The sequence below is a fragment of the Amblyraja radiata genome, unplaced genomic scaffold (assembly GCF_010909765.2).
Source record: "Amblyraja radiata isolate CabotCenter1 unplaced genomic scaffold, sAmbRad1.1.pri scaffold_663_ctg1, whole genome shotgun sequence".
In the NCBI taxonomy this organism is placed as follows: Eukaryota; Metazoa; Chordata; class Chondrichthyes; order Rajiformes; family Rajidae; genus Amblyraja; species Amblyraja radiata.
In genome coordinates this window covers 1-71,991 of record NW_022630689.1, presented here as the reverse complement: position 1 = coordinate 71,991, position 71,991 = coordinate 1, and the positions used below count along the sequence as shown (strand labels likewise).

The following is a 71,991-nucleotide window of genomic DNA, read 5'->3' as shown; positions in this document are numbered from 1 at the left end:
AAAGAAGGATCAGGAGGGAGCAAGATATGGGCATAATGGAAACAATAAAAGAAAAGAAAAGAGTATATGGAAAGAAAAGAAAAACCTGGTTATATTTATAGCAGGAGTAATAAATGCGACAGCAGAAGTAAAATCCAAAACAGAAAGGATCCAAATCATTGTAAAGGCTGCAGTCCACCACTTGGGCATGGCAGGATTGAAGTGGGAGGAAATACATGATGGTCTCAGTATCCAGGCGAGCTAAGAGTCAACATGTGTGGGTTAATAATATTAATGTTAATCCTACAATGGAATGCAAGAAGCTTGTTAGCCAATGGGCAAGACTTTAAGCAATTCATAGACAGTAGGAAGGAAAAACCAGATGTCGTATGTATCCAGGAAACCTGGTTGAAACCAAGTTTAGATTTTGTTCTATATGATTATGTTGCAGTGAGATGTGACAGGGGAAATGGGGGAGGAGGGGGGTTGTGCCACTTTCATTAAAAAAGGGATACCATACAAGGTATTAGGAATTGGGCAAGACAGGAATATGTGGTAATAGAAGTGTGGTCTGAGAGGAGGAAAATAGTGGTAATAAATTACTATAATCCATGTAAGCGATTAGAGGTCAATAAGTTACAGGAAGTAGAAGGCCAGAGCAAATCTAATGTTATTTGGTGTGGGGACTTTAACGCACATAATACATTATGGGGCAGTGGAAAGTCAGATAATAATGGACAGGTAATTGAGGAATTATTAAATGATGGTAATCTAGTATGTCTAAATGATGGAAAGAAGACCAGGGTAGATGTTAGGACAGGGAAGGAGTCTGTGTTGGACCTTACACTTGTTTCTAATAGGATTGCTGCTAAATGTAACTGGGAAGTATATGAAAAGGGTACCATAGGAAGTGATCATCATCCTGTGCTATGCAAAATAAATATTACTTTAACTATGAGTAAAGAAAACAGAAGTGGACGATGGGTGTTTGGAAAGGCTAATTGGGAGAAATTTAAGGAGGAAAGTGATAGATATGTAAAACCGATACAAGAAGAGACAGATATAGAAAACTTTGAGAATAAATTGTCAGAAGGTATCAAAAGAGCAGCATTAGTTTCCATACCTAAAAGTAAAGGAAGATCAAAAAGGAAAGCTGTGCCATGGTGGGACAATAAATGTAAAGAGGCAGTGGTGAATAGAAACAGAGCATTCAGATTATTAAAAAGAACTCATAACTACCAAAACATGATTAATTACAAACAGGCTCAGGCAATTGTAAGGAGGACTATAAGACAAACAAAAAGAGCATATTGGAGGAAGTATTGTGATTCAATTGGAAACACAACACAGGTAGGGGAGATATGGGGGATGATTAAAAAAATGGAAGGTGATAAAAGGGAGTGGAGTTATCCTATCCTAACAAATGGAGATCAACTGTAGTCTCAAATAAAGACAAAGCAGAACTAATGGTTAACACTTTTAGTAGGGTTCACAGCTCCCACAACTTATCAGATGAAGGAAGAAGAGGTAGGGAAAGAACAAGAGAGGAAAATGTTGAGGCCTTACAAAGGAAAGGTATCACAGAGGACAAGTACAATATTCCATTTAATTTGGGGGAGCTAAAGAGAGCTCTGGCCAAGTGTAAGAACTCAGCCCCAGGGAAGGATGATATTTGCTACATAATGATAAAACATCTAAGTGAGGAGGGACTCCAAAAGATACTTGAACTATATAACAAGGTGTGGGAAGAAGGGCGAATACCGGAGAGGTGGAAGGAAGCAATCATTGTGCCTATTAGGAAACCAGGGAAAGATGCAAGTAATCCAGTAAATTATAGACCTATAGCTTTAACAGCACACATGTGTAAACTGATGGAAAGAATGGTAAATGAAAGATTAATGCATCTAATGTAAAAAAACGGTATAGTGGCTAATTATCAGAGTGGCTTTAGAAAAGGGAGAGGTACTAATGATCCAGTTCTGTGCTTGGAAGATGATATAAGGAAAGCACAAGTTAAAAAAGAATCTGTAGTTACCGTATTTTTGATGTAGAGAAGGCTTATGATATGTTGTGGAGAGAAGGTCTTCTAATAAAGCTGCATTTAATGGGAGTAGGAGGAAATATTTTTAACTGGATAATGGATTTTCTTAACGGTAGAAGTATCCAAGTTAAAATAGGGTCAGACATCTCTAGTAAATGTGTAGTCGAGAATGGAACTCCCCAAGGAAGTGCGATAAGCCCGATCCTATTCTCAATCATGATTAATGATATATTTGCAAACATTCAACCAGAGATGGGGCGATCGCTCTTTGCAGATGATGGCAGCCTATGGAGAAAGGGGAAAAATATAGATTTTATCGTGGGTAAAATGCAGCAAGGGATAGCCCAGGTGGAAGAGTGGGGAGTGAAATGGGGTTTTAAATTCTCTATAGAGAAGACAAAGACAATGGTTTTCACAAGGAAGAAAATTAAAGAGGATGTCCAGTTAAAACTATACGGCAACAATTTGGAAAGAGTAAAAGGTTTCCGTTTCCTGGGAGTCCATTTTGACTCCAGATTAACATGGAGGGTCCACATTACAAAAATAATTGGAAAATGCAAAAAAGCCATCAATGTAATGAGATGCTTAGTAGGTTTAGAGTGGTGAGCAGATATATTATCTCTTAAACATATCTATGTATCACTGATCAGATCCAGACTAGAGTATGGCAGTATAGCTTATGGATCAGCATCTAAGTCAGTGTTGTCCGAGTTGGACAAAGTCCAAGCGGAAGCTCTAAGAATCTGTATAGGAGGTGTGCGGACGTCACCTGTATGTGCACTACAGGTGGAAACTGGGGAGATGCCGTTGAGACTGCGCCGCAGACAACTAATGGCTAATTACTGGCTAAGCCTTAAGGGTCATGGAGAGAACCACCCAACAAAACAGGTAGTACAGGAGTGCTGGGAGAGAGGGGTGGCTCAGTCTGGAAGCTTCGGCTGGGTTGGAGGAGGTGTGGCAAGGGACATGGAAGTAGAGGACAAAGAGTTCTGCCCTGCAGTATTGTGGCCATCTGTCCCAATATGGTTACTGAACATCCCAAAAGTTGATCTGGAGATATGGGAGGCAAAAAGGAACAAAAAAAAATTCGGACCTAAAAACAATACCATAACCATATATATAATAGATACAGGGAACACCTCTTAATTTCCATAGATGGATCAAAGGACCCAGTAGCTGAAACAACAGGGGCAGCTGTGGTAGTGCAAGGGATGAATGTTGAGATTTGCAAAAGAACAAATAACTATTTGGCAGTGTATACAGTGGAACTGTACGCTATTTTGATGGCAGTTCGGTGGATAGAACAGGTGCAACCATGCAAAGTATTAATATGTAGCGACTCATTGTCTGCAATCCAGAGTATTGGGTCTGGTGCATCCCATAGGCGGCCTGACCTAGTGTATGAAATTCTACTACTATTAAGCCAAGTAACAAGGAAGGGCAGTGACGTGACTTTGTTGTGGGTCCCAGCACACATTGGTGTGCTACGAAATGAAAAAGTGGATAAATTAGCAAAAGAGGCCGTTAAAAAAGAGAACATAGAGGTAAACCTACAATTATCCAAATCTGAAGGAAAACACATTGTGTGGAAGAAAATAAATCAGGAATGGCAACAATACTGGGAACAGGACACAAAGGGGAGACACCTCTATTCGCTACAAAATAGAGTGGGCATTACAGCAAGAAGAGGGGGGAACAGGAGAGAACAGGTAGTATTAGCAAGATTGAGGATAGGACACACTCACCTGAACAGCACATTAAAAATGTTGGGAAAACACCCTACTGGGCTGTGTGAGGAATGCCATCAACCAGAAACAGTTCAGCATGCTCTAGTTGCATGTAGAAGATATGAAACAGAAAGAAGAGTTTTGATCAGTGAAATGAAGAAAATTGGAATGACAGATATATCAGAAAAGAACATTCTAGAGTATGGAGGGGAAGGAAAAGGAGTAAAGGTGTTTAATTTCTTGAGGGCCTCTGGCCTTATAAAAAGGATATAATGTAAAGACATGAGGACTGTGGAGTGAAGCCAGAAGGTGGCAGCAATGCAACATTGTGGATGCCGGCTGCCGTAAAACTCCAAAGAAGAAGAAGAAGAATCTTTGGGTAAGGGTGACAGCGCTGCCATGCAGCGGGGGAGGCAGCAATGCAGCCAGTGATGCATGCATTCCCTTGAATGCAGCAGGGGGAGCATGCACAGGCGCTGGCAGGCGGTTCCCCACACTTTATAACTAACCATGAATTCACACTTAATGTGGCCCTGCAGGCCGGTTTCTGTCTCATTTACAAACCATTTGCCCCAATAACTCCCCCAAAGTCACCAAGCCGACCTTGCGGGGCAACGGCGTGGATGTGGGGAGCCCAGAGCGTCTGGAAAACGCCCTTTGGCCCATTTCACTCCTGCTAGCCCACACTTGGCATTGTCTGAATTGGACCTTTCTGAATTTGTAGTCAGCAGGGCAGTACTCTGCATATCGCCAACTTACCGATCCCACTCCGCCTTGCAACCATGGCTGACCTATTTCCCCCCTCTCTCCACCTCTCTCTGTGCCTCTCTCTCCCCCTCTCTCTCCCCTTCTCTCTCCCCCTCTCCTCCTCTCTGCCCCTCTCTCTTTCCCCCACTTCTCTCCCTCCCTCTCTCACTCTCTCTCTCCCTCTGCCTCTCTCTCTCCCTTTCGCTCCCTTTCTCTCCCTCTCTCTCCCCCTCTCTGCCTCTCTCTTTCTCCCTCTCTCTGCCTCTCTCTCTCCCTGCCTTCCTCTCTACCTCTCCATCTCGTCCTCTCTGCCTCTCTCTACCTCTCTCTCTCTCCCTCCCTCTTTGCCTCTCTCCCTCTCTCTCCCCTTCTCTCTCTCCCCTTCTCTCTCTCCCCCTCTCTCTCTCCCCCTCTCTCTCTCCCCCTCTCACTCCCCCCCACTTTGTCCCCCTCTATCTCCCCCCCTCTCTCACACCCCCTCTCTCTCACCCCCTCTCTCTCTCCATCCCTCTCTCTCTCCCCCCATCTCTCTCTCCCATCTCTCTCCCACCCCTCTCTCTCTCCCTCTCTCTCTCGTTCTCCCTCTCTCTCTTTCCCCCTCTCTCTCTCTTTCCCCCCTCTCTCTCCCCCTCTCTTTCTCCCTCTCTCTCTCCCTCTCCCTCCATCCCTAGTGAGATCACACTTGGAGTATTGTGTGCAGTTTTTGCCTGTTGGCCTTCATAACAAGAGGAGTTGAGTAGTCAAGAGGTCCTTCTGCAGTTGTACAGGGCCCTGGTGAGACCACACCTGGAGTATTGTGTGCAGTTTTGGTCTCCTAATTTGAGGAAGGACATTCTTGCTATTGAGGGAGCCCAGCGTAGGTTCACCAGGTTAATTCCCGGGATGGCTGGACTGTCATATGCTGAGAGAATGGAGCAGCTGGGCTTGTGCACTCTGGAATTTAGGATGAGAGGGTACCTTATTGAAACATATAAGATTATTAAGGGTTTGGACATGCTAGAGGCAGGAATCATGTTCCCGATGTTGGGTGGAATCCAGAACCAGGGGCCACAGTTTAAGAATAAGTGGTCGGCCATTTAGGACTGATATGAGGAGAACCTTTTCCACCCAGAGAGTTATGAATTTGCGGCCATTTGGGACTGAGATGAGGAGAAACTTTTCCACCCAGAGAGTTGTGAATCTGTTGGATTTTCAGCCTCTGAGGGTGGTGGAGGCCGGTTCTCTGCATGCTTTCAAGAGAACCGGTTCTCTGGATGCTTTCAAGAGGACTCTTAAAGATAGCGGTCAGGGGATATGGGGAAAAGGCAGGAACGGGGTACTGATTGGGGAAGATCAGCCAAGATCACATTGAATGGCGGTACTGACTCGAAGGGCCGAATGGCCTCCTCCTGCACATGTTGTCTATTATCCAGTGAAGGTGATTTCACTTGTTGTTAGACAAAAATGCTGGAGAAATTCAGCGTGTGAGGCAGCATCTATGGAACGAAGGAAATGGTTCTTGAGTCTGAAGAAGGGACTCGACCCGAATCGTCACCTATTCCTTCGCTCCGTAGATACTGCCTCACCTGCTGAGTTACTCCAGCATTTTGAGTCTACCTTCGATTTTCGAGAGAGAGGAGAGGGCGAGAGAAAGATAGGGGAGAGAGAGGGATGAATTTTAATGGAATTGCAGTTTTCACTTTCGAAGCAGATTTGCAAGTTTGACCCCAGCATCTGAAGATGGGGCTCGACCCGAAACGTTGCCTATTTCCTTCGCTCCATAGATGCTGCCTCACCCGCTGAGTTTCTCCAGCATTTGTGTCTACCACCTATTAAATTCAATCGTTAGTTAACTCCAGTGGTGGCATTCTTGCGTGCGCGCGTGGAGGGCGTTCGTATGTGTGGGCACACAATACTCCAGGTGTGGTCTCACCAGGGCCCTGTACAACTGCAGAAGGACCCGTTTGCTCCTAGACTCAACTCCTCTTGTTATGAAGGCCAACATGCCCAAACTGCACACAATACTCCAGGTGTGGTCTCACCAGGGCCCTGTACAACTGCAGAAGGACCTCTTTGCTCCTATACTCAACTCTTTCTCTGTTTTCTTTAGTGTCCTTTCCAAATAAAATGAAAACATCTTTTACACTTTGTGGACAACTTGATGTTTGAATTATGTTCTTCAATCAGTTTAGTCCAGTTAGTCTAGAGATACAGCGCAGAAACAGGCCCTTCGGCCCACTGAGTCTGTGCCGGCCAGCAATCGCCCGTTCACACACTAGTTTAGTTTAGAGATACAGCGCAGAAACAGGCCCTTCGGCCCACTGAGTCCGTGCCGGCCAGCAATCGCCCGTTCACACACTAGTTTAGTTTGGAGATACAGCGCAGAAACAGGCCCTTCGGCCCACCGAGTCCGTGCCGGCCAGCAATCGGCCGTTTACACACTAATTTAATTTAGAGAGACAACACAAAATCAGGCCCTTTGGCCCAACGGGTCCTTGTCGACCAGCGATCCACGGACACTAACACTCACACTCACACTAACACTAACACTAACACACACACACACGTCAATTAACCTACAAACCCGCACGTCTTTGAATTCTGGGAGGAAAACGGAGTGCCCGGAGAAAACCCACGCAGGTCACGGGGAGAGAACGTGCAAACTCCGCACAGACAGCGCCCGTGGTCAGGATCGAACCAGGGTCTTTGGCGCCGTGAGGCAGCAACTCTACCGCTGGGCCACCGTGACGACCAGAGAGGGAGGGAGAAGTGAATACTTCTCTCTCCCTCGTCCCTCATCCCTCTCTCCCTCCCTTGCTCTCTCCCTCTCTCCCTCTATCTCTCCAAATCTTCCTCAAAACGTTCTCAAAAGTTTCTCAAAATTTTTTCCCCGTTGTCGGGGTCTGAAAACGACCGCTATAGACGGCACTATGTACAGCCTCCCCCCCACCCCGCCCGCGGAGATGATCTTCGGCTCCGCATTTGCGAATCGGCCGCTTATTAGTTGAGCCCGCGGCTTCACTTTACCGCGAGTACCTATGTCCGGTCGGAGCACTTTTTCCCGTTAAGTTTTCGCAGGCAGCTCCGAGATTAGCTGTTAAAGACTTATTACTCTACAACAAGCTGGCATTAGTGACAATGTTTAATTTACTGTGTTTTGGATACATATAGTTTAGGCCCTCAATTTCATGAATGAATAAAGTAAGTGAATAAATGAAGTAAGTGAATGAATGAATGAATTTATTCACATTATAAAAGGGTGCAATTAAATTAATTAAACTCCATACAGATATAGTTTCATAAATTCAGACGTTAGATCTTACCTTTTAGTTAGAGTTGGTCCCTGGCTGTCTAAATCTTTGTGTTCCAGGATCTCAGCAGGGACTTTGCTTTCAAGGCTTTCTTGCACTTTAATACACTTAGCAGCACTTTCTTCAGCCTTTTTAATGCTTTTCCCACTAAATACAATTACCTGCTGCAAGTTTCCACGACATTTATTCCACAGAACAACAAATCGGAATCTCCAGTAAAACAGGCATCTGTGAAGCCCCCTTAGCCATGTTGTGTGCTAGCCTGAAACAACTTGGTTTACTTTAGTTTGATTTAAATCTAATATTTTCTTATGTTGAGTAAGTACCTAATTAATAAATAATTTTTATAGTGTTATCAACTTAAATCACTATGAGTGATAATTAGACAAATAAAGGTATCAACTCTTCCACAGGTAAGTTACATATGCATTAAACACTTGTTAACTAACAGAAATGCACCTTTAAATTACAATGAGTACTGCTTGTTTTAACAGGATTTTTACAGTGTAACCATCAATAAACAAATTCTCAATATCAACACAGTGTGAGTATCAATGGTCTTCAATAAGGAAAAGTAAACAACATAAATGAAATGCACATTATATCTCAGTCTTGTGCAAAACACTTAAAGTCCTTTAGTTGTAGAAAATAACAACATCAACTTATTAAATGAAAATGTAGATAATAAATCAGTCTCTTGTGCAAAACACGACTTTTTTCTTAGCAGCAATATTCACACTAGGGGCACCTGGGCCTTCCTGTGGGCTTGCTCTTCTTGTGTTTCGGCGTAGGTGGTGGTAGAAGATACACACGCAGCATGGATATGGTTCGTCTCTTCTCGGCTGCTGCCGTCTGGTGACGTCCTCCTCGGCTAATCATGCAGAGCAGTCGAGTTCTCACTGTAGCTCCCAAGTAGTACACGAGGCCCGAGGTCGTGGTTAAATACGGGGTTTATTTTCGGCTCCAACCAACCCGTGAGAACTGAGCCAAAAACGAGGAAACAAACAAAAAATAAAAATGCAGTTTACAAAATACATGCATGTACGTCCATACAGCAACACAACACCACACTAACCAAGCTAATAAACAACATACCTCGTCCACTGCTTACTACTTAAGAGGTATTTCTTGGTTTCTACTTAGTCATGGCTTCTGTCTTTCTTTATGATCTTGCTTATTTAACATTTAACTTATTTTTGTGGTGTATCCCCTTTGTGTTGCTTCCTTTTTCTTTGCTGCCCTGCCAGGTGCGCCAACAACCGTGCCCCCCGGAAACTAAGTCGGCAATTAGTTCCCCCCTTAGGAACGCTATTATTACAGGTAGGAACCAAAAATCGTGAGGTTTAGAATTTAACTAACTGCCGATGTGGGGCAGTAACACTCCCACCAAATCACATGTGATTTCTTAGAACAACTTAAAGAGACATACATACTGCATATAAAACATTATTTCAAAATATTATCTAACTATGGGCCACTAATAGACTTAAGGTGAGCGTAAGATACTGGAGTCTTCAGTCTGCTTCCACCAGTGTTACTATCTTCTGAATGGGTCTCTCCAGGTGAACCGGTTTGGAGGTGCGCTTTCCATTTTCATCGAGAGTTCAGTCACCTATCAGCAACTGGAGTCTTCTCACTCTTCCGTCCTTCCCGGGATGAACTTCACTGATCCTTGCCAACTTCCACTGATTCCGTGGTGTCGCATCATCCTTTAACAGAACAATGTCATTGACCTTTGCGTTTCTGCGGTCTTTGGTCCACTTCTGTCTGTGCTGAAGATTTAACAGATACTCTTCTTTCCATCGTGACCAGAAGTTGTTGGCTAGGAGTTGAACTCGACGCCATCTCTTGCGGAGGTAAAGATCTTCCTTGACAAACTTCCCAGGAGGAGGGGATATGATCGTAGACTTCATGGTCAGTATGTGGTTTGGTGTCAAGGGCTCTGGACTGGATGTATCATTTAGGTTATCAGTAGTTAGAGGTCTGCTATTCACAACCGCAATGACTTCGTATAGGAACGTTCGTAGAGAGGAACAGTCAAGTTGTTGGGCTGACTGGTCTAGAATAGCCATCAAGACACTTCTGATGGTGCGGATTTGTCTTTCCCAAACGCCACCCATGTGACTTGAAGCTGGGGTGTTCATGATGAACTCACATCCCAGCTCCTTGAGTTCCTCTTGATCCATCTCTCTCAGTGCTTCAACAAACTCACGCCTTGCACCAACGAAGTTCGTCCCTTGATCACATTTTATTTGCCGAACCATTCCACGAATGGCGATGAATGAACGCAGGGCGTTAATGAAGGCGTCTGTGGTCAAGCTATCGAGCATTTCGATGTGTACTGCTCTGGAACACATGCAGGTAAGTAATAGTCCATAACGCTTTAGCTCTTTCCTTCCTTCTTTGATGTGGAATGGTCCAAAACAATCCATCCCGCAGTAAGTGAACGGAGAAGTTGCTTCCATTCGATCTTCCGGGAGGTCTGCCATCCTTTGTTGTTCCATGCCTCTTTAGAACTTCCTGCACTTAATGCACTTGAAAATATGGGATGCTACTACTTTGCTGCATCCAAGAATCCATATACCATTAGAGCGGAGCTCATTTATGGTCATCCCTCGGCCCTGATGGTGCACCCTCTCATGATAATGCTTGACCAGTAATGTTGACACGTGACTGTCTCTTGGAGGACCGCTGGATGCTTCACATGTGGATGTAGGGCAGCATGAGTTAAGCGGCCTCCCACCCTGATGATTCCTTGGTCATCCAGGAATGGATGTAACTTGTGCAACTTGGACTTGAGTCGCGTCTCCTTGTGACGCTGAAGGTAATGAACATCTTGGGAGAGGGTTGCATTTTGAACCATCTTGATTATGGTCACCTCTGCCTCTCTCCTTTCCTCTAAACTGGTGGCTTCACAGGACTTTGGCTTGCTGCCCTTGAATTCCCTTGCATGGCGCTTGAGTCTGGCAATAGCTTTCACCACTCTTGACCAGTCGGAGAACCTTTGTAGGCGATCTCAGAGCGACCTCACCTCCTTTGCCTGAGTGTCATGAACCTGGGCCTTCTTGAGCTCTGGGTCACTACTTGAGACATCTCCCACCTTGACATCTCCACTTGGTATCTCTGCCAAAGAAGGTCTGGGCCTGTGAACCAGTTAGAGGCTATAAGTTGTCCTGAGACCTCTTGAGGCGTGATCTGCTGGGTTCTCCTCTGAAGTTACATACCTCCATTGCGCAGACTCTTTGCTTCACTTGATGCATTCCACGCGGTTTGCTACGAACACGTGGAATCTTCTGGCTTCATTACTGATGTATCCAAGTTCAACCTTTGAATCAGTCCAGAAGATTTCTTGACGGCATTCTACTTCGAGCTCTTTCTTGAGCATGTCACTGATGCGGACAGCTACCACTGCTGCTGACAGCTCTAGTCTTGGTATGGTCGTCACCTTAGTAGGGGCGACTCTTGACTTTCCCATTACTAAGGTACAGTGGACTTCACCTGATGTACTGACCGCTCTGAGATATGAGCACACTCCACACTCACACTGGCATCGGAGAAATGGTGGAGCTCATAGTGCTGGACATTGAAACTTGGTGGAGCGTAGCATCTCCGGATCTTCACACCAGCCAGGTTTTTCAGGTCTTGGAGCCAAGATTCCCACAGGGGTAGAAGGTCATCTGGTAAGGTGTCATCCCAACTGAGCTTGTCACGACACATCTGCTGCAAGATCTGCTTTCCCACCAAGATGAAGGGTGCCACAAATCCGAGCGGGTCATACACTGAGGCAACCGTGGACAAGACTCCTCTTCGGGTGAATGGATTTTCTTTGACAATTACCCTGAACTGGAATTCGTCAGAAGCCACACACCACTGGACACCGAGTGCTCTATCCATGTGTTGTTCTCCCAGTGCCATGTCCAGGTCCTTGGCAGCTTCAGCACATTCCTCTTTAGGGATTGTGGCTAGGACTTCCTTGCTGTTAGAGATGAACTTATGTAGCCGAAGTTTGCCTGTGCTACATAGCTCTCTCGCTTCTTTCACTAGTTTGATTGCTTACATTTCAGATGCTACACTTGCCAAGCCATCATCCACATAGAAATTCTTCTGGATGAATTGGATGGTGTCTTCACTGAAGCGTCCTCGTCCTTCAGCAGCCAGGTGTTTGAGTCCAAAGTTGGCACAGCCAGGAGAGGAAACTGCACCAAACAAGTGGACTTTCATCCGATAGATGGAGGGTTGTGCTTCAAGATTTCCATTCTCCCACCATAGGAAACGTAGGTAATCCTGATCTGCCTTTACATGGAACCGATGAAACATGCGTTCTATGTCACACATGATCGCCACTGGACCTCTACGAAAACGACAAAGGACTCCCAACAAGGTGTTCGTCAACTCTGGACCTGTCAGGAGATGATCATTCAAGGCTGTCTCTTGATACCTCGCGGAACAGTCAAAAACGACACACATTTTCCCAGGCTTTTGCGGATGATACACCCCATGGTGGGGAATGTACCATGCTGGAGCTTTACTGACGTCTTCTTGTGAGACCTTTTCTGCATCTCCACGGGTTATGGTCTCGTCCATGAAGGTCTTGTAGTCTTTGTAATACTGTTCATTTCTTTTCAGCTTCCTTTCTAGGCACCTGAGACGATGGATGGCACATATCTTGTTGTCTGGTAAGTTGGGTCTTTCTTTCTTAAACGGCAGTGGCATCTCATAGTGACCATCCTCCTTGAGCCTGATGCCTTTTTCCATCCTTGACAGGAATCGGAGGTCTTCTTGAGAGATGTTGCCTTCCTCTGAAATTCTTTCCACAAAGTCAGCTTCCAGCACCTTGATGACAGCTGCAGGTGAGTACTTCCTTGATCTGTGTTCTACAGACATAATGCACTTTGCTTGTGAGGTTTGAACAGGACTGAATACCTGATATCACTTGCTTCACGATAACTTGGTGACTCACTCCAATAGCATCTCCATAATCGAGACATAGGTTGCCATAGCCAACTACACTCCAGCCCAAGTCGGTTCTCAGTGCAAAGGGCTGATTTTCTTCACCAGGTAGCACTTGTCTTGGGACGAGAGCTTGAGGACAGTTGTAGCCAATTAGTAAGCCGACGTCGCAGCTTTGATGTGGAGCTATGTCATCTGTGATGTGTTCGAGATGAGGCCATGTCTTTGCAGTCTCTGGTGAGGGAATATGATCTCTGTTTGCAGGTATGAATTCTCTTGTGTAGGTCACTGGCAGCTGGATTATCTTGTCTGAGTAAAATCCTTTTACTTGTAGACCAGTCAGTTTCCTACAGGACACAACTGTGTTTCTTGAAGCCATTGTGGAGAGCTTTAGCTGAACTGGTTCGTTCTTCACGTGTAGAGCTTTTGCAGTGTCTTCTAGGAGAAAGGTTGTGTCACTCTGTGTATCCAGAAGTGCATATACAAGAACTTCACGATTAGGCTCCCTTGTGGCTGACACCCACACTGGGATGATGGTGGACATATGGGTGTCTTTGACATGCTGGATGAATCTATTGGATGTTGCCTCAGGTGAGGTTCTTGTTGTTTTATTTTGTGATCGGTTCATCTTGCCTTCCGTTGACTGCTCACGGTCTCTTGCTTCATCAGGCCTTGTTAACATCCTTCCTTCCTTGGTGCGATTGTCGTGGAGGCCAGTTGGATGTCTCCTTTCATATGTATTGCAGATCATTCTGTTTTCACATTCCTTTGAACGATGGCCAGACTTCAGACAGCCAAAGCACAACTTCCTTTCTTGAACAAACTTGACTCGCTCAGAGACCGTCTCATCCATGATTTTATAACACTTGTGTAGACTGTGACCTTCCCTCTCACAGAACACACAGCTTGTGGCGACAGCCTTCTCATCAGAGTTTGTTACCAATACCTTTGCTCCAGGACCTCTGTTCATTGAAGCCTTGCTCTTCTCAACTTCACTTGATTTTAGAGCGTAGAGGGACGTTATCGGGTTGCAAGAAATTTTTGCTTCACGTGTGAGGAACTTGACGAATTGGCTGAAGCTTGGGAACTTGTGACTTTGTTCTTCCACTTCTATGACTTTCCTGTTCCATCTTGAGGTCAGCCAGTCTGGAAGTTTAGCACACATTTTCTGATTCTCGTTGCAGTCATTGAGTACCTCAAGACCTCTAATCTGAGACATGGCGGCCTCACAGCTGCGAAGGAAGTCAGTGAGTTCTTGAAGTTCTAAACTGCCTTTGGAGCTTATCTTGGGCCATGAATCAAGCTTGTCTCTGAAGGCTTTGGCGATGAGGAATAGATTGCCATATCTCTCTTCTAGGATGGTCCACGCTGCATGATAGGCTGATTCTGTGCCTAGCAGAAAGTAACTCTCTATGGCCTTCTTGGCAGCTCCACCCACATACCTTCGCAGATAATATATCCTTTCTTCACCTGGTAGGTTTTTCTTGTCAATTAATGTCTGAAAGGAAACTTTCCAGTCATTGAATCTGAGTGGGTCGCCGTTGAACGTTGACGGTTCCGGTATAGGAAGACGACTTGCACTGATGGACTCTGCAAACACTCTCACAAGAGCTGCTGTGCTATCTTCTTGTTTTGGAAGTGTCATAGCTTGTGGTGGAGGGTGATGCTTCGACAGGTTACTTTCCTGGTTGACTTCCTTCTTCTCCTTCAGAGAGACGTGTTGATAGAGCAGCTCGTCTATTTAATCGTCTGAGCATTCACTCTGCTTATATACTTGCTGTCGAGCCTTGGCAGCCTTTAGCTTCCCTATTGTCTTCAATCGCTCTATTTGTCTGCGTTTGGCCTCTAGCACCCTTTTCCTTTCTGCATCTTCCGCTTCAAGTCTTTCAAGTTCTATAATATGCTGTTCTTGCTCCAGCAGCACTTGTAATGTGGCTTCATTGGCTGCGACTTCAGCAGCGGCTTCTAGTCTGTGTGCAGAAGACTGGCTTGAACGTCTGGATGTGATTTTTGAGTTGCCTTGAGAACGAGCAGAGGACTGGGAGGATTTGGTGCGGTGAGATTTGATGCTATTCTTATCTGAGGCTGCAGACTTGAACACAGATTCTGTATCTTTAACACCTTGTTCTTCATCCACTTGACATTCACTCTTTCCCGTGTTTAGATAACCTCTTGCAGTTTTGATTATCTTCTTTGTTGCTGCTTCACAGGTGTCTACTCTGCGACGTGTGTCATGATCTAGAATGTCGATGTGTCTCAGCTCTTCATAAACAGCGTTCAGATTCTTTGAAGCATTGCTTACCTTGGTGATGTGTTCATTCAGCAGGTTGTTTGAGCATTGACCACTCAGCGCCCCTTTGGCGTCCTTAATGACAGCCTTCCACTCCGGAAGTGGCGGCGCTGTGATACAGCTGCGGCTCGCCTGCAGTCTGTCTGTTTTTACTTTTTATGTCGTTTTTTTTTGTCTAGTTTAGTAATTTTTTTGGTTATTAGGGGGTGTTATGTGTGTGGGGGGAGGGTGAAACAGAGCTTTCTGTCTCTCCCTTCGGGGGAATGCGACTTTTTGTCATATCCCCCTTCTCTTCCCCCGTCTGCGCTGAGGCCTAATGGCGGAGCTGGCGGCCTCCAACCTGCGACCGACCTCGAGGGTCCGGAGGTAGAGCCAGCCAGGACTCACCAACGCGAGGCTGGCCGTCTTCGAGCTGTGGCGACGTCCGGGTAGCGGCACGACTCGGCGCTCCGGTGAGGGCGGACGGTGCGGAGCTGAGACACTCCTGTGCGACCGGCTGGAAGGCGCTCCCGTGTGAGCAGCCCGGTGCGGGGCTGAGACGCTGCCGTGTGGGCGGACCGGCTCCCGGCTGGAAGGTGCTCTCGTGGGGGCAGCCCGGTGCGGGGCTGAGACGCTGCCTTGTGGGCGGCCCGGTGCGGAGCGGAGACGGTGCTACGGCGGCTGAGGCGGCGTTTTGGCTGCGGCGACCTGGATCCGGGGCTCGGCCGCAGGCCAATGGAGGACAATGTCGGGAGCTCGCAGGTCACAGGCTGGTGCCTGTTTTCCGGAGCACCCGTTGCAACAGCTGCGGGCAGCTTCGACCACCCCCCGGGCCGCCATCGCCCGGTGGGGTATCGCCTCGGCGCAGAGGGAGAAGAGGAGGGAAGAGACAGTAACTCTAAGACTTTTGCCTCCATCACAGTGAGGAGGTGTTTGGTGAACTCACTGTGGTGGATGTTAATTTGTGTTTATTGTGTTTTGTTATTATTACATGTATGGCTGCAGGCAACAGCATTTCGTTCAGACCGAAAGGTCTGAATGACAAATAAAGGATTCAATTCAATTCAATTCACTTCTCGTAGCTCACACTGAAACGGTGTGCAACCTTTCTTACTTGCTCATCGTGCAGTTCTTGGCCCTTTTCCGTTACCTTGCGGACTCTTTGGCCTCTTTGTGGCTCTTGTGAGGAAGTGTGGATATCATCTCCAGTGCCTTTGGTCGTTTGTGGTTGTGCGTCTGGGCAGTGCTGTTTCATGTCATCACCTTCATCATCTTCTCTGTCACTTTCAGGGGATAGCTCAAACTCTGACATTTTACTTGGTTTACTTTAGTTTGGTTTAAATCTAATATTTTCTTATGTTGAGTAAGTACCTAATTAATAAATAATTTTTATAGTGTTATCAACTTAAATCACTATGAGTGATAATTAGACAAATAAAGGTATCAACTCTTCCACAGGTAAGTTACATATGCATTAAACACTTGTTAAGTAACAGAAATGCACCTTTAAATTACTATGAGTACTGCTTGTTTTAACAGGATTTTTACAGTGTAACCATCAATAAACAAATTCTCAATATCAACACAGTGTGAGTATCAATGGTCTTCAATAAGGAAAAGTAAACAACATAATAATAATAATAATAATAACTTTATTTATAAAGCACTTTAAACAACTACAGTTGCCACAAAGTGCTGTACATGAGAACTCATGAACAAAAAGCTATTACAAACAATTAAAAACCATTAAAAACCGTAAAACGAAGGACTATAAAAAACACACTAAAAATTAAAAGACATTAAAAGCACTAAAAACAGGAGCAATGCCTCAGCCAGTGTCGAAAGCCAAAGAATAAAAATGTGTTTTTAGGGAGGATTTGAAGATGGACAGTGAGGGGGCCTGTCTGATGTGCAGCGGCAAGGTGTTCCAGAGTGCCGGAGCAGCAACAGAAAAGGCTCTATCCCCTCTGAGCTTCCGCTTAGACCTTGGTACCTCAAGGAGCAGCTGATCAGCTGACCTGAGGCACCGGGCAGGAGCATATAGGTGGGGCAGCTCAGAGAGGTAAGGCGGGGCGAGCCCATTCAACGATTTAAAAACAAATAGAAAAATTTTGAAATGAACTCGAAAGTGCACTGGGAGCCAGTGTAGGGAGGCCAAAATTGGCGTAATGTGCTCCCTCTTTCGAGTTCCAGTCAAAAGGCGAGCGGCAGCATTTTGAACAAGCTGGAGACGAGCCAATGAAGCTCGTGCGACTCCAGAGTAGCGTGCGTTACAGTAATCCAGCCTAGATGTAATAAAGGCATGGATTACTGTTTCAAAATGCTCCCGCTCGAGAATGGGCTTCACCTTTGCCAGCTTCCTTAGGTGAAAGAAGCTGGACTTAACCACCGCGCCTATTTGTTTATCTAGTTTAAAATCACCGTCCATCCTAAAACCCAGGTTCAAGACGGTTGGCTTTACAGACAATGCCAGTGGACCCAAGTCAACAAAGGGAGGTTCACGGCAGCCATTGGGGCCAAACAAAATCACCTCTGTCTTCTCTTCATTAAGTCCCAGAAAGTTTAAGGCCATCCAGGACTTAATGTCCTCAAGACAAGACAGAAGTGATTTTGGAGAATAGTCGTCTTCTTTCCTGAGTGGCATATATAACTGGCTATCATCTGCATAAAAGTGAAAGGAGATGCCATGCCTTCTTAAAATTGAGCCCAGAGGAAGTAGGTATAAAGAGAAGAGCAGGGGCCCTAAAATTGAGCCCTGTGGAACCCCATATACCAAGGGAGTGGAGGAGGATTCAAAGCCAGCAAGGCTTACACGCATGGTTCTGTCTGCCAGATAGGACCTGAACCATCCCAGGGCACTGCCACAAATGCCCACTTGGTGCTGTAGTCGGGAAATTAAAATTCCATGGTCCACTGTATCGAAGGCGGCAGATAGGTCCAGCCTTCGATACAGTGAAATGCACATTATATCTCAGTCTCTTGAGCAAAACACTTAAAGTCCTTTAGTTGTAGAAAATAACAACATCAACTTATTAAATGAAAATGTAGATAATAAATCAGTCTCTTGTGCAAAACACGACTTTTTTCTTAGCAGCAATATTCACACTAGGGGCACCTGGGCCTTCCTGTGGGCTTGCTCCTCTTGTGTTTCGGCGTAGGTGGTGGTAGAAGATACACACGCAGCATGGATATGGTTCGTCTCTTCTCGGCTGCTGCCGTCTGGTGACATCCTCCTCGGCTACTCGTGCAGAGCAGTCGAGTTCTCACTGTAGCTCCCAAGTAGTACACGAGGCCCGAGGTCGTGGTTAAATACGGGGTTTATTTTCGGCTCCAACCAACCCGTGAGAACTGAGCCAAAAACGAGGAAACAAACAAAAAATAAAAATGCAGTTTACAAAATACATGCATGTACGTCCATCCAGCAACACAACACCACACTAAGCAAGCAAATAAACAACATACCTCGTCCACTGCTTACTACTTAAGAGGTATTTCTTGGTTTCTTCTTAGTCATGGCTTCTGTCTTTCTTTATGATCTTGCTTATTTAACATTTAACTTATTTTTGTGGTGTATCCCCTTTGTGTTGCTTCCTTTTTCTTTGCTGCCCTGCCAGGTGCGCCAACAACCGTGCCCCCCGGAAACTAAGTCGGCAATTAGTTCCCCCCTTAGGAACGCTATTATTACAGGTAGGAACCAAAAATCGTGAGGTTTAGAATTTAACTAACGGCCGATGTGGGGCAGTTACAACTGCAACTGAGGATGCTCCTCAGCTTCTTCCCACAGGCAATAAGACTGATTAACGGACTTTGTCCCCTCCCAAAATATCGTTCACCAACACATCCAGACCCACTGCAGTAAAGCCGCTGTCGATCGGACTGTCTGTTTTTATTATATTGTTAATTTTAGTCCTACTTTCTATGTATTATCCTTTTTGTTTTTATTTAGCATATTTGTTTTATTTGTTTTTCCCGCCCCCAACCCCCCCCCCCCCCCCCCCTCCCCCCACCCACATCAGTCTGAAGGAGGGTCTCGACGCGAACGTCACCGATTCCTTCGCTCCTTAGATGCTGCCTCACTCACTGGGTTTCTCCAACGTTTTATCTACAACAATTTGATTAATATTTTTGGTGATATGTTGGTCATTCTGATCATAGCCCTATATTAATAATCCTCAAAGCAACTCCTACTTTCACATCCTTTATAATGTCCCAAAGTATCCAGCAAAGAGCCTTACCTAAATTGGGCATGAACCACACTTTCTTCAAACAGTCACTGTCAGTTTACTGGGGAATCAATGTCAGATTCCAATGTCTGTCAAAATTCCAGAAGTTAATAACAAATATTTGTGATCAATGTTAAAAGAAAAATTAGTTCATGAGCGAACACAAGTGTGTGCTCTTGAACCAAAGCCTGCATTGTTCCACCATTGCCCTGGCTACCAATGCACCTGCCATCACTACAATGCTCCTAATGAAATATGGTTGCTCTGAAGAAATAGATTGGTTACTTTGGACGTACAAAGGTAATCGTCATCATGGAGCTCCCCTTCTTCTGTGTAAAGTATTCTCTCCTTATTTTGTAAATTATAACTTATTTTTTCTGTTTCTTTGGTCATTTCCTCGCATGCAGATCCCAAAGTCTTTCTGGTGGAGACAACTGGAAAAATAAAGCCAAAAATAAACATAATTACATTGTTTCAAGTCAGATAAGTGGTTGACCTATGAAATATGGAAGTTAGTTATATAATATGCAACATGTTCTATGAATTGAATTTAAATGACATGGTGGTAGTCAGATGGTCATTATTTCATCTCAATTATTTACTGTAATGCACAGGAGTCACTCATTTTGAGTTTCACTTTTACAAACAGAATTACCTGTTGCTCTTTTGATTCTTTTAACCAACACTGTGCCTTCCTTTGTTTCTTCAGTGGCTCCTCCCAAATCTCTTTTGTCCTCCCCTGTATATGACGTGACCTGTGATGAGACATTTTGTTGAAACTGTGATTCATAAGGACACAAATAAATAGTTTCTACTTCTTGATTATTTATTCCATCGCATTATTAACTGAGATACTCAACTCAACTACTAATAAAAGCAGTAACTGCCTTGTGTGCAATATTTCAGTGAGCTCTCACCTTTCATACTGTACTCTGAAATGAAGCTTGATATTGTCAGCAAATATGGGAAAGTGTGGGAACAATTCTCTCACATTCAACAATAAAAATATATTTGCGAATGTTAGCACCTGACTCCACAGCAGTGATGAGGATTTTTCTAAGCAGTCATTTCTGTCTTGTAGAAAATAAAATGCTAATGTAGAGACACTCTGTTAATTCATAAAAGCATATTCTCACTTCTCCTTTATGCTGGGAATAATTTCTGTTCTTACCTTTATGACAGGCTTTCTTTTGGAATTCTTGCCATTTTCATTCTTAAAAGGCCTAAAGATTTTGAATCCTTGAGGGAATAAAAGTGACAAATCAGTGTTGCTTTGGATCAATAGTTTGGAAATTCTGGATATATCTAATGTAATTGAATTTAAAATAAGCAAAATATCACAAAAGTAAAAATTAGTTAAAATGTGTACAATTAATAACACATTTGGAAAAATATATTAAATTTAACAAATATTCCACCACTCCAAAGATAAGAATAAAATCACTCTTGCAATAGATTCCATAGGCTAACGGCCAAATTGATTAGATTCAATTATATTTGAAAAACTGCATTTAATATTTCAAACAGATTTAAATTACGTTGTGGATCTTTTGTCAGACGTTTATGTGTCCAATCCTCATCTGACTCGCTAGATTCGTATACTTGGATTGGACGCCTTCTGCTCCGATTGGTCATAAATTCGGGCTTTGGTACGTCTAATCCTGTGAAAAATAAAACATGCTCATCATCTGTTATGGCCACAAATTAAAGAATAATCAACCAGCATGAAGGATATGATGGATGAGTATGTGTCTATTTCCAGGTCAGAAATCACAATGACCAATCTTTCAGTTTCACACATCTATGTGGGAAGTGAAATAGATCAGAATCCTTCTTTCCATTCCTCCAGGTTTAAAGTAATGGTTCATTCTTGCTGCCTGTACTGACAGTGACACTTTGTGCCATGGTTGGGTAAACGGATTGAATAATGAACAACCAGGACAATCCACCTCTTCATCAATGGGAACATTGACCTTTGTCCAATCTCTGATTTCAGGACTGTGACTAGTTGCAACATTAAAAAGCATAACTCGGCCCCAATGTCTATGGGTTTGTGTTATCCACGGTCACCATCTTCTGAATGACATCAGGCTTTGGTATTGATTGTAAAGTTAGTCCTATTTGAGATCACTGATGGGAATTTTTGAATATTGGTGAGGAAGCTCACCAGGAGGAAATAGTCATTAGAAGCAAAACTGTACATATCCTGCTGCCAATAATCTGCGACTAATCACAAGTCTGCTGGGTGTGCTCATTTCATCAAAAGTGGCATTACAAATCCTACGGGTTTACACACCTTGGATTTGCAAGGCATTAATATTTCAGGCAGGAGTTTATGTCTTGGGACCTTTCCAATTTTCCAATGACCAGTGTGCGTGCACATAACAATGAGGGCAGGAACAGATATAGCAACATTTAATTCTAAACATTATCTTTCAGACATTTCTTTATTGATCTAAAGAACGAGGGCATCACAGGCAGAGCTGGCATTTCCTGTTCTTTCCAAATTGCCCCTTGTGTTACATGGAGCAGAAAGTGGAGGATGTGGTGCTCCCATACAGCCTATTGCCCTCAACCTTTATGGTGTAGAGGCCACAGGTTAGGGATATGTTATTAAAGAGGTCTTACCACAAAGACTCCAGTGCATTATGGAGATAGTAAACATTGCATTTCAGGCTGGTGAAAGCAGTGTACTTTTGAATGAAGAGTGCCAAGCTTCTTGAGTGTTGTGGATCTCTTCCAGGGATGTTGAGATATATTTCAATGTCCACTTTGATATCCCTTGTTTATGGGCATTCTCTTGGTGTCGAGGATAACTGCTCCCATTCCATCTCTGTCAGTTGTGAGAGAATTGATTCTGTAGGTCCTGGAGTAAGGTAAAGATTCTGCTGCTGAATGTCTTTATGAGTGAATGGCTTATGAGGTTGGGGACAGGATGTTTTTGACACTCTTTGATTTCCTGATAGACCTGAAGGTTCAAAGGACATTCCAGGTTGTGCTCCTCCATTTTGAACAGCCATCGATCAAGGATTCCCACAAATTAATTATGCTGTTACATTTTCATAAAGGGCTGCCATAAAGCATTGTCTGCATTCTACAAGATCTTGAGCCTTGATGCCACTTTGTTAATCTGGGAGAAACCAATACCTATGGTTTACTTAATCCTGTCAATTAATTTGCAGGATTTTACAGGATAGCCGTCGCATTATGTTTATTGTAGTCACGTGTATGCAGTACAGTGAAAAGCTTTAAATTGCATGTTATCCAATCAAATAATACAATACATCCCAAGTACAAAAGATAGACTAAAGGAAAAGATGGCAAACTGCAAAATATAAGAGAGGAACTTCAAGAATTAAACACAAAGTACTGGAATAACTCAGTCTCAGGCATGCACAAGTGATGACACGGGCTTGTTTGATCCCGATCCCAATGTTTCCAAATTATGTCAAGTTTAGTGTTGTATGTATGTACGGTGTAGATACAAGACGGATAAAACATTAATTATATAGTAATTCCGTAAGACTATTACGAGAGAACTGTGTAAATCTACAAGACATCGGTCAAATCATGTTGTTATGAAAAGTCCATGGTACTGCAAGAGGATTACGGTTGCATTAGGATTGCACAAATGGATTGAAGAATATAGTTGTAGGAAAGTAGCAGATCCTGAAACTGTTGATGTGTGACTTCAGGCTTCAGTACCGCCTACCTGATTGTAGCAGCGAGATGAGAAAACGGCCCGGATGAATGGGAACCTTGATGACCAATGCCGCCTTCTTGAGGTGGGTTCTCATGTAGATACTATTGATGGTGGGGAGATGTGTGCCTGTGATGGACTGGGCTGAGTTCACCACACCATACAGCCTCTTGCATGCCTGTGCATTGGATTGCCTTAGCAGGCCAAGATGCAACCAGTCAGGATACTTTCTGCAGTACATCTGTACAAGTTTAAGAGTTCAGCTAGAGATTATTGTTGCAGCACCACTCAACCAGAGTTTCCCCTCTCTCTCGTATCCAGTCACAAAGGAAGGTAGACTGGTCATTTGGAGGGGATGATAGTGTTGAATACCGACCCATAGTTGATGAAATGGAAGGATCTAACCAAGGACCTGGCTCGGAAAGTACATATCTATTTAGTTTTTATGTGGGGAAAAAAACTCATGTCAGCATGCATCATTAGAAAATGGCAAAAAGGGAAAAATATTTATATTTTGTACAAACCAATGGCAACCATGGCTTCATAATTCCGTTTTATGTTCTTATAACGGACCTTCTCCCAATCCATTAGTTCTTCAAACGCTTCCTTGGAAAAATAGCCAGCAATGTCGTTGGAATGGTCAGAATCCTGGAAAAACAAACATTGTACCTGATACACTTTGGTGCATAATCTGTAATCATCAGACATTAATTCCAAATCAGATTTTAAAATATCATTTTTTAATTTAATACAGGACAATTCCAGAATAAAGGATCAGAACTTAAAATTAAAGTGTCAATTCTTATGGAAATAAATGAAATATTTCTTCACTCAGAATATAGTGAGGTTTTTTTTCGGGTTGAAATAAATCAGCTGTTAATTGCATTCCAGCAAGATCAAAACATTATTGATTCCAAGAAGTCATAAACCATATCACAGTAAGAGAGGAAACTGCATTTAAAGTGCAGGTCGGGCGTGATCTGCCTGAAAGGTCCAGACCCAACATGTTGCCCGTCAAGGTTCAAGATTGCAGCTTCCAGCCAACAGACATCAGTGTCTACATTTCCTTTCAACCGAACAGGAACATAAAGATTCTGTACTCTTAAAATTTCCCCTTTAAATGCCCTCCATTTCTCTTCTACATCCTTCCCATAAAACAAAATGTCCCAGTTCACTCCTTTTAAATCATTTCGCATCTCATCAAAGTTAGCCTTTCTCCAATCAAAAATCTCAACCCTAGGTCCAGTTCTGACCCTCTCCATAATTATATTGAAACTAATGGTATTGTGATCACTGGACCCGAAGTGCTCCCCAACGCATACCTCCGCCACCTGTCCTGTCTCATTTCCTAACAGGAGGTCCAACACTGCCCCTCCTCTAGTAGATATTGCTGCAAAAAACTATCCTGCACACATTTTACAAACTCCAAACCATCCAGCCCATTTACCGAATGTGTTTCCCAGTCTATGTGTGGAAAGTTGAAATCTCCCACAATCACTACTTTGTGCTTACTACTAATATCTGCTATCTCCTTACATATTTGCTCTTCCAATTCCCGATCCCCATTTGGCGGTCTATAATACACCCCTATAAGTGTTGCTACCCCTTTCCCACTTCTCAGTTCCACCCAAATAGCCTCCCTAGATGAGCCCTCCAATCTATCCTGCCAAAGCACTGCTGTAATATCTTCCCTGACTAGTAATGCAACACCTCCACCTCTTGCCCCTCCAATTCTATCACACCTGAAGCAATGAAATCCTGGAATATTTAGTTTCCAATCACAGCCCTCCTGCAACCATGTTTCACTGATCGCCACAACATCATACTTCCAGGTGTCTATCCAGACTCTAAGCTCATCCACCTTTCTTACAATGCTGCTAGCATTAAAATATGCACATTTAAGAAACCCCCCGCCTCTTATTCTCTGTTTATTTCCTTTTTTTTTCTTTCTCCTCTTGTGCCCGAGTGCTTCCCTTTTCTGCTTCCTGCCTCAATAAGACTGATAAGACTGATAAACGGACTTTGCCCCCTGCCAAAGTATTGCGCACCAACCATCAACCTGGACAGAGCCACTGTCGTGACGCTGCCGATCGGAACGCCTGTTGATGTTTAGTTGAGAGTAGTGTTAAACTTGTTCATGATATATGTATTTTTACTTCTATTTATTTTTTACTGCACACTGAATGGACACTGGTTTGAGTAACGTTTTTTTGTTTCCTCTGGGTATGTGAGTACTCAGGAAAATAACAATAAAGATATACAATACAATACATTCTGTCTACTAGCTTTCTCTATTTGAGTCCCTCGCCCCAACCGTTCTAGTTTAAAGTCTCCCCAGTAGCCTTTGCGAATTTCCCCGCCAGGATATTGGTCCCTTGCAGTCATAAACGGGTGAATTGATCATGGGGAACAAGGACATGGCAGACCAATTGAATAACTCTTTGGTTCCGTCTTCACTAAGGAAGACATAAATAATCTGCCGGAAATAGCAGGGGACCGGGGGTCAAATGAGATGGAGGAACTGAGTGAAATCCAGGTTAGCCGGGAAGTGGTGTTAGGTAAATTGAATGGATTAAAGGCCGATAAATCCCCAGGGCCGGATAGGCTGCATCCCAGAGTACTTAAGGAAGTAGCCCCAGAAATAGTGGATGCATTAGTGATAATTTTTCAAAACTCTTTAGATTCTGGAGTAGTTCCTGAGGATTGGAGGGTAGCTAATGTAACACCACTTTTTAAAAAGGGAGGCAGAGAGAAAACGGGGAATTACAGACCAGTTAGTCTAACGTCGGTAGTGGGGAAACTGCTAGAATCAGTTATTAAAGATGGGATAGCAGCACATTTGGAAAGTGGTGAAATCATTGGACAAAGTCAGCATGGATTTATAAGGGTAAATCATGTCTGACGAATCTTATAGAATTTTTCGAGGATGTAACTAGTAGAGTGCATAAGGGAGAACCAGTGGATGTGTTATATCTGGACTTTCAGAAGGCTTTCGACAAGGTCCCACATTAAGAGATTAGTATACAAACTTAAAGCACACGGTATTGGGGGTTCAGTATTGATGTGGATAGAGAACTGGCTGGCAGACAGGAAGCAAAGAGTAGGAGTAAACGGGTCCTTTTCACAATGGCAGGCAGTGACTAGTGGGGTACCGCAAGGCTCAGTTCTGGGACCCCAGCTATTTACGATATATATTAATGATTTGGACGAGGGAATTGAATGCAACATCTCCAAGTTTGTGGATGACACAAAGCTGGGGGGCAGTGTTAGCTGTGAGGAGGATGCTAGGAGGCTGCAAGGTGACTTGGATAGGCTGGGTGAGTGGGCAAATGCATGGCAGATGCAGTATAATGTGGATAAATGTGAGGTTATCCACTTTGGTGGCAAAAACAGGAAAGTAGATTATTATCTGAATGGTGGCCGATTAGGAAATGGGGAAATGCAACGAGACCTGGGTGTCATGGTACACCAGTCATTAAAAGTAGGCATGCAGGTGCAGCAGGCAGTGAAGAAGACGAATGGTATGTTAGCATTCATAGCAAAAGGATTTGAGTATAGGAGCAGGGAGGTTCTACTGTAGTTGTACAGGGTCTTGGTGAGACCACACCTGGAGTATTGCGTACAGTTTTGGTCTCCTAATCTGAGGAAAGACATTCTTGCCATAGAGGTAGTACAGAGAAGGTTCACCAGACTGATTCCTGGGATGTCAGGACTTTCATATGAAGAAAGACTGGATAGACTCGGTTTGTACTCGATAGAATTTAAGAAGATTGAGGGGGGATCTTATAGAAACTTACAAAATTCTTATGGGGTTGGACAGGCTAGATGCAGGAAGATTGTTCCCGATGTTGGGGATGTCCAGAACAAGGGGTCACAGTTTAAGGATAAGGGGGAAATCTTTTAGGACTGAGATGAGGAAACCTTTTTTCACACAGAGTGGTGAGTCTCTGGAATTCTCTCCCGCACAAGGTAGTTGAGGCCAGTTCATTGACCATATTTAAGAGGGAGTTAGATGTGGCCCTTGTGGCTAAAGGGATCAGGGGGTATGGAGAGAAGGCAGGTACAGGATACTGAATTGGATGATCAGCCATGATTATATTGAATGGCGGTGCAGGCTCGAAGGGCCGAATAGCCTAATCCTGCACCTATTTTCTATGTTTCTATGAAAGCAGATGAAAGCAGTCCCTGCTGAGGTCCTGGAACACAAAGATTTAGACAGCCATGGACCAACTCTAACTAAAAGGTAAGATCTAACATCTGCATTTATGAAAATCTATCTGTATGGAGTTTAATTAATTTAATTGCACCCTTTTATTATGTGAATAAATTCATTCATTCATTCACTTACTTCATTTATTCACTTACTTTATCCATTGATGAAATTGAGGGCCTAAACTATATGTATCCAAAACACAGTAAATTAAACATTGTCACTAATGCCAGCTTGTTGTAGAGTAATAAGTCTTTAACAGCTAATCTCGGAGCTGCCTGCGAAAACTTACCGGGAAAAAGTGCTCCGACCGGACATAGGTACTCGCGGTAAAGTGAAGCCGCGGTCTCAATAAATAAGTGGCCGATTCGCGAATGCGGATCATTTCCGCGGGCGGGCGGGGGGGGGAGGGGGGTGGGAGGCTGTACATAGTGCCGTCTATAGCGGTTGTTTTCAGACCCCGACAACGGGGAAAAATATTCGAGGAACTTTTGAGAACGTTTTCCGGACGTTTTGGAGAGATAGAGGGAGAGATAGAGAGAGGGAGGGAGAGAGGGATGAGGGAGAGAGGGACGAGGGAGAGAGAAGTATTCACTTCTCCCTCCCTCTCTGGTCGTCACGGTGGCCCAGCGGTAGAGTTGACCACGGGCGCTGTCTGTGCGGAGTTTGCACGTTCTTTCCCCGTCACTTGCGTAGGTTTTCTCCGGGCACTCCGTTTTCCTCCCACAATTCAAAGACGTGCAGGTTTGTAGGTTGATTGACGTGTGTGTGTGTGTGTGTGTGTGTGTGTGTGTGTGTGTGTGTGTGTTAGTGTTAGTGTCCGTGGATCGCTGGTCGGCAAGGACACGTTGGGCCAAAGGGCCTGATTTCGTGCTGTCTCTCTAAACTGAACTAGTGTGTGAACAGGCGATTGCTGGCCGGCACGGACTCAGTGGGCCGAAGGGCCTGTTTCTGCGCTGTATCTCTAGACTAACTGGACTAAACTGATTGAAGAACATAATTCAAACATCAAGTTGTCCACAAAGTGTAAAAGATGTTTTCATTTTATTTGGAAAGGACACTAAAGAAAACAGAGAAAGAGTTGAGTATAGGAGCAAAGAGGTCCTTCTGCAGTTGTACAGGGCCCTGGTGAGACCACACCTGGAGTATTGTGTGCCCACACATACGCACGCCCTCCACGCGCGCACGCAAGAATGCCACCACTCTGAAGTTAACTAACGATTGAATTTAATAGGTGGTAGACACAAATGCCGGAGAAACTCAGCGGGTGAGGCAGCATCTATGGAGCGAAGGAAATAGGCAACATTTCGGGTCGAGCCCCATCTTCAGATGCAGGGGTCAAACTTGCAAATCTGCTTCGAAAGTGAAAACTGCAATTCCTTTCAAATTCATCCCTCTCTCTCCCCTCTCCTCTCTATCTTTCTCTCTCCCTCTCCCTCAAAAATCGAACGTAGACACAAAATGCTGGAGTAACTCAGCAGGTGAGGCAGTATCTACGGAGCGAAGGAATAGGTGACGATTCGGGTCGAGACCCTTCTTCAGACTCAAGAACCATTTCCTTCGTTCCATAGATGCTGCCTCACACGCTGAGTTTCTCCAGCATTTTTGTCTAACAACAAGTGAAATCACCTTCACTGGATAATAGACAACAGGTGCAGGAGTAGGCCATTCAGCCCTTCGAGTCAGCACCGTCATTCAATATGATCATGGCTGCTCTTCCCCAATCAGTACCCCGTTCCTGCCTTCTCCCCATATCCCCTGACCGCTATCTTTAAGAGTCCTCTTGAAAGCATCCAGAGAACCGGATCTCTTGAAAGCATCCAGAGAACCGGCCTCCACCACCCTCTGAGGCTGAAAATCCCACAGATTCACAACTCTCTGGGTGGAAATGTTTCTCCTCATCTCAGTCCCCAATGACCACAAATTCATAACTCTCTGGGTGAAAAAGGTTCTCCTCATATCAGTCCTAAATGGCCGACCACTTATTCTTAAACTGTGGCCCCTGGTTCTGGATTCCACCCAACATCGGGAACATGTCCAAACCCTTAATAATCTTATATGTTTCAATAAGATACCCTCTCATCCTTCTAAATTCTAGAGTGCACAAGCCCAGCTGCTCCATTCTCTCAGCATATGGCAGTCCCGCCATCCCGGGAATTAACCTGGTGAACCTACGCTGGGCTCCCTCAATAGCAAGAATGTCCTTCCTCAAATTAGGAGACCAGAACTGCACACAATACTCCAGGTGTGGTCTCACCAGGGCCCTGTACAACTGCAGAAGGACCTCTTTACTCCTCAACTCCTCTTGTTATGAAGGCCAACAGGCAAAAACTGCGCACAATATTCCAAGTGTGATCTCACTAGGGGTGGAGGGAGAGAGAGAGGTAGAGAGGGAGAAAGAGAGGGAGAGAGAGACGGGGAGAGAGAGAGTGGGAGGGAGAGAGAGGAGGGGAGAAGGGGAGAGAGAGGGAGAGAGAGAGAGGCAAAGAGGGAGGGAGGGAGAGGCAGAGAAAGGCAGGGAGAGAGAGAGGCAGAAAGAGAGAGGCAGAGAGGGGGAGCGAGAGGGAGAGAAAGGGAGAGAGAAAGAGGGAGAGAAAGGGAGAGAGAAAGAGGCAGAGGAAGGGAGAGAGAGAAGTGGGGGAGAGAGAGAGGGGCAGGGGGAGAGAGAAGGGGAGAGAGAGGGGGGAAATAGGTCAGCCATGGTTGCAAGGCAGAGTGGACTCAGTAAGTTGGCGATATGCATAGTACTGCCCTGCTGACTACAAATTCAGAAAGGTCCAATTCAGTCAATGCCAAGTGTGGGCTAGCAGGAGTGAAATGGGCCAAAGGGCGTTTTCCGGACGCTCTGGGCTCCCCACATCCACGCCGTTGCCCCGCAAGGTCGGCTTGGTGACTTTGGGGGAGTTATTGGGGCAAATGGTTTGGAAATGAGACAGAAACCGGCCTGCAGGGCCACATTAAGTGTGAATTCATGGTTAGTTATAAAGTGTGGGGAACCGCCTGCCAGTGCCTGTGCATGCTCCCACTCCTGCATTCAAGGGAATGCATGCATCACTGGCTGCATTGCTGCCTCCCCCGCTGCATGGCAACACTGTCACCGCTACCCAAAGATACTAGAGGAGCTCCTCTATATACTTTGCCCTCACCTGCTCTTCACAGCATTCCCGCACCACTTCCGGTTGGCTGGCGAACCGCTTGTCCACAAGGGCGCTTCCGGAGGGAGAGGGGACGCTTTAGGGCGGCGCACCGGCGCTGGCACAGCGGGACGGCGGGTCTCAGGCTTCCGGGTGGAGGGCGAAACGCCGCATGTTGGTTCCGGGTGGTTTTTTGTTGTTGTTTGGTGCAGTGAGGGTGGGATGGAGGGGGGGGGAGGAGAACAGAGGGGCGGGCGCAGCGTGCGGTGACGGTTGGAGGGTCAGGTGACCGGTGGCGGCGCGCGCGGCCCTCCAACCGTCTCCGCGCCTGCGTGACGCGCACGCGCAAAGGGCGCGCCTCAGGAGAGCGATGACGAGCCTGCCCGGTGATTGACAGCGCATGGGGGCGGGGCCAATCAGCGCATCACCGCCCAGTGCGGCAGGTTCAATCCCCACCCCCGACCACAGCAACACATCACATCCAATGCATCCCATACATGGATAATATTTAATTAATGGAAACTGACATTCATCACTTGCTCGACCTTGGAAGGTGGCAATAAAAGCCCAGATGGAAGCAAATATTAATGTGATTTGTCATGTAATGTGCTGGAGTAACTCAGCAGGACAGGCAGCATCTCTGGAGAGAAGGAATGGGTGACCTTCCTGGTCGAGACCCTTCTTCAGAGTCAGGGGGAGGGAGACACAGAGATAAGGAAGTGTAAGGTGTGTAAACGAGACATCAAAGGGGGTAGGGATCAAGGAAAATGTAGAAAAGATCATTGTTAATTGGGAAATGCGGGGGAATGCGACTTTTTGTCGTATCCCCCTTCTCTTCCCCCATCTGCGCTGAGGCCTAATGGCGGAGCTGGCGGCCTCCAACCTGCGACCGACCTCGAGGGTCCGGAGGTAGAGCCAGCCAGGACTCACCAACGCGAGGCTGGCCGTCTTCGAGCTGTGGCGACGTCCGGGTAGCGGCACGACTCGGCGCTCCGGTGAGGGCGGACGGTGCGGGGCTGAGACACTCTCGTGTGAGCGGCACGGCTACCGGCTGGAAGGCGCTCCCGTGTGAGCAGCCCGGTGCGGGGCTGAGACGCTGCCGTGTGGGCGGACCGGCTCCCGGCTGGAAGGTGCTCTCGTGGGGGCAGCCCGGTGCGGGGCGGAGACGTTGCCGTGTGGGCGGCCCGGTGCGGGGCGGAGACGGTGCTCTGGCGGCTGAGGCGGCGTTCTGGCGGCGGCGACCTGGATCTGGGGCTCGGCCACGGGCCAGTGGAGGACAATGTCGGGAGCTCGCAGGTCACAGGCTGGTGCCTGTTTTCCGGAGCACCCGTTGCAACAGCTGCGGGAAGCTTCGACCACCCCCGGGCCGCGGAGCTTGAACCGCGGGACTGATGCCATCGCCCAGTGGGGTATCGCCTCGGCACAGAGGGAGAAGAGGAGGGAAGAGACAGTAACTCTAAGACTTTTGGCTCCATCACAGTGAGGAGGTGTTTGGTGAACTCACTGTGGTGGATGTTAATTTGTGTTTATTGTGTTTTGTTATTATTACATGTATGGCTGCAGGCAACAGCATTTACAGCATTTCGTTCAGACCGAAAGGTCTGAATGACAAATAAAGGATTCAATTCAATTCAATTCAATTCATGGTGACAAGAAACTTTCAGTGATATAATTTAATCACGGGGACAGTCAGACTGGTCGGAGTACTAGGAAGGGGGGTGGGTGGAGATAGAGAGAAATCATAGGTTACTTAAAGTTAGAGAAGGCAATATTCATACCGCTGGAGTTTAAGCTGCCCAAGCCAAATATGAGGTGCTGTTCCTCCAATTTGCTTTATGCCTCACTCTAACAGTGAAGGAGGCCAAGGACAGAAAGATCAGTAACTCAGGCAACAATTCTGGAGAGCAGGAATGGGTGACGTTTCGGTTTTGAGACCCTTCTTCAGATTTCTAGTCTGCTTTGCCGGGTTACTCTATTAATTTAATTTACTTGTCTAAGGCTTTTATTCAACCATAACCAGCAGAGAAGTTGCACCTCGGCCTAACAAGGCTATCCCACCATTAAATAACAACATGTCTGATCTGATTTGAACCTCTCTCCTAACAGCTCCAATGGCTCTTTGCCTCATTTCTTATAAACAATATATGCAATTGTGCCTTCAGCATACTCAAATTCACCATCAGCCTTTGAAGAATAGAGTTGGTAAAAACACACAATTAGTAAGTGAAACAAAAAAAAACATGAATCTCTGCCTGAAACACAATTGAAGATAAATAAACAGGAGTGAGCTACACTTGTTGGTGACCTTATTTTGGAACAGAACCCTCTAGTTCTGCCGTTCTCTCAACCCCATTCTCCTGCCTTCTCTCCACAACCTTGACATGCACACAAATCAAGAATCTGGCAAGCTCCGTCTTAAAAATATCCACTGACTTGGGCTTCACAGCCGTCTGTGGCAATGAATCCACAGATTCACCGCCCTGGGCTCAAGAAATTGCTCATCATCCCATTCTAAAGGTACATCTTATTCTGAAACTGTGACCTCTGGTCCTAGACTCTCCCACTGGTGGTAACATCCTCTCCACATCCACTCTATCTAGGCCTTTCACTATTGGACGGGGTGTGGAGGGTGCAGGGAGGGTTCGTGAGAATGGAGGGGATGTAGAGAGGGTTCAGGAGAGTGGAGGGGATGTAGAGAGGGTTCAGGAGAGTGGAGAGAGTGCAGAGAGGGTTTATGTGTGCAGGGCTGGGGCGTGGAGGGTGCAGGGTGCAGGGTTGGGACGTGGGGGGTGCAGAGAGGGCACAGGAGAGTGGAGAGTGCAGAGAGGATGCACGTGGCAGGGCTGGGGCGTGGAGGGTGCAGGTGTGCAGGGTTGGGCGTGGAAGGTGCAGAGAGGGCACAGGAGAGTGGAGAGAGTGCAGAGAGGATGCACGTGGGCAGGCTGGGGCTTGGAGGGTGCAGGTGTGCAGGGCTGGGTCGTGGAGGGTGCAGAGAGGGCACCGGAGAGGTTGCGGAGAGGGTTCAGGAAGGTGGGGACAGTGTGGGTGGGTGACAACATGGTGGCAGATGTGGTGCTATTTGAGGCCATCCTCTCCAGCTGACAATTCAGCAGCAATGCTGTATTGTGTGAATGTTTTTATACAATTATCATGGTGCCTTGGTACAGCCGCACCCTTGGAGTAAAGGTAACATTTGGTCCTGTCCTAAATGAGGAATTAACATAACATAACATTTCATTAGACTGGTTGCAGGTTTGTCGTGTGTAGTGACTGGTCTTTCGTGCGTTGTGGAATGAGGGGTGAGCTGAATGAAATGTCCACAGATTGGATAATTGCTGCATGTATTTTACTTTATGCTGCTGGTAAATATTTACTTGTTCCATTGTCAGTACATAGTGAGAATTTATCACTCGTGTCTACTGCTTTTTCCCCTGAGGGAAGAGTCCAGATCCAGGGGCCAGAATCTGTGACTGGGGTGGTGGTCGGTGTGTTTATGAGGAGGCTTGTTCTGACTCTGAGGAACGGTGGAACCAATGACTGTCCAGCTCTACCCAGTGTAAATGTGCTGGTGTTCATGCTTTCAGATATTCAGATTCAAACTTTATGTCATTGTGCGTGTACAGTACAGAGACCAACAAAAATGCAGTTAGCATCTCCCAAGAGGCGAACATAGAATAATGAGCAATAAATATATATACGTACATACAGTCATAGTAGTTGCAATTTTTCTGGGGGAAGGAGTGTCCGGGGGAGGGGGTGCTGGCAATCATCGAGGTGCAGAGTTAAGTATGCAACAGCCCAGGGAAGAAGCTGTTCCTGGACCTGCTGGTCCGACAACAGAGAGACCTGTAGCGCCTCCGGATGGTAGGAGGGTAAACAGTCTGTGGTTGGGGTGAGAGCAGTCCTTGACGATGCTGCGCGCCCTTCGCAGACAACGCTTGCTCTGGACAGACTTAATGGAGGGGAGTGAGGAACTGGTGATGTGTTGGGCAATTTTCCCCACCCTCTGCAGTGCTCTCCGGTCAGCGACAGAGCAGTCGCCATACCATATGTCATACAGTTGGTAAGGATGCTCTCGATGGTGCAGCGGTAGAAGTTCACCAGAATCTGAGGAGACAGATGGACCTTCTTTAGTCTCCTCAGGAACAACAGACGCTGGTGAGCTTTCTTGACCAGTGTTGAGGTATTGTGGGTCCAAGACAGGTCATCTGAGAATGTTATGAAGTTATGAGAATGCCTGAAGAAGGGTTTCGGCCCGAAACGTCGCCTATTTCCTTCGCTCCATAGATGCTGCTGCACCCGCTGAGTTCCTCCAGCAATTTTGTGTACCATCTGAGAATGTTATATGGTTATATGTTGACCCCCAGAAACCTGAAGCTGGAAACACGTTCCACCTCCGTCCCGTTAATATGGATGGGGGTGTGCGTGCCGCCCCTAGACTTCCTGAAGTCTACAATGAGCTCCTTGGTCTTCTTGGAGTTAAGGGCAAGGTGTTGTCAGCTCCACCATGCTGCTAGGAGCTGATCTCCTCCCTATAGGCCGACTCATCGTTGTTGCTGATGAGGCCAATCACCGTTTTATCATCTGCATATTGATGATGGTGTTAGTACCATGTACAGGTGTGCAGTCGTAGGTGAGGGGGAGTAGAGGAGGGGACTCAACACACAGCCCTGTGGAATGCCAGTGTTCAGGGTGAGGGTTGAAGAGGTGTACTTGTCTAACTACCAGACTTGGGTCTGTTGGTAGAAAGTCCAGTATCCTGTTGCAGAGGGAGGGGTCGATGCCCAGGTCATTGAGTTTGGTGATCAGTTTTGTGGGTATAATGCTGTTGAATGCTGAGCTATAGTCGATGAACACCATTCTCACGTAGGTGTCTCTGTTGTCGAGGTGGGAGAGGGCGGAATGAAGTGCCGTTGAGATGGCATCCTCCGTACTCCTGTTCTTGCGGTAGGCGAACTGATAGGGATCCAGTGTGGGAGGTAGGCAGCCTTTGAGGTGTGCCAGGACCAGCCTCTCGAAGCACTTAGTGATGATGGGAGTAAGTGCAACTGGGCGGATGTCGTTGAGACTCGCCGCAGTGGAGTGCTTTGGCACCTGCACGATGGAGGTGGTTTTAAGGCACGTGGGGACAACTGCTTGGGCACGTGACAGGTTGAAGATGTCAGTCCAGACAGTAGGTTAATTTGGTATAAATGTAAATTGTCCCTAGTGTGTGCGGGGTAGTTTAATGCACGGGTATCGCTGGTTGACGTGGACGCGGTGGGCTGAAGGGCCTGATTCTGTGCTGTATCTCTAAACTAAACTAAAAAAGGTTCTGATTGTTTGGTTAAAGATATGAACACATGGGCTCACTGGTCTGAGGGCTATTGAAAGAATCTTGCACTTTGCTGACTTTCACAAGCAATGTTAAACTGAGACCAACAAGGTAACGGCAATAGTTTGTTTTAGAGAGATGGCGTGAAAACAGGCCCTTCTGCCCACCGAGTCCATGCCAACCAATGATCACCTGTACACTAGTCCTATATCCTTCACACTAGGGGCAATTTACAGATGTCAATTAACCTACAAACCGGCACATCTCTAGAATGTGGGAGGAAACCGGAGCACCCGAAGGAATCCCACGCGGGTCACAGGGAGAACGTACAAACTACAAGCACGCGTAGTCAGGATCGAACCCAGGTCTCTGGCACTGCAAGGCTGCAACTCTTAGTCTATCGCTGTGCCACCATGCTGAACAATTCACTTGATGCTAAGGAAGTTGTATGTTAGCCCTCTGCAAACTTTATAACCCAATGAGATGTTCCTTCTCCATTTGGCACATCAAGTCCTCACCGTCATTCAATCATATCTGGATTGGCATGGCTTAGAACATCAGAACATCCCTCTGCCACAGCCACTGATTTCTCAGGGACTACAAAGGGAAAATGTACTCCAGTAATCCCTCTGTGTGCTTTAAATCTGTCTGTTAAGGTGTTCAGATTTGCCAAATGTTGAATTGCATTCCAACAGTGGAGTCTTTAGGTTTATTAAGTTAAGTGTGAAACTGATAAAGCAGAAGTATTTTTGTGCCAGGAACAAACTACACACACTTTGACTATAGACAACTCTTATTTGGTAAATGTCAAAAATATTCTGCTGCTTTTTAAGTATTTTTCCCCCAACAAGGTAGTGTGGCTCAGCGGTAGAGTTGCTGCCTCACAGCGCCGGAGACCCAGGTGCTGTCTGTGCAGAGTTTGTGCGTTCTCCCCATGACCCGTGTGGGTTTTCTATGGGTGCTCCGGTTTCCTCCCACACCCCAAAGACGTGCAGGTTTGTAGGTTAATTGGCTTTGGTAAAAAGTCCCCAGTGTGTAGGATAGGGCGGGTGTACAGGCGAATACTGGTCGGCGTGGACTCGGTGGGCCAAAGGGCCCGTTGCCACACTGTATCTCGACACGAAAACACTTGAGATTTAATATTGTTTGCTTTTTATTTCTTGACAGTTCTAAGTAGATTAAGACAACCCCTTATCCCCTGTATTGGTCAAATGAAGGGGTGTAATTGCCTTAGACTCTCCCCCACCTGCCGATAACTTCTGGAGTAATAGAATCAAACTCATAACTTTTGGAAACATCTTCCTTTAGTTTAGTTTCTACAAGTGGGGTTTAATTCAATGTAGATTTAACTTTCTCCTGTGAAGCATTATCTTGTCCATCACTCGGGTTTCATCAACGTATTTAATTTCTTGAAATGTCAACAGTTTCATGTTGACAGCAAAGTTGGAGCTTGTGTGGATTGGCAATGTAGCTCTGTCATATAAGCAAGACACCAGCTAGACCATGAAGGAACAGAGTGCTGGAGTAACTCAGCGGGTCGAGCAGCATCTCTGGAGAACATGGGTGGGAGACGTTTTGGTACAGGACCCTTCTTCAGGACCAGACATCAACGAGTGCTGGACTCACCATGACGTAGAAACATAGAAAATAGTTGCAGGAGGAGGCCATATGGACCTTCAAGCCAGCACCGCCTTTCAATATGAATTTGGCTGATCATCCAAAATCAATGCCCCATTCCTGCTATCTCCACTTTCTGTTATTTGCATTTTACCAGTTTATTTATTCATGTGTGTATATATTTATATCATGGTATATGGACACATTTATCTGTTTTGTAGTAAATGCCCACTATTTTCTGTGTGCTTAAGCAAAGCAAAAATTTCATTGCCCTATACAGGGACACATGACAATAAACTCACTTGAACTTGAACTTGAATCAGTACCCTGTTCCTGCCTTCTCCCCATGTCACCTGACTCTGCTAACTTTAAGAGCCCTATCTAGCTCTCTTGAAAGTATTCAGAGAACCATCTCCATCATCCTTTGAGGCAGAGAATTCCACAGACTCACAACTCTCTGTGAGAAAAAGTGTTTCCTTGTCTCCGTTCTAAATGGCTTACCCCTTATTCTTAAACTGTGGCCAAATATAAGCTTGTTTTATAGCTTCTTCCAGTTCTGATGAAATGTAATTGAAAACAAAAATAAGTTTCTTGGTTATAAACCCTGGTTGGGAACAAATAAATTGCAGAATAATTAAATGCTGTTCAGTTCTATCTCCACAATGGAGGGCACAATTAAAGCCCTGTCCCATGGTACGAGTTCATTCCAAGAGTTCTCCCGAGTTTGCCCTGATTCAAACGCGGAAATTTACGATAAAGGCCACTCGTCGGTACACGGGGCTCTCGTGGACATTTTTCAGCATGTTGAAAAATCTTCACGAGTCTTCCCGTGCTTTCCTACCATTATCGAGTCTTCCCGAGTACCTGCCGTGAGCACTAAGAGATGTCCCCGAGCTCTGACGTACCCGCTACGTTCATTCACCGTGCTTACCACAAGTTTGATTTTTTTTAAACTCGGGAGAGCTCTTGGAATGAACTCGCACCGTGGGACAGGGCTATTAGGTTTCTATATGTGTGGAAGGTAGGAATTGAAAGAAATCAATGTTAGGATTAATGACATAGTGCTTGGAGATTATGGCGATATAAGCAGGACATCACTGAAGTTTGGTGATCTACTTCCAGTGGACTAAAGGCATTTGATATGATAGATTATTTGGATGCAGGAACAAACTGAAACACCTCCAATAATCTATATTCTATCCTATGGGGAGAAGGCAGGAAGGGGATACTGATTGTGGATGATCAACCATGATCACAGTGAATGGTGGTGCAGGCTTAAAGGGCCAAATGACCTGCTCCTGCACCATTCAGGTAATTGTCATATGACATTGTCTATTGTCTATAAAATGGAATTCAGAAAATTAAACAATGCATTGTTGCCAAGAGATGGTCTGTAATGTTCCGTTGCTGTGGTAGCATTAGGTCAGTTCAACAACCTGATGGGACAGTAGCTTTTTTCGAACTGGGAGTGTGGGACGTTTACACTTCTGTGGCTACTGTCGATGGTAACAGTGAGAAGAGAGCACGGCTTATCCCATTTCAGCTATTAGTTGAGCAGACTTAACCTGAACAACTTGGTATTCTTTACATCTTTATATTCTGTGACCTTTCCTGTAAAAGATCTTTCACGGGGAAGTGTTGCGACTATCCGCAGAAACTGCGTGCCTTTGTAATCAATTCCCCTCGCAGTAGACAATAGCCTTCTTTGTCATCAGGAGGCTAAATTCAATCTGGAAATTGTCCGCTTGGGGAAAGATAATCAAATATTTTTAATATATTGTGACATTTGGATTGATACAGGTATTGTAATTTTCTTTTCCACTTGCCTTGTATAGTGCTGATAATCAGAATCAGAATCAGAATGCTTTATTGTCATTGCATGTGTCACATACAACGAGATTACTGTGTCTCTCCATTTAAAAGAACTTCAAACATTCACATACTCATACTTTTTACACTCCCTACCACCCCAAACCCACCCATGGATTCACATTTACATAAATTAACACTGTCTCCCACCCCCCCTCCTTCCCCATAACCCGCTCCCGAGACAGAGTTCAGTTCCAAGATTGCTGATGGGTAAAAGCTGTTCTTGAGTCTGGCAGTGCGTGACTTTAGCGACCTGTACCTTTTTCCTGAGGGCAGCAGTGTGAAAAGGTGGTGACAAGGGTGTGTAATGTCTTTCACGATATTACAGGTCCTGCTGCGGCATCTGGAGTGGTAAATGTCCTCCAGAGGGGGCAGGGGGAGTCCAATGATGCCCTGGGCAGTTTTTATCACCCTCTAGAGAGCTGCTCTGTCAGCTGCTAAACAGTTCCCAAACCAGGCAGTTATGCAGTAAGTCAGTTTGCTTTTTACCGAACAGCGGTAGAAAGACTCCAGACTCTGATCATTTACATCAGCAAAAAAATACAGCCATTAGAACACCCGCGCTCAGTGACTCCTCCCTCCAGTCAATCACGAGGGTTCGATTACCCAGAGCCACCACCAGGTGTCGCTACATTATGTTATTCCCCTTTTTCAAACACTCCCTACACATTAGTGGCAATTTTATGGAGGCCATTTACGGAAACCTAAAAAGCTGCATGTGTTTGGGATGTGGGAGGAAACTGGATCACCCGGAGGAAACCCACACAGTCACTCAAACTCCACAGAACCCAATGTCCGTATGGAACCAAGGTCTCTGGTGCTGTGAGGTAGTAGCTCTACTGGCTGCGCCATTGTGCTGCTCATTTTATTAGTGCAAATTCCATTGTTTTCTTTGTTTTGAGTTTTAGTTACTTTTAGAATAGAGCAGGATTTGCTTTTGAGTCAGTTTATAGACACATATCCTGCGAGAATTGCCAATTCAGTGATAAGGAAGTGCTACACTGTTCGAGGTGCCAATTCTGGATGAACTAGAGGCCTAATCTGTCATACTATTTGATGAATACCAGGGATTTTTGATGCCTAATACTTAAACAGGAACCAACTTCACCAGAATATTTTATCTGGTTATTGGGGGAACTTTGCCATGTCCAAATCAGCTGGTTTGTTTTCCTGTATCCTAGCAGTGACAATAATTCAAAATTATTGGAATGCTGAAAAATGGAAAGTGCTCATGGAAAAAGCAATTTGTTTGTGTCCTTGCACATGGAAATGGAAATGGGATGAAATACAGATAAGTCCAATATCGGCAAAGGAAATCTATATAGAACTTTGGCCATACTTGTAGAATTAAATAACAGCTGATAGGAGGTGCTGTAAGGCTCAAGTTTGCAATTGGATATCAAGCTATGTTCTACTTTTGTGCAGTGCAGGATGGCAAACTTTCTTCACAAGTAGGGCCAGTTTTAGCAACAGTCGTTGTAAATAAGCTGATCAACTGTGGCACAGTTATGGAATATGATGTTAAACTAATTACATTGAGAAGCAACTTTAATCTGTGTCTTAACTTTTAATTTGCTGTTTTTGCACCATTTTGTGTCGTGATGAAATCTGTGAAATTAAGGTAATTTGGGACGTTTGTGTATGATTTGATACAGGTAGTTCTGCTGTAATGGTTATTTTATTCCTGTGAATTGGATGTAATGTGGATTTTGTGAACATTATTTATATTAAGGAATGGTGCCAGAAAATTGTTCAAATTGTCGAGGAGTGCTTCCTGTTATTATATAATAGTAAAGATGAAATTGTACAGGAGAAGATGCAGATGGGATTTAGTTTAGTTAATTGTCACATGTATCGAGTAAACTATTAAAGAATACAAGTTTCTGACAAATGTTGAGAGGTTGGGTGAGGAGGCACAGTGTTGGGTGGCACGCTGGCACAGCGGTAGAGTTGCTGCCTTGCAGCACTTGTAGCGCCAGAGACCCGGGTTCCATCCCAATTACGGGTGCTGTCTGTACATTCTCCCCTTGACTGTGTGAGTTTTGCTTTTGTTTGTTTTTAGTCTGTTTTATTTGTGTGTGTTAGCGTATCTTTAGTTTGTATTATGTGGGGGGAAGTGGGGGATTGGGGAAAGGAGAAACTTTTATTAACTCTTCCCTCGACGGAGGTGCGACTTTTTCCGTAATGCATCTCCGCCGGCATTGTGGCCAAACATCGTGGAGCTGGAGGTAGCTTTGTTAGGGATCAACGTCGGGAGCTCCAACTGCAGGACCTTTGATCGGCGACTGCGGGAGTTTCGATCGCCCCGACTGCGGGTGTTTCGATTGCCCCGACCGTGGGAGAAAAGGAGGAAGATGGTAAAAGTTATTCACCTTCCATCACAGTGGGTAATATGTGGTCGCAAAAACCACGATGGAGGAGCTGCCTACCCTGGTGGGGACTCGGAGGGATTTCCGTGAGTGCAGTGATCCTGGAGTCTGGTGCGAGTGTGGACGGCTTTCTGACTTTGGGCGGACAGGGACTGCAGAGAGAGTACAGCGGTCGGTGAAGGAGCGTGTGTGTGGCCCGGACATTGAACTGATGGCTGTGGGTCTCCGCTTATCCTGTGTGCCCTAGGGATTCTCACACGCCGCTGTGGTGGCTATTTATGTTTAATCTTTATGTAGTTTTGTGTCTTGTTGCATTTTTGGATGTCTGTGGTAAATCATATTTCACTGTACCTCAGTACACGTGACAATAAAGGACCATTAAACCATTGAATGTGAATTAATGTTTTCATCCCCTGATTTCATTAATGATAATTTTAATTTTAACGTCTTAATACCAAGGTGGAATTGAAGAATTGGTGCATTTAAATTACAAATGTTGCGTGTGTGTGATTTCCTTTCTATGTTTCCCAGTTTTAATCACTGTTAGGAGGTATTAATCACGTTAACTTCCTCAGTTGCTGGAAGACCTCAAGGTAAAACTCCGTGAAAACGAAGAGGCATTATTGGAAAAGACGCAACTTGTGGATGTGTTGGAGAAAAAGCTTGATGGAAATTATCGGGAGCTAGCGGTAAGGACATCATTGTTTGCAGCTGTGTGAATGTCCATTACAGGGAAAGATCTCTACAACCAGCTAAGGGATTCTGTTGTAACTGGCAGTGAAATAAAAATAGCAGGGAGCCTCTTGGAATAAATCTGTAAATAGAAACATAGAAAATAGGTGCAGGAGGAGGCCATTCGGCCCTTCGAGCCTGCACCGACCATTCAATATGATCATGGCTGATCATCCAACTCAGTATTCTGTACCTGCTTTCTCTCCATACCCCCTGATCCCTTTAGCCACAAGTGCCACATCTAACTCCTTCTTAAATATAGCCAATGAACTGGCCTCAACTACATTCTGTGGCAGAGAATTCCAGAGATTCAGCACTCTCTGTGTAAAAAATGTTTTTCTCACCCCACTCCTAAAAGATTTCCCCTTTATCCTTAAACTGTGACCCCTTGTTCTGGACTTCCCCAACATCAGGAACAATCTTCCTGCATCTAGCCTGTCCAACCCGTTAAGAATTTTGTAAGTTTCTATAAGAACCCCCCTCAATCTTCTAAATTCTAGCGAGTACAAGCCGTGTCTATCCAATCTTTCTTCATATGAAAGTCCTGACATCCCAGGAATCAGTCTGCTGAACTTTCTCTGTACTCCCTCTATGGCAAGAATGTCCTTCCTCAGATTAATAGACCAAAACTGTATGCAATACTCCAGGTGTGGTCTCACCAAGACCCTGTACAACTGCAGTAGAACCTCCCTGCTCATTTTCTCAAATCCTTTTGCTATGAATGCTAACATACCATTTGCTTTCTTCACTGCCTGCTGCACCTGCATGCCTACTTTCAATGACTGGTGTACCATGACACCCAGGTCTCGTTGCATCTCCCCCTTTCCTAATCGGCCACCATTCAGGTAATAGTCTACTTTCCTGTTTTTGCCACCAAAGTGGATAACCTCACATTTATCAACATGAAAAAATGTGAAGATTTTCTTTTGTATAAATCTTCCCATTCTTTTTTTCTAAATCAGCCCATCAACCCTTTTATAATCTGTTATGGTGCAGAATCACATTTTATGTAGAGCCTTGCAACATTGTCATTCTGGTTAGTGCAGTGATCCTGGAGTCTGGTGCGAGTGTGGGTGGCTTTCTGACTTTGGGCGGACAGGGACTGCAGAGAGAGTACAGCGGTCGGTGAAGGAGCGTGTGTGTGGCCCGGACATTGAACTGATGGCTGTGGGTCTCCGCTTATGCTGGGTGCCCTAGGAATTCTCACACGCCGCTGTGGTGGCTGTTTATGACTAAACTTTATGTAGTTTTGTGTCTTGTTACTTTTTTTGTATGTGTGTGGTAAATCATATTTCACTGTACCTCAGTACACGTGACAATAAAGTACCATTAAACCATTGAATGTGAATTAATGATTTCATCCTCTGATTTCATTCATGATCATTTTAATTTTAATATCTTAATACCAAGGTGGAATTGAGGACCTAACTATTGGTGCAGTTGAATTACAAATGTTGCGTGTGTGTGATTTCCATTCTATGTTGCCCAGATTTATCTGTTAGGAGGTATTAATCACTTGTTAACCTCCTCAGTTGCTGGAAACCCTGAAGGAAAACTCCGTGAAAGCGAAGAGGCATTATTAGAAAGGACACAACTTGTGGATGTGTTGGAGAAAAAGCTTGATGGGAAGAATCAGGAGCTAGCGGTAAGGACATCATTGTTTGCTGCTGTGTGAATGTCTATTACAGGGAAAGATCTCTGCAACCAGCTAAGGGATTCTGTTTTAACTGGCAGTGAAATAAAAATAGCAGGGAGCCTCTTGGAATAAATCTGTAAATATGAAAAAATGTGAAGATTTTCTTTTGTATAAATCTTTCCATTCTTTGTTTGTAAATCAACCCTTTTATGATGTGTTATAGTGCAGTGTCACCGTTTATTTGGAGCCTTGCAGTGTTGTCACTCTGGTTATGACAGGCTGTTGGCATTGCTGATCTGTACCACCAATTTTTTTCAGCCGTGACCAAGATCAGAAGAGATCTGCTATTTAAGATGCCAACAACAGATGAACTCTTGATTATAATGCAACAGTGTCACTACAGATTATATCTATCTGCGATGTAAAGCGCCTTGAGTATTAGAAAGGCGCTATATAAATCCCATCCATTATTATTATTATTATCTTCTATCTATTCTATTCCATACATATTACTAAAACTCATCTTGACCACTTCCTGTCTGCGTTGTAAATAAATGTGAGCAAAAACCATCCTTCTTAGTGCTACGATTGTGTTGGGGAATGGGACCAGGCCTCCTGTGTGACTGGGACCCAACAGTTTAGTTGTTCTTAATTTTCCCATCCACTAGTGGGAGAGACTAGGAGTAGAGTTCATAGCCTCAGATTTAAAGGACGTTCCTTTGGGAAGGAGATTAGGAGGAATTTATTTTGGCAGAAATAAGCGGTTGCCCATTTAATGCATTAGTATTTTTGTTCCTCTGACAACAGCATGCGTGTTTGCAACTATGTTTGTCAAAGTGTAGACAATGCAGACTCGTAGAATATTTTCAAGACAGTGGGGATCGATTCATGATAAACTGGGTGAATGTATACATTAGGTCAGTGATGATGTTAATGAAATGTAGAACAGACCTGTTGGACTGAATAGGTATTCCTGCAGAATGTGAAACTGCAGATGCTGGATTATACCAAAGATAGAAGTGCTGGAGTAACTCAGTTGAACAAGGATCCTGATCTGAAACATCATCCATCCTTTTTTTCCACAGATGTTGCCTGACCTGTTGAGTTATTCCTGGACTTTGTGTCTAACTTAGGTACTGCTCCCTTGAGGAGGCACATATCCGAGAGCTATTGAATTGAATCCTTTATTTGTCATTCAGACCTTTCGGTCTGAACGAAATGCTGTTGCCTGCAGCCATACATGTAATAATAACAACACACAATAAACACAAATTAACATCCACCACAGTGAGTTCACCAAGCACCTCCTCACTGTGATGGAGGCAAAAGTCTTAGAGTTACTGTCTCTTCCCTCCTCTTCTCCCTCTGCGCTGACGCGATACCCCACCGGCCGATGGTAAGTCAGTCCCGCGGTTCAAGCACCGCGGCCCGGGGGTGGTCGAAGCTGCCGCCCTCCAGTCCAGCGGACGCAGCTGTTGCCACGGGAGCTCCGGAAAACAGGCACCAGCCTGTGACCTGCGAGCTCCCGACAATGTCGTCCACTGGCCCGCGGCCGAGCCCTGGATTCAGGTCGCCGCCGCCATAACGCCGCCTCAGCCACCGGAGCACCGTCTCCACCCTGCACCGGGCTGCCCACACGAGAGCGTCTCAGCCCCGCAGCGCGCTGCCCACACGGGAGCGCATTCCAGCCGGGAGCCGGGCCGCCCACACGGGAGCGTCTCAGCCCCGCACCGAGCCACCCACACGGGAGCGCCTTCCAGCCGGCAGCCGGGCCGCCCACACAGGAGTGTCTCAGCCCCGCGCCGTCCGCCCTCACCGGAGCGCCGAGTCGTGCCGCTGCCGGAACGTTGCCGCAGCTCGAAGATTGCCAGCCTCGCGTTGGTATGTCCTGGCTGGCTCTACCTCCGGAGCCTCGAGGTCGGTCGCAGGTTGGAGGCCGCCAGCTCCGCCATTAGGCCTCAGCTCAGGCGGGGGAAGAGAAGGGATATACGACAAAAAAGTTGCATTCCCCCGAAGGGAGCGACAGAATGCCCTGTTTCAGCCCCCCCCCACACACACACATAACACCACCTAATAACCAAAAGTTTAACTGAACTAGACAAAAAAATCAACACAAAAAAAGTAAAAACAGACAGACTGCAGGCGAGCGGCAGCCGTTTCACAGCGCCGCCACTTCCGGAATAGCTATAGTAGTCCTGTGAATATCCCTCATCCACACCATCTTGTACATGGATTTTAATGCTTGCACTTCAAGTGTTTTTGATCAGTGAACCATTAAAAATATCTTTACGATTGATAGTACTGTTGATGAAACAAGCAGACAAGTTCTTTGTCCTTTTTGACATTTCACTGTATGCAATTTTGTAACGATAGTCAGCAGTTTCAAGTAAATGTGTGACTAAAGACCACCGGGTGGCGCTGTAAGTGGCAGCCTCGCCAACAGCCTGTCTTGTCATTTTCTTCTTTTGCTTGTTTTTATTCTGTTTTATTTGTATGTGTTAGCGTATCTTTAGTTTTGTATTATGTGGGGGGGGTGGGTGTGGGGTAAACGGGAAACTTTTTTTATCTCTTCCCTCGACGGAGGTGCAACTTTTTCCGTATTGCATCTCCGCCGGCATTGTGGCCAAACATCGTGGAGCTGGAGATAGCTTTGTTAGGGATCAACGTCGGGAGTTCCAACTACTGGAGCTTTGACCACCCCGATTGCTGGAGACTCGATCGCTCCGTTGTGGGGGCTTTGATCACCAACTGCGGGTGTTTCGATCGCCCCGACCGTGGGAGAAAAGGAGGAAGAAAAATATAATAATAATAAAATCTTTATTGCATGCAGTCAGTGCAACGAGATTATGTGTATGTGTCAGGAAAGTATAATACAATACAAAAAAACAAGGAATGATGCGTGACATCGATGGAACGTCCAAAGGGGTGGGGGGGGGCTCTGAGGGGGTCAGACCGCTTAGCTCTGGAGAAATGTCTGAGCTGGAGGTCCCTAGAAGGCCTGAACCTGCCGGAGGAATGTTGAACAGACCGTGGCAGGATGATCCTTATGTGTGAGGGCCTCCTGGGCACGGTTGTAGATGCCCTCTAGCTTATGATCCTCTCGCTCTGTGACGACGCCGACCTCTCGCTCGTGCAGTGAGATAGAATGCCAAGTATTACTCTCGTGGGCAGCGGTAGAACGTTGTCAGCAGCTGTTGGGGCAGACCAGACCAGAAATGTTATTCACCTGCCATCACAGTGGCGAATATGTGGTCGCCGAAAACACGATGGACGAGCTGCCTACCCTGGTGGGGTCGGAGGGATTTCCGTGAGTGCAGTGATCCTGGAGTCTGGTGCGAGTATGGATGGCTTTCTGACTTTGGGCGGACAGGGACTGCAGAGAGAGTACAGCGGTCGGTGAAGGAGCGTGTGTGTGGCCCGGACATTGAACTGATGGCTGTGGGTCTCCGCTTATGCTGGGTGCCCTAGGGATTCTCACACGCCGCTGTGGTGGCTGTTTATGTTTAATCTTTATGTAGTTTTGTGTCTTGTTGCTTTTTTGGTATGTGTGTGGTAAATCATATTTCACTGTACCTCAGTACACGTGACAATAAAGGACCATTAAACCATTGAATGTGAATTAATGATTTCATCCCTGATTTCATTAATGAGGAATGTTAATCTTAATACCAAGGTAGATTTGAAGACCTAACTATTGGTGCAGTTGAATTACAAATGTTGCGTGTGTGTGATTTCCATTCTATGTTGCCCAGATTTATCTGTTAAGAGGTTGCTAACTTGCTAACTTCCTCAGTTGCTGGAAAACCTGAAGGAAAAACTCCGTGAAAGTGAAGAGGCATTATTAGAAAGGACACAACTTGTCGATGTGTTGGATAAAAAGCTTGATGGGAAGAATCGGGAGCTAGCGGTAAGGACATCATTGTTTGCTGCTGTGTGAATGTCTATTACAGGGAAAGATCTCTGCAACCAGCTAAGGGATTCTGTTGTAACTGGCAGTGAAATAAAAATAGCAGGGAGCCTCTTGGGATAAATCTGTAAATATGAAAAAATGGGAAGATTTTCTTTTGAATAAATCTTCCAATTCTTTTTTTGAAAATCAACCCTTTTATGATGTGTTATAATGCAGAGTCACAGTTTATGTGGAGCCTTGCAACATTGTCATTGTGGTTATGACAGGTTGTTGGCATTGCTGATCTGTACCACCAATTTTTTTCAGCCGTGACCAAGATCAGATCTGCTATTTAAGATGCCAACAACACATGAACTCTTGATTATAATGCAACAGTGTCACTACTGATTATATCTATCTTCTATCTAATCTATTCCATACATATTACTAAAACTCTAATCTTGACCACTTCCTGTCTGCGTTGTAATTAAATGTGAGCAAAAACCATCCTGCTTAGTGCTACGATTGTGTTGGGGAATGGGACCAGGCCTCCTGTGTGAATGGGACCCAACAGTTTAGTTGTTCTTCATTTTCCCATCCACTAGTGGGAGAGTCTAAGAGTAGAGTTCATAGCCTCAGATTTAAAGGACGTTCCTTTGGGAAGGAGTTTAGGAGGAATTTATTTAGTCAGAAATAAGCGGTTGCCCATTTAATGCATTAGTATTTTTGTTCCTGTGACAACAGCATGCGTGTTTGCAACTATGTTTGTCAAAGTGTAGACAATGCAGACTCGTAGAATATTTTCAAGACAGTGGGGATCGATTCATGATAAACTGGGTGAATGTATACATTAGGTCAGTGATGATGTTAATGAAATGTAGAACAGACCTGTTGGACTGAATAGGTATTCCTGCAGAATGTGAAACTGCAGATGCTGGTTTATACCAAAGATAGAAGTGCTGGAGTAACTCAGTTGAACAAGGATCCTGATCTGAAACATCATCCATCCTTTTTTTCCACAGATGTTGCCTGACCTGTTGAGTTATTCCTGGACTTTGTGTCTAACTTAGGTACTGCTCCCTTGAGGAGGCACATATCCGTGAGCTATTGAATTGAATCCTTTATTTGTCATTCAGACCTTTCGGTCTGAACGAAATGTTTTTGCCTGCAGCCATACATGTAATAATAACAACACACAATAAACACAAATTAACATCCACCACAGTGAGTTCACCAAACACCTCCTCACTGTGATGCAGGCAAAAGTCTTAGAGTTACTGTCTCTTCCCTCTTCTCCCTCTGCGCTGAGGCGATACCCCACCGGGCGATGGTAAGTCAGTTCCGTGGTTCAAGCACCGCGGCCCGGGGGTGGTCGAAGCTGCCGCCCTCCAGTCCAGCGGACGCAGCTGTTACCACGGGAGCTCCAGAAAATAGGCACTAGCCTGTGACCTGCGAGCTCCCGACAATGTCGTCCACTGGCCCGCGGCCGAGCCCTGGATTCAGGTCGCCGCCGCCATAACGCCGCCTCAGCCACTGGAGCACCGTCTCCACCCCGCACCGGGCCGCCCACACGAGAGCGTCTCAGCCCCGCAGCGCGCTGCCCACACGGGAGCGCATTCCAGCCGGGAGCCGGGCCGCCCACACGGGAGCGTCTCAGCCCCGCACCGAGCCGCCCACACGGGAGCGCCTTCCAGCCGGTAGCCGGGCCGCCCACACAGGAGTGTCTCAGCCCCGCGCCGTCCGCCCTCACCGGAGCGCCGAGTCGTGCCGCTGCCGGAACGTTGCTGCAGCTCGAAGATGGCCAGCCTCGCGTTGGTAAGACCTGGCTGGCTCTACCTCCGGAGCCTCGAGGTCGGTCGCAGGTTGGAGGCCGCCAGCTCCACCATTAGGCCTCAGCTCAGGCGGGGGAAGAGAAGGGATATACGACAAAAAAGTTGCATTCCCCCGAAGGGAGCGACAGAAAGCCCTGTTTCAGCCCCCCCCCACACACATAACACCACCTAATAACCAAAAGTTTAACTGAACTAGACAAAAAAAACAACACAAAAAAAGTAAAAACAGACAGACTGCAGGCGAGCGGCAGCCGTTTCACAGCGCCGCCACTTCCGGAATAGCTATAGTAGTCCTGTGAATATCCCTCATCCACATCATCTTGTACATGGATTTTAATGCTTGCACTTCAAGCATTTTTGATCAGTGAACCATAAAAAATATCTTTACGCTTGATGGTACTGTTGATGAAACAAGCAGACAAGTTCTTTGTCCTTTTTGACATTTCACTGTATGCAATTTTGTAACGATAGTCAGTAGTTTCAAGTAAATGTGACTAAAGACCACCGGGTGGCGCTGTAAGTGGCAGCCTCGCCAACAGCCTGTCTTGTCATTTTCTTCTTTTGTTTGTTTTTATTCTGTTTTATTTGTATGTGTTATCATATCTTTAGTTTTGTATTATGTGGGGGGTGGGGGTGGGGTAAACGGGAAACTTTTTTTATCTCTTCCCTCGACGGCGGTGTGACTTTTTCCGTATTGCATCTCTGCCGGCATTGTGGCCAAACATCGTGGAGCTGGAGATAGCTTTGTTAGGGATCAACGTCGGGAGTTCCAACTACAGGAGCTTTGACCACCCCGATTGCTGGAGACTCGATCGCTCCGTTGTGGGGGCTTTGATCACCAACTGCGGGTGTTTCAATCGCCCCGACTGTGGGAGAAATGGAGGAAGATGGTAAAAGTTATTCACCTTCCATCACAGTGAGGAATATGTGGTCGCAAAAACCACGATGGAGGAGCTGCCTACCCTGGTGGGGTCGGAGGGATTTCCGTGAGTGCAGTGATCCTGGACTCTGGTGCGAGTGTGGACGGCTTTCTGACTTTGGGCGGACAGGGACTGCAGAGAGAGTACAGCGGTCGGTGAAGGAGCGTGTGTGTGGCCCGGACATTGAACTGATGGCTGTGGGTCTCCGCTTATCCTGTGTGCCCTAGGGATTCTCACACGGCGCTGTGGTGGCTGTTTATGTTTAATCTTTATGTAGTTTTGTGTCTTGTTGCTTTTTTGGTATGTGTGTGGTAAATCATATTTCATTGTACCTCAGTACACGTGACAATAAAGGACCATTAAACCATTGAATGTGAATTAATGATTTCATCCTCTGATTTCATTAATGATAATTTTAATTTTAATATCTTAATACCAAGGTGGAATTGAAGACCTAACTATTGGTGCAGTTGAATTAAAAATGTTGCGTGTGTGTGATTTCCATTCTATGTTGCCCAGATTTATCTGTTAGGAGGTATTAATCACTTGCTAACTTCCTCAGTTGCTGGAAAACCTGAAGGAAAAACTCCGTGAAAACGAAGAGGCATTATTAGAAAGGACACAACTTGTCGATGTGTTGGAGAAAAAGCTTGATGGGAAGAATCAGGAGTTAGCGGTAAGGAAATCATTGTTTGCTGCTGTGTGAATGTCTATTACAGGGAAAGATCTCTGAAACCAGCTAAGGGATTCTGTTGTAACTGGCAGTGAAATAAAAATAGCAGGGAGCCTCTTGGAATAAATCTGTAAATATGAAAAAATGTGAAGATTTTCTTTTGTATAAATCTTCCAATTCTTTTTTTGAAAATCAACCCTTTTATGACGTGTTATAGTACAGAGTCACAGTTTATGTGGAGCCTTGCAGTGTTGTCATTCTGGTTATGACAGGTTGTTGGCATTGCTGATCTGTGCCACCAATTTGTTTCAGCCGTGACCAAGATCAGATCTGCTATTTATCTCCTATTTAGATGTCAACAACACATGAACTCTTGATTATAATGCAACAATGTCACTACTGATTATATCTATCTTCCATCAATTCTATTCCATATATATTACTAAAACTCTCATCTTGACCACTTTGTGTCTGCGTTGGAATTAAATTTGAGCAAAAACCATCCTGCTTATCGCTACCATTTTTCGCCACCATTCCTCTGCTGAAATCAAAAAAGTTTTGATCTGATCGATGAAATAGTACAAAAGTTATAAAGGTTTTGAAGGTTCACCCTCCCCACACCCCACAGACCCCATTTGCCCCCCGCCCCCAACACCTCTCCCCCACCCCCTCTCCTCTGCAACCCCCTCCCCCACACCCCCTCCCCCACACCCACCCTCAGCAACCCCCTCCCCCACATCCACCCTCCCCCACACAAAGGCTCACGAAAGTATCTTTACTTTAATTTGGCTATTTTTAATTTTTTAGGAGTTAGTTGAAGATTTGAGCGTCATTGAGATGGAAAATGAAGAACTCAAGGACAAGCTTCTGGCTGAAAAACACGGAATGAGAACCAAGGTCCGAAATATGACGGAAAAGCATGAGGCAGATTTTAAAAAACTCAACAGAAAACACAGGACTCAGCTCCGCAAAATCCGTGAGAAACATGCTGAAGAAACATCACTGAAAGATCAGTGCTATGTACAACTTAACAAAGATCTGCAACTTTTACAATCTCATGCCTGTGCACCTCTTGCAGAACAGGCAACTTGTTCTTTAAATGATTACACCAAACAGAAGATTGGGGAACTGGAAGGTAATTACTCAAAGATGACCTGTTAATATTTTTGGTCGGCCATAAATGTTCCTACCGCAGATTTGTACATCTGTCCTCACCTGCTGTGTAATTATCTCGTCCCTGTAACCTTATGAGATTTTGTGTATGCAAATTGTAGCAATGTTACAAAATTTTGAGATTTTAAAAATCAAGTCTGTAATTTATCCCATCAGATAAAGCATAAAAATAAGTTTCATTTGACACCTAATTCACTTTCATATCTCAAGTATTTAAAAAGTTATGGCCATTTTCATACTGGGAAATGAACATCTTGTTCCCTATTGATTTTCTATGGACATAACAAAAAAGCTGTGATCGTGAACAGTCAAAAGCCCATAACTTTCTTAAAAATTAAGAGAACTGAATGAAATTTTCAGTTATCATAGATTGAAGCATTCTGAAACAAAAATAAAATAATCTTACTTGGATGACCTGAAATTAAAGCATATAATTAGTTAGTTACCTAATTGTAGCTAATTTCAGACTTCAATTACTAGATCTAAACATCTATCCATTTCTTAATAAATGATTAACATTTTTAAATAGCCTAAATGTCCAAATAATATTCACAAATAATTCACAATAAAACATGATTTTTAAATCTCATTTACATTAATTTATAGGCCAAATGGAAGGAATTTAGTGTTTAATTGTTGTAAATAAATGCCCATTTAAATCAGCTTTCCAGTGGGTCTCTGTGGAACGCGCTGGTTTAGAACGTTCACATTGCGGTAGATTTGTGCCTCAAATGCCGAGAAAAATACTGCGGGATATAATGGGCCCAAATTGAGCTACTCGCAATATTAAACTTTGTATAAAGGGATCTTTAGAAGCCCTTTTTAATGTAAAAATATACAACCTAACTTCTGCTATTTGCTTTATGAGACCCTGCGGTTGCTGGCGGTCGCGGGTTTAGAGATTGATTTTTAAACTACTATAACTATTATTCAAGGCCTTTAAACCTAATAATAGCTTTTGCGACGGGGTCTTCCAGCGATTTTTCGTTAATAATTAACTAGGCTGAACATTTTCGATTGGAACAGCTTAGAGAAAATCGCGTTTTAAACCCGCCCCCTCTAAACGGCGCCAAAATCGCGCACACTTGCAGCGACAGATTTTCAACGACGCTTCAGGTAGGCTTTGCAACATACCTACAAATTGGTTGTTGTAATTCTCATATTTTATCACTGATCACACTTAAAAATATACTTAATCGGTTGGTAAATGGGTTGGTACGTTCAGTGATCAGGAAAAGTAGTGTGTAATCCAAGTTTTTTTCACTCGGGTATTCTGGTCAGATTCCTTGATCAGAAGATAGTGTTGTTTAAAGGATTCAAGAAAAGAATTCTTTGTGAAGCATTTGTGAGAGTCTGCCAAATGGCTGACAGGAACACACAGTAGTCATTTGGACAGATTCGTACAGATGCTTTTCAAAACTTTCTCTTCTTGAATCCTTTAAACCGCTGTCACTGAATTTTAATTTTGAGACGGTGCTGATAGTTAAAACATGACATCGTGAAGGGCGGCCTGGTGGCACAGCGGTGGAGTTGCTGCCTTTCAGCGCCAGAGACCTGGGTTTGATCCTGACTGTGGTGCTTGTCTGTACGGAGTTTGTATGTTCTCCCTGTGGGGTTTCATCCAGGTGCTTCGGTATCCTCACACTCCAAAGACGTACAGGTTTGTAGGTTAATTGACTTGGGTTCATGGTAAATTATCCCTAGTGTGTGTAGGATAATGTTAGTGTGCGAGGATCATTGGTCGGCACAAATACGTGGTCGAAGGGCCTGTTTCCACGCTGTATCTCTAAATAAAATCATTTGAAGACATTTTACCATTCACAATGCCCTTGCTGGAAATGATACATCAAAGTTTTTTAATTTCAAATAGCTTTGAATGAGAAGACCACAGAGCAACCATGACATTTCATTAACTCCATGAATGTCTTATTTGTTTTTCTCACTAGTGATAGTTAAGGAATTTATCATTGGATAAATATGTAAATGGAATTACCATTTTGTCTTACAAATCTTCAAGCTTAATGAATTGTAGCATTTCAAGGATATTTTATGATTTCAAATATTGGTAATTAGTTGAACAGATGATTTTCACTGATTGCCATTAACTGCTGTGGAAACAATTGCAAATTGTGGAGGTGTTGCTTTTGTTTGCAACAAATATCAGATCATTACGGGTGTTTTTTCCATTCTCTTTCTTAAAGAACAAGTGAGGCTTATGACGCAAGAGGCTGAAAAATCAGAGGCCAGGTTCATTACAATGGAAGCTCAGTCCAAATTGAAAATCAATCAGATTGAAGAGGAGCTGGACAATGTACAGGTACCCCAAATAAAAACCCCTTGTACCTGGTGACGATTAACTGAATATTAATCTGTTTGCCATTTACCTAGAATTAAATGACTTTATCTTATAAAAAAAGGAAAATTGATGGTATGTTATTCCGTGAGTTGTTGAAGCATTGTGGGAACCACATTTTTTTTTAACAGTTAGTTATGTACATTGTATATTTTTAATCTGGGCTCAACTGTATGAAGGAGTGCTTCCCTACATTTCACAGCTCACTCCATTCCGTGTAGAACACCTTTCTGAAGAGTAAGTGACATGGGATAGATGTGATCCTGCAGGAAAATTCAATCATAAAATAGTTGTGGTAGAATGGAGCTGTCGGCAATGGCACATTAAATGTATAATGCATGCTAAAATTATTTAGAGTCAGACTGTTCATAAACAGGCCCTTCAGCCCAACTTGCCCACACTGACCAACGAGCCCCATCTACACTAGTCTTACCTGTCTAGAGTCATAAAGCAAAATATTTAATCTAGAAATTGAATGGTGACTATTTTACTGACCAATAGAAATCCCTTGGCTATAATTGACACTAAAGTTATTTCTACCCAGATTGTACCTTCTCGGCAGGAGCTGCTGGAGCTCAAAGATATAGCCGTTGACTTGGAAGAGGAGAACGAACAGTTACACCTGAAATTGAACTGGCTACAACACGTCGAGGCACAAAATGGTGTGTGTATAGTATGTCTTTAATTGGGTAAGAAGGAACTGGGGATACTGGTTTACACCGAAGATAGACACAAAATGCAGGTCAGGCAGCATCTCTGGAGAAAAGAATAGGTGATGTTTCGGATCAAGAATTAGAGGTATGGGAGGTACAGAACAAAGTAGAGCCCGCATCGATGACTCGGGGAGGGTGGAGCTGACAATGGTCCATTGTTGGCTGGGGATGAGGTGATAATGAAGGAATACAAATGGTGAAATTAGCAAGAGGGCTAGAGTGGGGGAGAGACAGACAGAGAGCGAGAGAGAAAATGGAAGGGTTATTTGGTTCGAGATCCTTCATCTCTTGTGTAAGAAGGAACTGCAGTTGCTGGTTTAAACCGAAGATAGACACACAAAGCTGGAATAACTCAGTGGGACAGGCAGCATCTTTGGAGAGAAAGAATGGGTGACGTTTCGGGTCATGACCCTTCTTCTTTCTCATTATTTAAATGATGATATGTGTTTTCTTACAGAGGATCTTCAAGCAAAATTGGAAGAATATGAAGAGCAACACCAGAACATGCAAGCAGATTTAGAACAAGCTACCAAGGGACAAACTTCCCAGGTTGGGAGAATTTGTGCTGCATTTAATTCCTCCATGTACAATCTTAATTCCAAGTGTGTGCATTCTGCACAGATTCAACAGTCTCAAGTATCCTGCTAATTAATATTACATTGTATTTCATGTTGCTTATTCAGATTAATTTTTAAATGGATCATTTAAGTAAGTTTTTATTTTGCTCTTTTCTATTCTCATCCTTATTTCTGGCTTGATTCTTGCATCTGAGGGGTGCTATTTGCTTCCACACCAGATGGTTTCTGTATGCATTACCATACACCTTGGACATGGAGAAAGTCTACTGAATTAGCTCGTGTGGTTGGGGAAGCAACAGAGTAGTTCCAGACTTTTTTTTATCTAGTTTGGATAATTTTACCTATTAATATTATACGGTCATAAGGAATAATATTAGGTCATTCGGCCCATCAAGTCTACCCCACCATTCAATCATGGCTGATCAATTACTCCCTCCTAACCCCATTCTCCTGCCTTCTCCACTAACCACTGACACCTGTACTAATCAAGAATCTATCTATGCCTGAAAAATATCCACTGACTTGGCCTCTACAGCCATCTGTGGCAAAGAATTCCACAGATTCACCACCTTCTGGCTAAAGAAATGTCACCTCATCTCCTTCCTAAAAGAACATCTGTTAATTCTGATTATCCAGAACTCTAAACATTTATTGGCAAGACTGATTTCTGTGGTTAGAGCGTGTCCTATGCTTGAGCCTATATTCTCCAGATTTTAGAAGAGTGCAAAGTGAAAGGAAGGAGCGGATGTGGAGAAAGGTGTGTTTGACTGATAGGCTGATAGGATATTTTTCCTAATGGGAGAGTCAAGACCTAAAGGGCATATCCTCAGGATAAGGAGCTGCAATAGACAATAGGTGCAGGAGTTGGCCATTCGGCCCTTCCATCCAGCACCGCCATTCAATGTGACCATGTTTGATCATCCCCAATCAGTACCTCGTTCCTGCCTTCTCCCTATATCCCCTGACTCCGCTATCTTTAAGAACTCTTTCTAGCTCGCTTCTGAAAGTATCCAGGGAACCGGCCACCACCTCACTCTGAGGCAGAGAATTCCACAGACTCACAACTCTCTGTGTGAAAAAGTGTTTCCTCGTCTCCGTTCTAAATGGCTTACCCCTTATTCTTAAACTGTGGCCCCTGGTTCTGGACTCCCCCAACATAGGGAACATGTTTCCTGCCTCTAGTGTGTCCAAACCATTAATAATCTTATATGATTCAATAAGATCCGCTCTCATCGTTCTAAACTCCAGAGTGTACAACCTAGCCGCTCCATTCTCTCAGCATTTGACAGTCCCGCCATCCCGGGAATTAACCTTGTAAACCTACGCTGCACTCCCTCAATAGCAAGAATGGACTTCTTCAAATTAGGGGACCAAAACTGGACACAGTTCTCCAGGTGTGGTCTCACTAGGGCCCTTAACAATTGCAGAAATACCTCTTTGCTCCTATACTCAACTACTCTTGTTGTGAAGGCAAACATGACATTTGCTTTCTTCACTGCCTGCTGTACTTGCATGCTTACTTTCATTGACTGATGAGCAAGGACCCCCGGATCCCGTTGTACTTTCCCTTTTCCCAACTTGACACCATTTAGATAATAATCTGTCTTCCTGTTTTTGCTACCAAAGTGGATAACCTCTCATTTATCCACATTAAACTGCATCTGCCATGCATCTGCCCACTCAGCCAAACTGTCCAAGTCACCCTGCATTCTCATGGCATCCTCCTTACAATTCACACTGCCACCCAGCTTTGTGTCATCTGCAAATTTGCTAATGTTACTTTGAATCCCTTCATCTAAATCATTGATGTACATTGTAAATAGCTGCACAGAGCTTTGCAATACCCCATTAGTCACTGCCTGCCATTCTGAAAGGGAAACGTTAATCCCTACTCTTTGTTACCCGTCTGCCAACCAATTTTCTATCCATGTCAACACTCTAGCCCCAATACCATGTGCCCTAATTTTGCCCACTAATCTATCAAATTTGACCCATTCTAATGGTTTCTGAAAGTCCAAGTACACTACATGTACTGGTTCTTCCTTGTCCATTTTCCTAGTTACATCCTCGAAAAATTCCTGAAGATTAGTCAAGCATGATTTCCCTTTCGTAAATCCATGCTAACTTGGACCGATCCTGTTACTGCTATCCAAATATGTCGCTATTTCATCTTTGACTCCAGCATCTGCCCCACCATCAATGTCAGGTTAACTGGTCTATAATTCCCTGTTTTCTCTCTCCCGCCTTTCTTATAAAATAGGATAACATTAGCTACCCTCTAATCCAGTGATTCCCAACCTGGGGCCATATGGCAAATTTCAGGGGGGGCACAGAAAGATTTTGGGATTTAGGGGGCCACAGGTTCAATGAAGGGGGCCACAGAGCTACCACCCTGTTGCCTCCTAAATTTCACTTCTAATAAATTTAAATCTATGTAGTTGAAATAATTTTGATGTTTGTGGAATAGAATAAAAGAGAATATATGTGCAATTAATACACACTGATATTTTTATGGAAAGTATTATAATATTGAAGTACTTTTTTTCCGCTAATAATGTCGGGGGGGGGGGGGGCACAGAAAAATTAAAAGATCCCAAGGGGGCCATGAGCTAAAACAGGTTGGGAACCACTGCTCTCATCCACAGCAACTGATCCTGAATCTATAGAACATTGGAAAATTAACACCAATGTGTCCATGATTTCTAGAGCCACTTTCTAATGTACCCTGGGATGCAGACCATCAGGCCCTGGGGTTTTACCCAACACCATTTCCTGCCTAATGTGAATTTTCTTCCATTCCTCCGTCACCACAGATCCTCTGGCCACTAGTACATCAGGAAGATTGTTTGTCTCCTCCTCAGTGAAGACGGATCCAAAGTACTTGACATTTCTCCTCTGTGGGTTGAGAATCTTTTGAATTCTTTACCCTCCGGAGCTGTGGGGGGAGAACCATTCAGTATATTCAAGGGTTAGCCAGCTAGAATTTTACACTGCAGTAAAATTGAGGATTGAGTGGATGATGTTGCTTTGTGTGTAATGTGTCTGTAGACAAGTGAATCTGAATCTGCAGAGGAACTGCACAGCCGCCTGATGAAGTGGCGAGAAACGGTTTATAAGCCAACACCGAGCCATGACATCGATGAGAGGAATGTCATGGAATTAAGGATGAGGCAACTTGAGGAAGAAAGAGAAGGTAAATTGTGGTGCTCTCTGGTTCTCACTTGGAACAAATCATACAGTTTACTTTGTTTTAATTTAAAATATTTAAGAAGTGAATGACTTGATTAGTGATCTTGATGACTTGAAAGTCGAGAGCACCTCTATTTAGGGATCTGTTTGTTGTCCATATTTCAGTCAAGACAAAGGCTACTGTCGACTTTTTAAAGCTGGAATTCTAACGTTTTTACTTTCAGCATCAAAATCCATGCTGACAATAGTTTTGTCCAGTTTTATTTACATTGGTAATTACAAAGGTAGCACACTTACCTTTTTGTCCAAATGGCCACGACACAGGCTTCACTCAGTTTATTCATGGATTTGCAGGTTCTCCTGAAGAAATACTGAAATAATGTCAATACATAAATCAGTATTGGTATTAGTTGTCTCTGGGATACCAGTGATGTAAATCTAGCTTTGTTACTGCAAGCTTTTAAAATGTAAAGCCAGCCAGCCAGCTGCAAGGTGTTTTAGCCCAGTCAGAAACTAACACCGTAACTTGGAGCAGCCACAAGGCAGTGATGGTCACCAGGGTCCATTCAGTCCATATTGTGTCTGTGTTCATGCTGTCTTTCTGAATGACGTGTCTTCCTGTGGCACAAAACTGATTGAGGATAACTAGTTCTTTCCCGGCTGCTCTGATCCAGATTTGATCTCAGAACTGCAGGAGCTGGAGGAAGAACTGGGGGAACTTCAGAGACGAGGACAGGATCAAGGATGGACAAAGCAGACCACAGCTGGCCAAAAGCTTATGGTATGTGCTCAGTCTGACACTTTTAAATATCTGTGGAAATTTAATGCTTGAGTTCCCTCGACATTTTACGCTGTTATTAATTTTAAGCTTTGCCAAGGTTGAATAAAATAGTTTTCTGTTTGGAGGGAGTGGGGGGGGGGCAGCACAGTGACAGAGTTGCTGCCTTACAACACCAGACACCCGGGGTCGATCCTGACCACTGGTGCTGTCTGTACCGAGTTTGCACGTTCTCCCCGTGACCACGTGGGTTTCTCCGGTTGCTACTGTTTCCTCCAACACTCCAAAGGCGTACAGGTTTGCAGGTTAATTGGCTTGCGTAAAACTTGTAAATTGTCCCTAGTGTGCAGGATAGTGTCCGGGGGTGAGCGCTGGTCGGCCTGGACTCATTGGGCCGAAGGGCCTGTTTCCCTGCTGCATCTCAAAAGACTAAAGCCTTCAGTAGTTTTCAGAAGGTAAATATATACTGAGATTTGCTAAACTGAAAAAGCCTTCAACTCAATTTTCAGTGCCATTATAAGTTGGACTGAGCTGGATGGCTTCATACAAGGAGAAAGCATTATATTAGGCTCAATCATGTTCCATTTCTAATATTAAAAGTAAAATTACATCAATAGAGACAGATTTTGGAAATCACTGACAAATCTGGAAAGTACAGCAATATTTGTAATTTTAGCGAATTTACCCCTTTATATATAAACATTTGAACAGTTCAAATTAAAGATCAGTTTTGGACATGATGGGCAAAAGGACGGCTTCTGGGGTTGTGACAACCTGATCAATTTTAACTCCAATTTTTCATGTTTGGTGTTAATAGTCATTGGGTTCCATCCAGTGTGCACAGTATCTCTGTCTCTGTTACTGACGATCATTTACCCATCTGTATTTTTCAAAGGAAGTATTTAAAATACATCAAAGCAAATGAGTAGAGCGTTGGTGAATTCATTTTAGCTTGATACCAAGTAACTACATTTGGGAAATTTAAAGGGTTAATACAGCAACTTTGTTGTTCCGTGGTACAAATGTATTGTGAATTCATGTGCAAGGAAGTAAACATTTCTATTATTATTCAGGATACTATTATTTATGAGGTAATAAAACTTTTAAGTCACAAACAGAAGAACATTCTCGTGTTTTATACCTTCTGCCCAAAGTACAGCAAGTGAAGATGTAAACAACTGAACAATAGCTGAGCTGTTTGACTTCTCCAATACTTCCGATGTCAACAAATACTCCTTTAATGGTTGATCTGCCTCCAGTGTATCAATGACCACATTGGCAACATATCTCCCCACAGCATTGGTTGTCACTTGGGTAGTCTACACCCCAGCGGTATCAACATTCTCTAATTTTATATAGCCCTTGTCTTCTCCCTCCTCCCCATCCCCCTTCTCAGCTCTCCTTCTAGTCCTACTGTCCCCGCCTCTTCCTTTCTATTTCCAGCCTCTTCCATTCTATTTATCCAGCATCTGCAGTTCTTTCTTAAATAGATCTTGGAGAAGGCTGAACCAGCGGGCAGTTGCACAAACAAATGAATGACCGACTGTGGAGCCCCCGGTTTCACCCCAGTGGTGGAAGTTTTCTTGTAAGTTATACTATGTTAACACGTTGATAATAAAATTAATATTAACGTGTTAACATAGAAAACTTCTGCTGAAAGTCATGACTTGCAGGGCCAACTTGACCAGAAAACTGATAGTTGTGTTGTTGCAGAAACAAATGCATTGAATATTGATAAAGAAAGTCTTCAGAATGAGAATAAAGAACTTCACACATCTTTGAGTAGGTGGACTGCTGAGCGCATTCAACTGCAGGGGAAGGTGAATGAGAATGAACTCGCAACACATCTTGTGTAGGATCAGGCACAGGCATTCAACACTGAAAATTGTCGGCTTAAAGCAGAATTTGAAGAGATGAAGTCTGCATTTCAAAGTAAAGTTGGTGAATTTAAAGTTGGTGATGTCATTGAATCAACAAGCACATTTACTGCAACAGCTCCAAGCCAAAACTTGAGCAGTTTGGCCAATATATGCAGATGATTTCAGGGTTGCAACATCAGGAGCAAGTTGTGGTGTGTGAAGCAGGTCAGCTCAAGCAGACTCTGCAAGAGAAAGATAAATATCTACAACAGCAGGGAGATGAGCTTGGACATCTCCAGAAGAAATCTGCAGAATACCAAGCCCTGGAAAAGCAATCCATGCAAAACATGGAAACCATTTCCAAACTTCAAAATCAAATCCAAGACTTGACCTTGAAAACTCACAAACTGAAGCACACCATCGAGGAGAGAGACTTGCTGCTGTCCTGTAAAGTGGGAGATTGTGTCAAACTCAGGACGGTTCATTCTGAAATGGACGACACCATTTCACAACTTTGGGCGCAATTGGCAGCTTCCAGTTCTGAAGCTGAGAGGTTGAAATGTGTTATTAAGGATAAGGAATTGTCCCTCTCTCAAATAAAGGAGCCGCAGCAGCTTGCAGGAGGGGAGGCAGAGGCTTCTATCCGAAGCTGATGGTATATCCACAGAGAAACAGAACCTAAACGTTGCCTGTGAAAGTCTGAAGCAGACACTGGACATCCTAACTCATGAGAAGCAATAATATTCTCAACAGTTGGATTCACTGAAAAACTCCCAGATGGCAGAGTTGTCAGAGTGGAAGACAAAGCACGACGAATTAAAGCACGAATATGAATCCCTTTTGTAATCCCTCGAAAATATCAGCAATGAGATGGATAAGATGAGGCAAATAGTTGAGACGGCAAGAAAAGAGAAACAGGAGGTGATGTTCAAGCTCCGCGATGTAGAAGCCAAACGACAAAGCATGGAGAGGAAGCTGGTGCCCAAAATGAAAAAATAAAGGACAAAATGAGAAAGTTTACAAAATCCAAGCAGCGGCGAGTTCAGGAGCTTGAGGAAGAGATTGAAAGAATTAGCAGCGAGTTACAAACTATTACCACAAAGCAGAGTCACGCAAGTGAATTGTCTGCCCAGTACAATCAGCTCCAGGAGGAAAGCAAATCACTGAAGCAAACTTCTCACCATCTTAAAGCAGAGTTTTGGCAAAACCGAAAATGAGGGCGAGCTTCTGCTGAATGAATTTAATTCATCCATATCCATCATAGAGGAGTTGCAGAGTGAGGATGATTCTTATCAGGCTGATTTTAATGAACCACTGTCATTAGAATCCCAATCCCTGGAGGACCAGCCTGTGCTGAAGCAAGGAAAGGTTCACACGACAGGGCAAGTAGGACCATTGTTGTCTCTGAAGCGTAGACAATTAGAGGATGACAAATCTCTTCTCCAGGAAGAACTTGAAAATTTCCAGGAAATGTCAGAAAAGGCCAAAAATGAGAGAGTGTTTGGAGGCAGAATGACTTAAAAATGTCGACAAGATAGATCAGTTAACATATGCAATATAATTTACTTGTCAATGAATTGGACTGCTTCAGAGAAGAGAAACTTCATCTGATGAAAGAAAAAGAGGTACAGGAAATAAAACTGGTGAAAGAATTTGAAGTGAGGCTTCGGTCTGCTCGGAGGTGTAATACCTCATCTAAAGGTGAGACCAAGGAGCTTCGAGAACTGTTAAAAAGTGAAGCAGCAGGAAATAATGATTTTGCAGAAGGACTGCATCAAGTACCAGAAGCTCATTTTGGATTTAGAGTGATGTGTCAAAACATCGGAATCTACCTGTGATGAAATGAGCAAGAGACTAGAGTCTATGACTGCAAAAGCTTCCAAGTCTGGAAGGCGTCAAACTTGTTCAAGAAGAACTTGCATCTTATAAAGTCTTGCTCCAAGACACCAGAACTGAAACTGAAGGTGCTCGAATGCAGTGCTTAGGGTTCACAGAAGATCTTTGGAAGAACGAAGAGAAGACAAAAGCTCAAATTACTAAGAAGGAGAAGGAACTACTTGAGATTTTAGATCAACTGAAAACAATTCACCTGAAAGAAATATTGAGATATCAGGATAAACTGGATTTGCTGGAACGGGACAAAGACGGAGTGGATGCAGCAACGTTGGAAATTGAGAGGCATTTCCCAGCAGCCGAAGCTAATGTTGAGCAGTAAGGATGCAGAGTTCTCAAAGCTTGTGTCATCAAAAGACAGTGACATTTCTGACTATCTAGTGGAAATCCAGCAGCAACATAGAAAGCAAATAGATGACTATGAAAATAATTTGAGGATTCTCCAGCAAGATAACCAGAAAGGAGCCAGAGCCATGAAAGAGCTGGAGATCCAACTTGTTAAGGTTAGGAAAGAAAAAGACAAAGCTGTTAGCCAGACGGGTGCCTTCACAAAATCGATGGCCTCCTTGCAAGATGACCGAGGCCCCATGTTATCAGAATACACGGAGCTGGAACAATGGCATCTCGACATGCATTGCCAGAAACATCGCATCATTCAGGAGAGTGCAGCTGAAAACAATGAACTGAAGCAAGAGATCGGAAATGTTCTCAACCAGATGGATGACCTTAATTCTGACAACGCGCTGTTAAAAGCACAGTTGGTTCAGTACAGGGGGGAGCTAAACCAGGTCCTGTCTTTGAAGGATAATCAGTTGAAGCAAAAGCAACAACAGCAAATTAAGAATCTTGAGAATGAGAAATCCATCTTCAAAGAGCAATGGAAAGTTACACAAGGACCCCTTAAACAAAGTAATGAACGCCCAAAGTCCTTGCAAGAAGAAAATCTGCAAATTTTGGAACAGCTTACAGAGCTCAAGGCTATTGGTTTCCAAAAGAAGAGGATAAAAATGAAACAAATGAGAGGCAATTAATTCAAGAGCTTCAGCAACAACTTAAAACTAAAACTCTGGAATGCGAAGAACTCAAAAAAGAAAACTAATATTAGAAGAGCTGACTTAAAAGAATAGAAAATTTATGAACTGAATTTGAAAATCTGGCTCAAGTAAAGGCGGGAGTGAAAATGTCTGAAAGTGCTGATGGAATAGCGCAGGAGAAACCTGAAGAATAGTTGGTGGGATTGTCAGTGATGAAGCAAAGACTTTTGGATGTTATTAATGAGAACAAGGAAGTTGCTTTGCGGGCAGAATCTTTTGAGAAAACGTTGCTGGCAGTACAGACGGACAGGGACAGATGTCTGGAGGATATTCGGAAACTTCAAATAAGGCAAACATGATCTCAAGGTAGAAATTAATGTTTTTTAAGCACAAATCTTAGAAGGGATTATTTAAAAGAGCACTTTCATTTACTAATGACATGCACGGAAACAAGCCCTTGCATCATGAATAAATTGAGCAGGATACTAAATCTCAAGGTACTAAAGATGAAGCCATGACATTGTTCATTGATGGGACGTGTTCCTCAGGATGCATATGATGAATAAATATTCGTGTTTTTACATTTTAATTTAAAAGATTCCAAGATGGACACAGCAAAGATATGGTGTAATCATGTTTTACATTCATGTGTGTATAAAGATTGAGCACTATTTTCATTTTGCAGGAAAAGGAAGAACTGGAAACCCTTCAGCAAACAACACAGCAGGAGCGCAGAGAGCAAGATCCGTCCTCCTGCAAGAATGAATTGGCTGAGCTAAGGTTTGGTTCTACTTGGACTGGGATATCAGTTGCATTTCTATTGTGCCATACGATCAAATGGGAATATCCCTTGATGCTATGGCCAGTTAACTACGATTGAAGTGTCGATGATGGTAGCAAACACGGCAGTCAATTTTCATAGGGTGGTGTCGTAGAGCCACAAATGATTCAACTCCTTGACGAAGGAGAATCCGTCTGGTTAAAGGAGGAGGACATTCAGTTGCGAATGGCTGGACGGCTTCCTTTAGGTTGTTTTAGATTAGTTCAGTTTAGAGAGAATCTAAATCCAAGATGACTATCAACACGCATTTGGGATTGTTTCAGTTCAATAGGCTCCCATTTGGCATATCATCAGCCCCAGGGATTTTTCAAGGGTTTATGACACAAATTCTAGAGGGAATTGAAGGTGTGGTGTGTTACTTGGATGACATCCTCATCTCAGCCCCTGGCAGGCAGGCACATGATGAAAGGTTGGAAGTGGTACTCAAATGCCTTGAGACACACAGTGTAGGAGTGAAGGCACAAAAGTATGAGTTCTTTCACAACTCGGTAGAGTACTTGGGTCATAAGATAGACAAGGATGGTCTACACCCCATCAAGGGTAAAGTTGATGCGATCAAGAACGCGCCCACTCCCAGAAACAGGCCCTTCGTCCTACTGAGTCTGCGCCGACCAGCAACCATCCCGTACACTAGCGCAATCCTACACACTAGGGACAAATTACAATTTTAACCAATCCAAATAGCCTACAAACACTCACGTCTTTGGGATGTGGGAGGAAACCAGAATACCTGGAGGAAACCTACGCAGCCACAGGGAGAAGATGCAAACTCCACACAAACAGCACCTACAGTCAGGATTGAACCTGGGTCTCTGGCGCTGTAAGGCAGTAACTCTGCCCCCACTGTTACTTGATAGAATCTGAAGAACCATGTGTACACAATGTGGATGAAATTAGAGAATTCTGCTTGTAGTAGCACTGAATGATTTAGCCACTTAATGCTCCCCCTTTCCTCTTTGACACGCGTCTTTGAATTGTTTTTAAAAATATATATATTATTATTGAGTCATTTTTACAACTTTTTAAGGGAATATAACCTAGGTCATAATTTGCTGAGTAAAACATAATTTCTCCTCCCCTTCCCCTGGCATTTTTGCTAGTTTCTATACCCATTGCTTCCTCCAATTCAAGAAATGGTCTTTCCTGTACTGCTCCATCAAACCGCTTGTAGAGGAATCCACTGACTGCAGAAAGCAGCTGCTTCAAATTCCTTGGAGAAGATTCCTTGAAAGCCGTGTGTTCTTCCCAGCCCTTGGTATCGATGACATTTCATTGAGAAGGTGGGGTTACTGTGTTATCGTTTACGCTGCTGTTTTCTTTCCAGGCATGGACCTCTTCTTGTCAGACCTGCACCCAGGGAGCAAACCATTGAAGTGGAATCAATCGAGGAATGTGAAGAGGCTTTGGAGATAGACCCCAGTGAACAGGTGGTGGTGGCACGGAAGGTGTGTGTTGCCAATCAATTCTTTGTTTTTTAGTTTTAATGTAATTTCCAGACATTTTACACTATCTTGCCCCCCACCCCCACCCCAGTGAACAGGGCAACTCTGGAAAACCTGCTTCCATGTACTTACTAACTAATAAATAGGATACATAGTACATCGGTTTGGAGTGGGTGATTCAGGCATCAACACAGAAAACCTGGCCTGGTTTCTTTGTCCAGCCTCGAGGTCTGCAGGTGGTGCCCCTCCCCTCACCCAGCAACTCCTCCTCTCCTGGGAGACATGAGGTGTTTGAGTTACTCTCATGTCGCACTCACGCGAATCGGTTTTCAAATGCATATCTCTAATCTCTCTGTTTCAGTATGAAAGAGCTTAGTGAATACAAGCCAAGGTGTAAGCCTAATCTCAAAATAAATGCAATAAATTTGGTTATCTCATCTTAACCAAGAGAAGATCTGAAATGTAGAGACACCTTTCCAGGAACAGAGAGAGCAGGTAAAACAGCTGATGAAGGTTCATCTTTCCCCACCTTCATCATGCTGTATAGTGTAAGAATGGATACGTCACCCATCACCAAGGAATCCAAGACTAACCATGGAAGCACTGTCATTTTCTGATTGACTGTGATAGAGGATTGTTTAGAATCTAGACCTCCTGTCCAATAGTTCACCAAGGAATCTACATTGCTTGTTTACTCATAGAATAGAGGGCTCGTCTAGGGAGGCTATTTGGGTGGAACTGAGAAATGGGAAAGGGGTAGCAACACTTATAGGGGTGTATTATAGACCGCCAAATGGGGAGCGAGAATTGGAAGAGCAAATATGTAAGGAGATTGCAGATATTAGTAGTAAGCACAAGGTAGTGATTGTGGGAGATTTCAATTTTCCACACATAGACTGGGAAACACATTCTGTAAATGGGCTGGATGGGTTGGAGTTTGTAAAATGTGTGCAGGATAGTTTTTTGCAACAATACATAGAAGTACCTACTAGAGAAGGGGCGGTACTGGACCTCCTGTTAGGAAATGAGATGGGTCAGGTGGCAGAGGTATGCGTTGGGGAACAGTTCGGGTCCAGTGATCACAATACCATTAGTTTCAATATAATTATGGAGAGGGACAAAACTGGACCTAGGGTTGAGATTTTTGATTGGAGAAAGGCTAACTTTGAGGAGATGCGAAAGGATTTAAAAGGAGTAAATTGGGACAGTTTGTTTTATGGGAAAGATGTGGAAGAGAAATGGAGTACATTTAAAGGTGAAATTTTAAGAGTACAGAATCTTTATGTCCCTGTTCGGTTGAAAGGAAATCGTAAAAATTGTAAAGAGCCATGGTTTTCAAGGGAAATTGGACACTTGGTTCGGAAAAAGAGGGAGATCTACAATAGTTATAGGCAGCATGGAGTAAATGAGGTGCTTGAGGAGTATAAAGAATGTAAAAAGAATCTTAAGAAAGAAATTAGAAAAGCTAAAAGAAGATATGAGGTTGCTTTGGCAAGTAAGGTAAAAGTAAATCCGAAGGGTTTCTACCGCTATATTAATAGCAAAAGGATAACGAGGGATAAAATTGGTCCATTAGAGAGTCAGAGTGGCCAACTATCTGCAGAGCCAAAAGAGATGGTGGAGATATTGAACAGTTTCTTTTCTTCGGTATTCACCAAGGAGAAGGATATTGAATTATGTGAGGTAAGGGAAACAAGTAGAGTAGCTATGGAAACTATGAGGATCAAAGAAGAGGAAGTACTGACACTTTTGAGAAATATAAAAGTGGATAAGTCTCCAGGTCCGGACAGGATATTCCCTAGGACATTGAGGGAAGTTAGTGTAGAAATAGCAGGGGCTATGGCAGAAATATTTCAAATGTCATTAGAAACGGGAATAGTGCCGGAGGATTGGCGTACTGCACATGTTGTTCCATTGTTTAAAAAGGGGTCTAAGAGTAAACCTAGCAATTATAGACCTGTTAGTTTGACGTCAGTGGTGGGCAAATTAATGGAAAGAATACTTAGAGATAATATTATAAGCATCTGGATAAACAGGGTCTGATTAGGAACAGTCAACATGGATTTGTGCCTGGAAGGTCATGTTTAACTAATCTTCTTGAATTTTCTGAAGATGTTACTCGGGAAATTGATGAGGGTAAAGCAGTGGATGTTGTGTATATGGACTTCAGTAAGGCCTTTGACAAGGTTCCTCATGGAAGGTTGGTTAAGAAGGTTCAATGGTTGGGTATTAATGGTGGAGTAGCAAGATGGATTCAACAGTGGCTGAATGGGAGATGCCAGAGAGTAATGGTGGATGGTTGTTTGTCAGGTTGGAGGCCAGTGACAAGTGGGGTGCCACAGGGATCTGTGTTGGGTCCACTGTTGTTTGTCATGTACATCAATGATCTGGACGATGGTGTGGTAAATTGGATTAGTAAGTATGCAGATGATACTAAGATAGGTGGGGTTGCGGGTAATGAAGTAGAGTTTCAAAGTCTACAGAGAGATTTAAGCCAGTTGGAAGAGTGGGCTGAAAGATGGCAGATGGAGTTTAATGCTGATAAGTGTGAGGTGCTACATCTTGGCAGGACAAATCAAAATAGGACGTACATGGTAAATGGTAGGGAATTGAAGAATGTAGGTGAACAGAGGGATCAGGGAATAACTGTGCACAGTTCCATGAAAGTGGAATCTCATGTAGATAGGGTGGTAAAGAAAGCTTTTGGTGTGCTGGCCTTTATAAATCAGAGCATTGAGTATAGAAGTTGGGATGTAATGTTAAAATTGTACAAGGCATTGGTGAGGCCAATTCTGGAGTATGGTGTACAATTTTGGTCGCCTAATTATAGGAAGGATGTCAACAAAATAGAGAGAGTACAGAGGAGATTTACTAGAATGTTGCCTGGGTTTCAGCAACTAAGTTACAGAGAAAGGTTGAACAAGTTAGGACTTTGTTCTTTGGAGCGCAGAAGGTTAAGGGGGGACTTGATAGAGGTTTTTAAAATGATGAGAGGGATAGACAGAGTTGACGTGGAAAAGCTTTTCCCACTGAGAGTAGGGAAGATTCAAACAAGGGGACATGACTTGAGAATTAAGGGACTGAAGTTTAGGGGTAACATGAGGGGGAACTTCTTTACTCAGAGAGTGGTAGCTGTGTGGAATGAGCTTCCAGTGAAGGTGGTGGAGGCAGGTTCGTTTTTATCATTTAAAAATAAATTGGATAGTTATATGGATGGGAAAGGAATGGAGGGTTATGGTCTGAGCGCAGGTATATGGGACTAGGAGAGATTATGTGTTCGGCACGGACTAGAGGGGTCGAGATGGCCTGTTTCCGTGCTGTAATTGTTATATGGTTATATGGTTATATTATATGGTTAATAGTGCATTCGTTTGGACCATTGTATTGAAGCCGCTGCCACCCATTCGTACATTATAATGCGGATCTTTATAACATGATAAGTAAATACAAATCTTCACATCTGTACCTTGGTATTTTACTAATTAGTTTACTTCTGAAAGAACTAATTAGTTGAGGTTCATAAGTGATAGGATAAGAATTAGGTCGTTTGGCCGATCGTCAACTCCTTGATTGAATCATGGCTGATCTATCTCTCCTTTGTAACCCCATTCTCCTGCCATCTCCCCATAAACTCTGACACCTGTATTAGGTTGATGTTAGTTAGCTATTGACCTCTGTTTCTGTTTTGCAGGTGAAGAGTCGAGTGAATTTCTTCAAGCGCTTATTTACTACTCGAAAATGAAGACTTCCCGGACCAGGTCACGCTACTTGGTCTTGGCGTACTTTGCGACACCACATGTGCTTGTTTACATGTGCCTGGCGAGGTGTTTGTAGATGCACTACATATGGGAATGACACCAATGTATTTATCAAAGCTGTTAATGAGTTGAACACTGACCACCGGTGTATAAATGAATACTGTATTGTTAATGTATGAAATGTATGAACGCAGATCCCAGCAATGCATGTTGGTGTTGAACCGGCCGACCCCTGTACGGGGCCGGTTCAGGGCGACCCACTCTTTGCGGGGCAGGTCCGAACCAGGTGGGGCTGTGGTGTTCGGTGCAACAGCGAATTGAGGATGTCGGGAAGTCTGTTCCCAGCTGGTTCTCCAAGCTCCTAGTGTGTTGAAACCGGAGCCACAGAGGGTGGCTGCGTGACGGGAGAAGGGGCGACGAGATGACAGGCGTTGAGGTCCCAGTTGCTGTGAGTTCTGGGCGAGGTGGTGCAAAGGATGTTTGGTGTCCAATGGGGCCTTGCACACCAGCCTGTGGGTGAAGTACTCTATAACATATAACATATATAACATATAACAATTACAGCACGGAAACAGGCCATCTCGGCCCTACAAGTCCTTGCCGAACAACTTTTTTCGCTTAGTCCCACCTGCCTGCACTCATACCATAACCCTCCATTCCTTTCTCATCCATATGCCTATCCAATTTATTTTTAAATGATATCAACGAACCTGCCTCCACCACTTCCACTGGAAGCTCATTGCACACCGCTACCACTCTCTGAGTAAAGAAGTTCCCCCTCATGTTACCCCTAAACTTCTGTCCCTTAATTCTGAAGTCATGTCCTCTTGTTTGAATCTTCCCTATTCTCAAAGGGAAAAGCTTGTCCACATCAACTCTGTCTATCCCTCTCATCATTTTAAATACCTCTATCAAGTCCCCCCTTAACCTTCTGCGCTCCAGAGAATAAAGACCTAACTTATTCAACCTATCTCTGTAACTTAGTTGTTGAAACCCAGGCAACATTCTAGTAAATCTCCTCTGTACTATCTCTATTTTGTTGACATCCTTCCTATAATTGGGCGACCAAAACTGTACACCATACTCCAGATTTGGTCTCACCAATGCCTTGTACAATTTTAACATTACATCCCAGCTTCTATACTCAATGCTCTGATTTATAAAGGCTAGCATACCAAAAGCTTTCTTTACCACCTATCTATATGAGATTCCACCTTCAAGGAACTATGCACGGTTATCCCCAGATCACTCTGTTCAAC

The 71,991-nt window shown here is 44.3% G+C and overlaps 1 protein-coding gene and 1 long non-coding RNA gene across 2 annotated transcripts; one reads left to right on the top strand and one right to left on the bottom strand.

Moving 5' to 3' along the window:
* Window positions 1–19,630: 19,630 nt before the first annotated feature.
* On the bottom strand, window positions 19,631–20,460 carry LOC116970228. Its single transcript, XR_004411069.1, has 3 exons — window positions 20,398–20,460; window positions 19,882–19,981; window positions 19,631–19,660 (listed from the first exon to the last, which is right to left on the bottom strand). It is a non-coding gene; the product is annotated as an uncharacterized LOC116970228 (long non-coding RNA).
* Window positions 20,461–43,728: 23,268 nt separating this feature from the next.
* Window positions 43,729–70,716, top strand: LOC116970229 (interaptin-like). Its single transcript, XM_033016919.1, has 10 exons — window positions 43,729–43,816; window positions 51,929–52,256; window positions 54,496–54,611; window positions 55,192–55,309; window positions 55,818–55,909; window positions 58,987–59,131; window positions 59,802–59,908; window positions 65,377–65,471; window positions 66,857–66,977; window positions 70,666–70,716. Exons 2-10 carry the CDS (start codon window positions 51,959–51,961, stop codon window positions 70,714–70,716), a joined length of 1,143 nt encoding a protein of 380 aa, XP_032872810.1. The 5' UTR covers window positions 43,729–43,816; window positions 51,929–51,958.
* The last annotated feature ends 1,275 nt before the right edge of the window (window positions 70,717–71,991 follow it).

Excerpts from the sequence above, each read along its gene's own strand:
- LOC116970229 (XM_033016919.1), top strand. The coding sequence starts at position 51,959 with ATGGAAAATGAAGAACTCAAGGACAAGCTTCTGGCTGAAAAACACGGA. Across the intron at positions 52,257-54,495 it reads GAAGATTGGGGAACTGGAAG|AACAAGTGAGGCTTATGACG; the intron begins GTAATTACTCAA and ends TCTTTCTTAAAG. Across the intron at positions 55,310-55,817 it reads ACACGTCGAGGCACAAAATG|AGGATCTTCAAGCAAAATTG; the intron begins GTGTGTGTATAG and ends GTTTTCTTACAG.